Source organism: Poeciliopsis prolifica, unplaced genomic scaffold, assembly GCF_027474105.1.
Source record: "Poeciliopsis prolifica strain line A6 unplaced genomic scaffold, Auburn_PproV2 SCAFFOLD018, whole genome shotgun sequence".
NCBI classification, from domain to species: domain Eukaryota; kingdom Metazoa; phylum Chordata; class Actinopteri; order Cyprinodontiformes; family Poeciliidae; genus Poeciliopsis; species Poeciliopsis prolifica.
In genome coordinates this window covers 7,598,069-7,657,236 of record NW_026562393.1, presented here as the reverse complement: position 1 = coordinate 7,657,236, position 59,168 = coordinate 7,598,069, and the positions used below count along the sequence as shown (strand labels likewise).

General features: G+C 37.6%; 2 protein-coding genes across 5 annotated transcripts; one reads left to right on the top strand and one right to left on the bottom strand.

The window, feature by feature from the left end:
- Positions 1–6,393: 6,393 nt before the first annotated feature.
- cyth1b (cytohesin 1b) lies at positions 6,394–29,191 on the top strand. 3 transcript variants are annotated; one of them, XM_055042629.1, is made up of 12 exons: positions 6,394–6,666; positions 17,117–17,199; positions 20,667–20,731; positions 20,964–21,030; positions 21,687–21,805; positions 21,959–22,152; positions 23,008–23,156; positions 24,991–25,102; positions 26,174–26,250; positions 26,329–26,400; positions 27,334–27,488; positions 28,594–29,191. In XM_055042629.1, the coding sequence occupies exons 1-12, from the start codon at positions 6,576–6,578 to the stop codon at positions 28,670–28,672; spliced, it is 1,263 nt and encodes a 420-aa protein (XP_054898604.1). In that variant the 5' UTR covers positions 6,394–6,575; the 3' UTR covers positions 28,673–29,191. The 3 variants fall into 3 exon arrangements, with proteins under 3 accessions (XP_054898604.1, XP_054898605.1, XP_054898606.1); XM_055042630.1 differs by lacking the exon at positions 6,394–6,666 and adding an exon at positions 11,657–11,785; XM_055042631.1 differs by lacking the exon at positions 6,394–6,666 and adding an exon at positions 13,645–14,077 and having other exon boundaries at positions 24,991–25,103; positions 26,172–26,250.
- Positions 29,192–30,801: 1,610 nt separating this feature from the next.
- Positions 30,802–57,523, bottom strand: LOC129367927 (CDP-diacylglycerol--glycerol-3-phosphate 3-phosphatidyltransferase, mitochondrial). 2 transcript variants are annotated; one of them, XM_055042626.1, is made up of 11 exons: positions 57,369–57,523; positions 50,498–50,708; positions 47,682–47,759; positions 46,526–46,625; positions 46,266–46,455; positions 42,899–43,077; positions 40,352–40,551; positions 39,937–40,228; positions 36,570–36,718; positions 36,355–36,484; positions 30,802–31,238 (listed from the first exon to the last, which is right to left on the bottom strand). In XM_055042626.1, the coding sequence occupies exons 1-10, from the start codon at positions 57,482–57,484 to the stop codon at positions 36,365–36,367; spliced, it is 1,635 nt and encodes a 544-aa protein (XP_054898601.1). In that variant the 5' UTR covers positions 57,485–57,523; the 3' UTR covers positions 30,802–31,238; positions 36,355–36,364. The 2 variants fall into 2 exon arrangements, with proteins under 2 accessions (XP_054898601.1, XP_054898602.1); XM_055042627.1 differs by lacking the exon at positions 57,369–57,523 and adding an exon at positions 57,013–57,144.
- Between the last annotated feature and the right edge of the window lie 1,645 nt (positions 57,524–59,168).

The following is a 59,168-nucleotide window of genomic DNA, read 5'->3' as shown; positions in this document are numbered from 1 at the left end:
GAAAACAACAAATAAAAGACACACATTATAATTAAAACAGGTCACGTAATTATAATGCAAAATTAAAACTGCCGAGAATTACAAAATTACAACCATACCGTAATAATAAACTAATATTCAATATAAGTATTACAACAATTATAATCCTGTATCATAAAGTTAAATAAGAGCAGTTTGATTTTTTGGTTAAAATAATCAAGATTTGTTTTCTTTAGTTTCACTGCCACCTAGTGGCCACCAGGCGACACCTCAGTTTTCTTATACCACTTAAAAAATCTAAAATATCTGTAATAATTGATTAAGAAAGGAAGTGGTGATCAATTATCATATAAGTAAATAAAATTTGAAGAAACAAAAGCTGTTTTAAGTTCTTTTTCCTAATCTAAATAGTGAACCAAAGTGTAAATAAATGTAAAACTTTATTTTACTATTTACAGATCAAATATTTCCAATAGCTTCAAGAAGTATTTACACTCACTTAAGCTTTTCACTTTGTTACATTACAATAAAAACCTTCAAATTATTTTTATGTACATTTCCAATTGCAGTGGACACAGAAAACATGTGGAAGAAACATCTCAGATGAGACCAATGTTGTACTTTTAGCTAAAATCCTATCATTCGCGAGATGTAAAACTACAATTCCCTTCAGCATATCACAGGCAGCATTATGCTGTTTATGGGAAGATGGAAGGAGCTGCAAAAGACATTGGACAGGAAGGGAAATTTATCTTCCACAACCCAAAACATCCAGCCAGAGCCACAACAAAATGGTTCTGATTGAACGATATTCATGTCATCGGTGGCCTAGTCAAAGTCTACAGCTAAATCAGTTTATAAACGTGTAAAGGCGGTAGAGACATACCCACGCCTGTCTACAAGTACAGCTGTTGTCTCGGGGGGATTAAACACAAATGCCCACCACATTTTTCAGTTTTTAAGCTGTGTTAAACCGAATTAAACCATTTTCCTTTAACTCCTCAGTTATACACTACATCATACTGATTTATCACATTAAAATTGTTATAAATCTATTTATTTTTTGCTTGTTTTGATAAAAATATGTGTTCTTTCCAATGAATTGCATAATGAGGTGTTTTATTTTATTTGTACTAAGTTCTGCATATTTAGACTGCCGTGAATCGCAGTAATGTTGTGCACTGTCCTCATTAAATTAAATTAAATTAAAATAAATGTTGTAGCCTAGCAAAAAGTACAACTGGTTTTAATGCTTCTGTAAGGACATGTGTATTTTGTACAGAAAGGCAGAAAGGAAAACAAAACCATCGTTTCCCAAACACATCATCCTTTTAAGGTCTGTGAGAATTTCACTGGTTTTGGTTGGATAAGATTATAAAACATATATATTATGTAATTGTTGGGTATTTAACTGACTTCTGTCAGTGAAAATTGTAAGATAACACTGGATTTATACCAAAGAGTGCTGGCCTAAAGCACATAAGTGCTTTAAAATTCTTCTTAATTCTCTACTTTTTAATTTTTGCTCTATTCTCTGGCGTTAAAGCAACAAAAAGAGTCAGAAATGTTATATTTCCAGATATTTTCTTCTCTTTTCTTCTGCTTTTGAGAACAGTTCACTCTTTAGCCATTTATTCTCCCCAGATTTCTCGATTCCTTTCTCATTCAAAGCTCAGATTTGATGGTTTTTGTATTCATGTCTGAATCCATGTAGGAGATTTATGACGCCGCTTGTTCTCCGACACTACCAGGTGAATTTCTTCTTAAAAGACTTCAAGCTAACTTCAATCTGTTGCCAGGGAACTGAGTTCTTTCTAAAAATATGTCTGTGTGACTCCGCATCGTGATAACAGTCATTCTGAAAGTGTGGGCACAATTTCAGAAGGCTCGGTCTGTCCTCTCACTGCGACAGCCATTATCATGGCTCCTGGATTAACTTCCAATCACTGTGACCATTTTGATGTTCTGCAAAACATTCTGTCTAATATAACACACATCTTTTGGCACCTTTTGTAGAGTTGTACATTTTCTTAAAATTTATATTTCATATTTGAAACCAAAGGGTTTATCATCAATATTATTTGTGGTTATGTCTGTTAACATAGGCAGCATTTATGTAGAGGACATAATTATTGATAATATAATGTATTGTGATGCGCTGATGACTGATTCAAAGTGATTAATCTCTGTGTTGAAAGTGGAATTAACTCGCTACACTTAAAAACAAAGCAGATATTTATTGCTCTGAAGATGTAAATGTTTGATAAAAAGGCTTTTTTTTTTATAGGCCACGGATTGTCTAGTGTAGGAATTAGGAAATATTGCTTTCTAGACATTTATTCTGTGTGTTTGGAGTAAATTAACATACATTTATCTTCACTTAGTGATTTTAAACAACTTTCATCTCTTTTAGCAGAACACTGTCACCATTTTGACTAAGTTTTTAGTTAAGGAGTAATTTTATTTCATGTTGTGTAAAGTGAGTCATGTGTTTGAGTTTCAATTTCATGTTTTCTCTTTTTAAGCTACAGTAACAATTTTAAGTTGAAAGAAATTACCTCCTTAATGCATCAAATTAGCCCTTTGGTTTAGGGTCAAATTGAACTCTTCAAACTTTAGTTTTCTTTTTCTGGTTCAGTTTGTGTTATTTATTTTGTGAGACAGAAGTGTATGGAGCTCTGATAGTGCCAAAAAAGTCTGCGTATAAATTTTGATAATCTTAAAAAAAAAAAAATCTGTAAGATGAACCTAAATTTGTTGTAATTTTCTAGATTTTTCTAAGTTTGCAACAAAAAAAAAATATCCCCAGAGAACAAACTAATGAAAGACAACATGTCACTAATTGTTTTATTATAATTAGATAAAAAAAAAGAACTTGGGTATTAAGACATGTAAAAATAGGTTCATTAGGTTTAGTAAATAAAAAAAAAGCTTGTCTTTGCCTACTTGTGTCAAAGACAAAACACTTGGATATATATACTTATTAAACTAAAACGTCTATAAATGTTCTTTAATTTATCTCAGCTGCATCAATCCTTGTAGATTTAATGTCCAGAGTTTGTTCTATTGTTTTCAGAAATTTGTAGCTATGATATTTCGAAAATATTCATACAGTGTATTAATATCACTATTATTTAAATAATTTGTAATTGCTGAAAAAAACCCCCCAAAAAACAAAATTACATTTGGGAATGTTATTTTAAAAACAGACTTCAGAAAAGCTTGAGGAGCTTAATGTTACATGATGCAACATTTTCTTGTGTCAACGCCCCAAGACTTTTGCTCTTGTTGGGTGTGTGTGGTGCTCTGTGATGCAACTCTGCAAGAATAAAGAGAACATATAGACATAGGCTGTTGGGTTGATTTTTATTATTCTTGCAGCTTCAATACTAGCGTTTAACAGCTAATATTCCTCCAGCAGTGACTCAAACTGAGCCAGGACGCGGTTCACAGGATGCATTTTAAACTAATGTTTTAAATAAAAAACATTTATTCAGAATTTGCCCACACCTCTCCCCTCAAAGCTGTAACCTACCTGCATTCTGGAGCAAATATGTTTGTGAATGCAGCGTTTACTGTCTGAGTGGGAAAGCTTTGCAGAAAAAGAGGTCCATTTACCACCCACTGATAAAATGCTGCTGATTTTCAGCTGTTCACTTCCATAAAACACAATTTAAATCCTCAGCAACAGGCGCTTCAACTCTAACCTGATGATATTTATCATCCATACAAAACATGGATTTATTCCAGCACAGACGAAAAAGAAAAAAAAACACCCTGACTGGCAATTTTTCCATCCATATGCTAATCTTGTAAAAAGTTCACTGAGGCTGGCTACATCACGACACCAACTCTTTCTCTTTCTTTCTTTTCTGTTCTTTCCAGATCTAGACACACAAAGCAAAGAGATGTTCCCGGTTGATCAGAGTGTTATCTGCTGAGGCACGAACACGGCACAGAAAGCTCACCAGAGGAAGAGGTCAGGTCTGGAGAGAGAGAGAAAGGAGGCTTAAATAGATTAAATGAGAGCAAAAATTAAGAAAAGTCATGTTCTGGTGAACAAACTCCTTCAAAGTGAAGGAGTTAAACTAAACATTTAACTTGTTTAATCAGATTAAGCAAGGAATAAATGTTTTTGTTCTTAGAAATAGGATTGGAGATGCCAAACTTCAAGTGGCTTCCACAATTTTTTTCTTTTTAAACGAAAGGCATGCAGTTTGCTTCTTATTTTGGACTCGATGGAAGAAAAATTTGAAAATATTTTTGTCTTTTCTCAGCAACAAAACAGAATCTAGGTCAGTTTTCATTTGAAAACATTTAACCAGGGTTTTATACAGCATTTAAAAGCAGATTTGGATGCAATAAAGTGAAAATAGAAGAAAAAAAGAAGGAAATATCTTTTCTTGGATTCTGGTTCAAGAAAAATCATTCCGAGGGCCATTTGTGGCCCCCGGTGCTCAACTTTGAACACCCTTCGTCTAGACAGCAGCACCAGTGCTTTACAGCAGATGCAGTTTATATTTAGATGCAGAAAAAGCTTTTAACACATGCAAGACCTGCTGTGACAACTGCTGACATTTTTAGCATGTATTTGGTTCAAGTTGTTATACGACCTGCTTTTCAGTGGTGATGAATAAATCGACAGTCGCTTCTGTCCACTTTGAATCACATTGGCAGTGGTTCTCCAGTTATTTTCTTATTTCAAAAACATTCAAGGTTTTAAAACTGGTTTTTAAACTATTTTGAAAATAAGAAAGAAAGAAAGAAAAAAGAAAGAAAGAAAGAGAGGAAGAAAGAAAGAAAGAAAGAAAGAAAGAAAGAAAGAAAGAAAGAAAGAAAGAAAGAAAGAAAGAAAGAAAGAATGGAAGGAAGGGAGGAATGAAAGAAAGAAAGAAAGAAAGAAAGGCAGAAAGAAAGAAAGAATGGAAGGAAGGGAGGAATGAAAGAAACAAAGAAAGAAGAGAGAGAAAAAAGGACATTTGGATAAGATGGAGCCTGAGAGCTAAACCAAACGCTATAATATCCTCAAATAAGAAGAACAAATCTTGGAAAATAAATAAATTTCACAAACAGTTATTGAGGAGCTGAAAATGACAGATAAGTTTTGCATTTGCTGAAATGGCTCTCCATATTGTTAGAGCCAAAATATGCTTAATAAAATGGGCAAAATGAGAGTTATTAAATCGAATCTTGAATTAGATTTTTAAATTTGCATCTGAATGAATCACTAGATTTCATTCATCAACATTAATTTGACAGATAAGGGAGAAGAAAATTAGATGTTTGGACATATTGTGTAGAATCATGTTTAGAGAAAATCCAACAGGTCATACTTACTGTCAAACATGGTGTGGAGGGATAATAATTTGTGTTTCTTTGTTAGTCTCAGGATCTGAGCAGCTTAAACTCCAAACTAGTCTAGAGATTCACCAGAGCAAGTCTGTTCAACATCTACAATTTGACCAGAAATGTGTCTTTAGTGGAAAAATAATCCAAAATAAATCTAAAGACTCAGACAATGAAAAAGCCAAACAGAAAACGACTTCAGTTCATGCTGCTGTTCTGGTTCTACAAGCTCCTGAGATGTCGGGGGTGTTTATTTTTTCTTTTGCATTGTTTTCAGACTTGCTAATTACAACAAATGTTTAATCATTTGGAAAATACAGTATATTTTAAAAAAACCTTTCTGTTTTTAAGCACTCTTTAAACAAAATGGAGCCCCCCTCCGGTTCATAAATATAAATGTCGGCGTGGAAAGGTGCAGAAATAAGGCTGGAACTTTTTTCTCTAAATGCATCCATTTTTATTGTGATTCTTGAATAATTTTCTGCTGAGATCATCATTTTTAGACCTGAAATGCAAATGATTAAACCAACAAATAGCCGTAAAGAAAAAACAAAATCTGCTTTGTAGACTAAAAAAAATATTTGAAGTGGTCCTGATCACCAAAAATCTTCAGTGACTTTGTACAGTCCCAGTACATGATGCTACCTCCACCGTGCTTAACAGTTTGTACTACGTTTTGAATTTTTCTTGATAAAATTTAATTTTCCCTTCAATGCACAATTCTCGGCATATGAATGCTCTTTTAAGGTTTTGTATTCCTTGCTCTTATGACTGCGTGTTTGCTCAGCTCTGACTAAACTAAACTGGGCTCTGATGCATTGTGTGTAGGTGTGAAACAGGACGCTGCGAGGTGCATGTGTGTGTTTGCATTTGTCATCGCCACCAAGAATACTTTTGAGCAACTGTTCAAAGTAACACAAGAAGGGGAGGAGGATTTGGACGCCCATTAGCGCTAGCTGGGCTCCTTTAAGTAAGAGAAACACTTGAGAAAGACGATGGCGTATTTTTGGTGTGGAGGAGAGCAGCTCAGGAGTGAGGTCAAGTGTGTGAGCAACAAGCGTGGAGGGAGGAGAGAGAGAGAGTGGAGTGGGAGTGTGGGAGAGTTCGTCAGACTCTGTTGATGGTCAGGAGGGAAAACCACAAACGCTTTATTCTCAGACAGCTTTTGACTGAGAGAGAGGGAGATGCTGGGAGTTTGCTGTTGATCTTAATTATTTTGTCAGCGATCTCTGAATGAATGCTGCGTTGTGATGGGGACTGTGAGTGAGCTGTGTGCATCCAGTTTCCAAGCTTTTCTCTGCCCTACTGTAAGAGGTGGAGCACCTGCTGCTGCAGCCTCAGGTGAGTACTTTACTTATCTTATCCCACGCTGTTGTGATCTGGTGTCATTAAAAAAAACAGTGAGATAAAGTGGCTCCAGTGTTTAGTTGCTGTGGTGATTGCAGAGCACTCTATAGCGCTGACATTTCTGTGTTCATACACACACGAGTCAGTGCGTGTGCCTGCGTGTGTGTGTGTGTGTGTGTGTTTCTGTGCGCGTGTGAGAGCTTGATTTGAGGACATGACGCACTCCCATCACATTCTGGTCCAGGGTGCTCCTCTCCGGTGGGTGCCGAAGTGACATAATCTCCATCTCTGCCCACTGCTCTCTGCTCCTCGCAGGTGGTTTCTCACAGCGTCGACGCGCTCATTCAACAGCAGTTGTTTACACACTGAAAAAAGCTCGGCAGGCACTCGCACAGGTTGATTTGATGTGGCTGACAGCTTTTTATAAATACACAGTGTAGCCCAGTCATTTTGTTCCTTATTTTAATGTCATGGGCCTTAAAATGGTGAGAACTAGGACAAATTTTCAGATAAGCCATTTAGAGCTGCGGGGAGTCTCCACCTCAGGTCATACTTTCCTGAAAACTTGACATATTAGCAGAAATATAGCTCCAAGTAGGAGTGCAGATCATCTCGATAGATGTCAAATTATAATTGTTTCTTTCAGTCATATTCCTGCCAGTGATGGCCACACTTCCACTCACCTGCTAATAGCTACAAATTGTTTTATTTAGCACTTTTGCTAACTTTGAAATCATTAAGCACACTTATTAAATTAAATACATTTTTACAGATGCGCAGTAAAGTGCTAAATTACTCATATTTCTTGACATCCACCAGTGGTGGGCACATTCTGCTCATCTGCTAAAAGCTGAGTTAATTTGTTTTTGTTTAGCACTTTCACACACTTAGCTTCCCTTTAATTAATTTTTACAAATACATTCTAAAGAGCTAAATTTTGTAAATGCTTTATCGACCGCTAACAGTTCTTCTATTATTACATTCATGCACTTACTTCTTCTTTATAACAGTTCAGTTTTCTCTCCTCACATTCTCTCATTTTTTCCCTCCTCAGTATTTAATTTTTTTTTTCAGACAACAAAAAGTAGTGAAGCATTAAAAACAAATAGAAAATGAAAAGGCATTATAGAACATTAACATAGGCTTTCAAAGGTGGATTTGATTTGAAGCATTAGCTTTAGCATTAGCTTTTGCTAAATACCGAGCTGGTGTAGCGCTTTAGCGTTAGCGGAAGTAATGGAAAAACTAAAATTTTTGTTTTTTTTGGAACAATCTAACAGAAAACTGCAAAACATCTGAAACACTTAGTCCCTTTAAATCAAGACTGAAAACTCACCTGAATTGCCATAATAAATGAAATATTGACCAACATATTTGTTGTTTATGATTTTGGTAATGGCACTCATCAAAATGTAATGTTTTTTTAATTGTTGACTGTATGGTGTTTTTGTTATGACTTTGTAATTTTATGTTTTTGCTTAAATGTGCAATACAAATGAACCTGATTGATTGATTGATAGCTAATAGCAACACCCAACTCTGACAACCGCATAGCTAATAAGGTTGGTAAAAGATCCAAAGCAACACTGTCCAGTTTACTTTTTTATATGTACATTTTTTAAGTACATATAAAAAAAAACATTGACAATACAGCACATTGTTCCAATGACATTTAAAAACAGTATCTTGATGCACTTATTTGAGTTTTATTAAGAGTGTGTACAATCTACATAAGGCCATAATTATACACATAATTATACACCCCCACTAACATTTGGTTAAATGTCCTTTAGCAAGTTGCAGATCAGCTACACACTTTTTGTAATCACTAACAACATTCTGGCATGATTCTGACTCAACATTAGATCACTCTTCTTTGTAGAGTTTCTTTTAAAATCGTCAGTTTCCTACCATATTCCAGTTTATTTAATACATTTTCAATAAGCTGTAAGTCCTTCCTGTTCCAGAAGCCAAATGTTTGCCAGATTTTTCCAAACCAATACCAGTGATAATCTGTGTTTGGGTTCACTGTGCCGTGCTCATTAAAACGTGCCCACAGCATGATGCTACCACCACCATACCACAACCATGGGTGCACTTTTCTCAGGTTTGAAACCTACTTTGTGTCCCGTTATTGTGGCCAAATGGTTTAATTTTTAATGTCTCTGAAAGGAATTTGGTTTGCCTACAAGGACACTGACAGTCGGTCCTCGTTCTTTGGTCAACATCCTCTGAGTTGGTATTAATGTTCAAAGTGGACAGGAAAACTGCTGTACCATCATTTCCAGTAGCAAAACCTAAACATCCTAAACTACTTCATCTGAAAGTGACACCCGGCTGGTGTAAAGCATCTAGAATGGACTCAATACAAATGCTATTCTCCATAAATTTAGGAAATTCAGAAAAATGCATGTAAGCTGAAATATTTGATGAGAACTAAAATTTCAGCCAAAAAGAGAAATCCTTGACTATCGCTAGCGTCTGTATGTGTAATTTTAATTCTGACTGGATTGAGGGGATTCAATTTTAATATTTTCTTTTTCTGAAATGATCAGTAGAAAGGAAGAAGATGTAAAATCATCAAAGGTTGTGAGGATCAGCATAAAACTGATCAAACACCCTTCAGCCTGACTTCTCAGATTGAACATATTTACATTATCTTCCTGTTTACTGAGATAATCAGACTAAGAGAAACTATCAGATAAAAAAAATTATCCAGGAAGAGAAAAACTTCCATGATTGTTGCTCATTATTAGTCAAATTATAAGATAAAGAGAGAGAAAAAATCTCCATAAAACACCACAAAAATCAGAAAGAAAGCAAAAACTAAAACTAAAGTGAAATTAATAAAATAATATGAAAAAATACTTACTAAGATTAATCAATTAAAAACAAAGGGAAGTTAATAATAATTTAAAATGAATAACATTAAAGACTGTCAGACAAAAAAGCAACAAAATTAAAACTTAAAAAAATGGCAAAATGGCAAAACAGTCAATTGAAACACTGATTAGTAAAAAAAAATTATATTAACACAAAATGACTCGCTGTGCCCTCAGTCAGCTCTTTGTTTTTAAATCTTTGGTTTGTGCAGATAAAAATTAATCTTGAGAAAGATTGAGCGGCTGTATGATAAATTAGTTGTAAAGAAAATATTTAGTCAAGCAGATGACACAAGGCCAACCTTTGGCTCTGGATGCAAAACTCTGTTTATGGAAGGGGAAAAAACACATCATTCCTGTGGTTAAACATGGTGGTGGCTGCATCATACTGTGGGAATGTGTTTGTTGAGCAATAACAGGAAGGCAGATAGACAGACCTAACAGAAGGTAATTCTGGAAGGAAGACTTTCAGATACAGCAGAAGACTTTTGACTCAGAGAAAATGACTCTAAACATTTATGCAGCCAGAGCTTGAATGGTTTAAATCTTTTCTTCAGACGGGAGTCGAACTCAGAGTTAGTGGAAAGTTCTGAAAATCAATTTTCACAGATGCTCTCCACCCAGTCTGACTTAGCTTGAGCTGTTTGTGCAAATCTGGTAGAAACCTCCCCCAAGGACTGCCCCACTTTTCAGATTTCTGTTTGTAAAACAATTGAAAACCATTTTACTTCCAGTTCACGATTATTGTGCTAATCTAGCACTTCTAAATATTACCAAAACACAATAAAAAGTGGTAGTCACAAGACGTGAAAAAGTTGAAATGTCTGAATACTTATTCAATTAGCTGTTTATTGGGAGGCTGCCTGATTAAACAGTGAAATTCAGCAACTTTTTTTCCCACCGCCACGCCTGACCACATCCTGTTTTTTGGTGGGTCCAGCCTCTGAATAAAGCAGTGATTCAATCACACAGCTGCAATCCCTTGCCCTCTTTTTCCTCTGTCCTTCGCTACACCCTCTCCTCTCCCTTCCCTTTTTGCCCGCTCCCAAACGGTCCATCTCCGATAGCACACCAGCTTCCCTTAAGCTAATGTGTTTCTGTATGCCTCTGCTACTCAGCAGGTGGGGCTGTTATTTCAATTTCCTTTTTTTATGTCTATCTTGTGAGCCCTGCTTCCTCTTCCTGCATAAATGTGGAAACGGCGATTTCTTTGCCAGGTATGTTCTCATACGGCTTAATAAGTTGGACAAACCCACATCCCAAAAGGTGCTTGGAGTACTTTTTAGCACGTAGGCTTTGATTTTCTTTTTCATACCTAGTTTAAAAGATGCAAACAGTTAAAGTCCAAAGAAAACACTCCATAAGCTTGAAGAAATTGTAACTAAGGCCAATTTATATCATTTGCAAGATAGTTTGGCTCCCTTAAAGAGAAAATGTTATATCGTGAAGGGTTTCCCCAATATAAACAATTAGGCTTGAAATCATACACCTCTTTGGTTGCTTTAATTTCTTGCTTTTTACAAAGATACATCTAATGTGAAGGAATAACAGCAGTTCTCATTAAGCCCCCTTCTATAACATTTCAGGGATCCAAGCCTTTATCACATCTGATGAGATACATACAAGATACTCTTGTTGGGTACGTAGGATGATAGGATAGGCTGCCCCAGTCATTGTTGACTCATGGTTGCTAAAAACTTTACAAGATCAACTGATTTTAGTGACATAGTAGATATAAAATATTGAATAAAATGTTGTGCTAAATGACTGGCTTTATTTTCACTCATACATTTAACTTTATGATCCATGTTGTCTCCAAGTGTATTCTGGGTAAAGCTTATCACCAGCCGTCCACCAAGGTCATCAACGAGATCAGAGCAAAAGAGAATTAAAAGGTTTAACGTGTCAAAATGTAAAGGACTTCCAAGAGGTGTGAATACTTTTACAGGTAATTGTTAATACATTAAATATAAAGGCGGATGCTACAAAACGCAGATGTTTGCAAGGCGATCTCTGATTGGTTGCTGAGAGTTGAGGCTCCGCCCCCCCAGCCTCTCATCCACCGGCAGTTTCTCCGCAGCCAGTTGTCACTAACTGGCAGTTTAACGGTGACGGTGCTGTGACCGAGGGTTCCCCCTTTGACCCGAAAACTTCATTAAAAAGTGACCAAATAAGATTTCCTCACGGAAACAACGGGACCAACATGGTGTTGAAGTCAGAAGATGGAGTCGGTGAGTTTCCAGACACGGTTTTATTGGTTTTAATGCTTCGCTAATGCAGAGGCTAAACAGGTTAGCTGGTTTAAACTAGTTTAACTTTACGTCCTGGGATAACTGACGTCTCGTTTGTGTCCTAATATCACATCGTTTTAGCTTTCGGTTTCCTGCCAGGGCAACAAGTCCTCATCTGGCTCATGTGTTAATGCTCCTTGGCAGCCCTTTATAGACTGACACAAGGGATCTATTATTATTATTATCTGGATTGAGGCCAGCCCTCATGGGGGGGTCTGTACTTATTGTGCAGCAGCCCGTGTCTCTGAAACCAATCAATGCAGCCATTTATTAGCTGGATTGTCCTAAAAATACTCAGTTGACTTGACTTGATGTACTTTTGTGCTCTCTGTTTCCTAACTTGGAGCCAGGGAGTTGGAGTCTGTCAGCAGTAGGAAGCTGTGGAGAAACCGGACCAAACAATGATGAACCCTAAGGTTGTAAATCAACCACCCTGCACAGCTGTGCACTGGTGTTTCCTGTGAACAACCGAGCTGCACTTTCACCATTTCTTCAGTAACAGCACTCAGTTATACTATCAGGAAGGCAGTTCAATCTGAGTTTGAGTGAAAGGGAGAACTTAGGAAGAAACACCAGAATCTGAGCTGGTGAATCTTTTCCTTTCACAAACGATGATTAAATTTGAAGAAAATTGTAGATTTTCCACATCAGTTAAGAGCATTTGACTACTGTAGTTCCTATTAGTACATATGTTAACAAATTTCTCAAAGGAACAGCATACCAAAACAAAGTTTTACATAAAAAACAGAAAATAACTGTAATTTTAATAGGATCAGGTATGAACACTCAAAATGGAACTTAAAATGTAGAAAATTGGCATTTAATTGATGCAATTTTGCAAAAAGTTACTTGAATACAGTAGTTGATAGTTTGTTTTCAAGGACATTGGACATTATTGTTTTTTTTCTATTTTAATGTACCTTTTGTAGATCTCAGTGACATTACTGTAAAGCTTAAGGAGGTAAGTGGGGCCATCATTATGATGAAAAGGAATAGTAAAAATTGAATATCAAAACATAATATAGCAGTATTAGTTTCAGTATATACATATACATATTTTTTCTTTTGATTTAAAGAAAAAATAAAAGTTGTGTTTCAGCTGTTTTGATTGAATAGTTTCAAATCCTAAGTGCTCCAGATTCCTGTTAACATGACTGTTAAGTTTAAGGGTCTCTCTAAATTACCCTTAGGTGTGAGTGTGTTCATGGTTGTTTGTCCTGTGAGTCTCTGTGTGGCCTTGGGATGAACTAGTGACCTGTTCAGGATGGACCACTCCAACCCCATGCAACTATACACCGACCAGCGGGTCTAGACCATGGATGCTTCAATTCATAATTTGCCCGTTATTATTCAACTGATTGGTTCAACTTTAGCTTTTCACTTGATCACACTCTCAAAACTTCCCCAGGTTCTCTCTCGGTCACGTTAGGATGTTTTCATTTCCTGTACGTTTAGGCTTACATTTGTTCCCCACTGTTCTTTGCTTCCTTTCTTCCAGTTCTTACTTACTGGACTTCTAAGCCTCGAGGCTGAATGAATGCAATCAGTAATCAGGGCAGGATTACATCAATCTTTTGAGCCAGTTTTCCTCAGGCCAAGGAACTCTAAAATGTACAATTATTCCCTTTTTTTCCCCCAAATCCAGAATAGACAATTGATGCCTTGTGAACAGTGCCTGACAGAGCATTTTTCTCTCTCTTATCACAAACAAACTGCTTTGCCTTGGGTCTTGGGTCATGTTCTTTTATGTGAACAAACACATGAGCTAAAACAAAACAATCTAGTGTCTGTGCCTTGCTTGTTTCTTTATCGCCGGTTGTTTTAAAGACATGCCTTTCCTCTTCAACGAGCCAAGGGAGGGAGCCTGCAGTTGATCTTCCACTCCTTGATGGATGGATGAAGGGATGGAACAGGGAGGAGATGAGATGGCCAGAAGGAGGAGGGAGAGAGATGAGACTTTAAGGGTTCTCCTCCTTCTTCATAGACACACTTAAAAAAAAGCAAAGTTTGCCCTCATTTAGCTTCTGGCAGGCTATGTTTCCTCTCCCGTCTGCAGTAATGAAGAGATTAGAGCGGCAGAGGGACTGAAGAACCGCAGGACTGACCTGACTAAGAGAAACTGGTGACTAAGTCCCATCCTGAGGTTTTTTTAAATTGTTTTGGGCTGAAGTTGTTGTTCTGGAACCTTCAAAAGCTGTGGGGAAGAAGCCGAGCAGACGCCAGCATTTTCTGGTATGATCATCAAGATTGTGACACAAATGTGTAGGTGTTCAGTGCGTCATCTTAACTTCTGCATGAGGGTTTTTTCTTTTTTAATGCCAAAACTTGAGACAGGATGAGCGTGTGCATGCATGAGTTGTCACGTCTTCTTTAGAAAACTTGCGAAAGCAGGAAACCTCAGCTTAACGTACAGTAGCTGCAGATTGATTATGGTGCGTATTTTAAAGGATGTGATACATAACCTGCTAACCACCAAGGCAGGGAAGGAGGATGGAGAGCAAACGGATCCAGAGCAGCTGATCATCAATAGCTTTGCAACAATGAAGGGTTGCAAGTTGCAAAACAATTGCAAACTCTGATTTGTGGAGCTGAGTTTTAAAAAGTGTACTTATGTAGGATGTGTCTAGATTGTGTTTTATAAACTGTTATAAATAATCTAACCTATTTCCTCTTGAAATGAACCGTTGGAGGAAGTGAGTAAATGCCAGTTTCACTACCTTTTTTTTTTTTTTTTTACAGCGTGTTTTTCTGGTCTTCAGGTTAATAATGAAAGCTGCTCTGGCCTACTTAAAGCCTCCTCTGGGTGACAAGGAGATGTGTGTGATTAGTTAGTGCGTCACTGGGTGTGTTGCACAAGATCATATCTAAACTGAAGTCAGACATTTGTGGGTATTTTTGGCAGGGTTAATTTGGCACATCCATGCCTTATGGTTATAGAATATATTTCTATAACCATACAAACATTCTCTATGGTTATAGGTTTTCTATAACCTTTTCTACTGCTATAGAAAAGGTAATTTACTAAATTAATACAGAACTGTATTAATACAGCTCAGTGTGGTTCAGTGTGAAATCGGCATGACTGGTAATCAGAGTTCTATGTGGCTTTATTCTGAATCCTCCTGTTAGACATGAACATTTTTTAAAAATCTGGTCAAGAAGAAAAACTGTTATAAGTTTCATCCAGCCAAAAACTTGTTTGTAAATATAAGTATGATGGCATAACCTGAAATATTTTGAAGCAGATAAGTGCAAGTTCTTAGAAGAAAGTGAAAGGTGTAATCTTACTGCTGCCAGTTTTTATTTAAACAACTAGGAGCATCTAATTAGAATCTCTAAACACTCAAATGAACTCTGACCCAAAATCCCAGAGGAGTAGAAAAGGAGGCGGATTCGCAGTGCTTTCCCAAAACTGATGGTATCATCCAGGACTTGTGGTGTGGAATATCATGTCTGCTGCTCCAGATATTAAACTGTCAGAATGTCAGTCAGAGGCTTCTTCAGATTGGACGTAAGACTGACTGCTACTGGAGCTCATTCCAGCCCACAGCATCACAACTCACATTGACTGAAGATACTTGAATAACATGAGTCATTGCAACATTTAATTTCCCTTTAGGATACATAAAGTATTTTTGAATCGAATGTTACAAGATTTTGAATGCAGAAATATTGATGGCTATACTTTGCTAGTTGTGTCTGTAGTTTTTAATTAATGTACAAATATTTGGACGAATATCCCAATTTTGACTGTAGCAGCCATTCCACTTTTTTCTGAAAGTTTTAAAGACTGCCAAGTTGGAACAGAGAGTTTTTAAGCGATTCAGTCTACTGTTTGACCAAGAAAATGTACTGATAATTTATTTAGTCCATGTGAAACGGAGCTGATGTACTGAGTGACCCTGATTTATGCATTCATGGTGATAATGCCTGTTCTCACTGTGTGCCCTGTTTCTGCAGAGTAACGTTGTCATGAAAGCAGAGAGAACTGAACAATATGAACTGATTGAAATCCCTCAGCAGGATTCCTCTAATGAGACTTATTTGTCATCTGACTGGTTGCTACTTCACTTTAATTGCTCGTTCTCTGCTTTTATTTTCTTGGCTTATATATGTTTTGGTTTTTTTTAAACATTGATAAAACCACCTTATGAAATAATAGATGAACTTGCTTGCTGTGTCTGGGAATAAAAAAAGGGAATGTGCCACTAACACCACAATCTTATTTTCCCACCTGTTACCGGCCTTCTTCCTCTTCCTTTTCTTCTTGCGTAAATTTTCTTGAGAAAAACCACCAGACTGTCTCTGACAGATCAGCTTTGATCTATTTATCATGGCTCTGCAGATATTTTGTGTGTCTGTGGTACATGAACTTCTGTTCTATCGGAGCACACACTCGGTCCTGTGCAGTTATGGGTGTTTTCCAAGCAGGGAGGAAGCCAACACTGTAATTTGTGCTTGTAACTGTAAAGTATGACATGAAATTCGCTTCCTGTACTTATTTTGCTGACATTCCTTTTGTTGGAGCTTTTTGGTTTTGGTATTTTACTTTGCTGAAAGTGTAAATATTTTGTAATTCTTTAATCACAGAAATAACTACTTAGAAGTTTTGTTTATTATTTTAGTTAACAATTACTTTATGGTGACAAAAACTGTAATCATAAGATTGAAACATCTTTCAAGTAATTGTTTAAGTTTTATATTTATTAAATCTTATAGTCCACTATCAGCTGGCTCCTCCTGGTTTTGTTTTATTCAACACTAAATTTGTGCGGGGGGGAAACTTCAAGTCTGATGGCTCCATGAGCGCTGATAAAACCATCTAATCACTTTTATTGTTCTAAACTAATATTTGTCTTTTATCGGATTAGTGCACTTAGTCTTTCTATTGCTCATATTAAACAGCTCAGAGCAAAAATGATACATCAGTGCTTTTATAATCTTTTGTTGTTCTTAACATGCATATTTTTCCCCTCCTTTTATTAGAGCATCATTATTGTAGTCAAAAGACATTATTTCAGCTGTATGTCTGAGATGCTGTTTGTTTTGGGCAGTGAGCTTGAGTCCGTCTTCCTGTTGGTGTCTGTGGTGACCGGTGGTGTAATCTGATGGAGCCCAGATTGTGTTGCCATAGTGAGCCAGAGCAGTGGGACTCTCGGGTCTCCGTTCTTCTGTCGTTTTGAAGTGTGTGTATGCTGTAATTGCATTGTGTGTCGGATGAGGGAATATTTGATCTCTGTGCCTGAGTGCTGGATTTGTTTCTGCCCTCAGTGCCCAATGACCTGAGTCCAGAGGAGCAGCAGGAGCTGGAGAGCATCCGCCGCAGAAAACAGGAGCTGCTGCAGGACATACAAGTGAGTACGATTCTCAAAGACTTTCCGTGAGCTGCTCCTTCTCTCTTCATTTCTCAAACTGTAAACAGATTTCATCTAAAGCCTTTGTTAGAAGTAGAATCACTTGTTTGTGTTGAGAGATTTGTGCCCACTCTTGTCACATTAAAAAAAAAATCTTATTCATACATGAGTGTATGAATAATAATGAAAGCAGTTTGGTGACATTTCTTATTTCCTAAAGTTAAAATAAATATAAATTTTTAGGATAAACACATTTGAACCTTCATCTTAAATATTTTGTTTGGATGAATATCATATGGTAGAGCGGGGATTGAATAAATATGGAACATAATGCCGTATTTGCTGAACCCCTTGTCCTCTGATAGCCCTAAATAAAAGGGGTATCAGATTGCGTATCAACTGCATTTTATATCTAATGTGGGAATGAGATAAATTACATTAGACTGCTTCATATAAGTCAAAAAACATCTTGATATTCACTGTTACCAAAGAAAGAAGTGAGCAGAGGAGTGAAAGTCAACAGTACAACAGAGATTTGGAGAGTTAACTACCGAAAATGTGTAACATAGAAAGTATTGGCGCTCACTGCTGCTTTGTAGGTCAAAAAGTAAACTGTGTGTACAGCAGCAAAACCAAGAGACGGTTTTATAAATAATAAAAAGCTCCATTTACAAGATTAAGTTCTGAGGTTAATATTAAAGTCAGAGAGCCGGTCCGCCTTTAGAAAGCACTTGGTTTAACATGAGAGTTGGACGATGGCTCATCTACCGATTATCTACTTTAAAAACCCAATGCATGAGAAGAAAGTCAGTTTCCCCCAGTGTTTTATAAGCCACCAGGCTTTCCTTGTGCCCCTACCAGGTTAAATATTGCTTATATACTTCAGTATTTTTAAAATGTTTGCATTTTTTAACACTTTATAGTTGGTGTTCAATATTAATCTTCCAATAGCACATAATTATCAAATGATGTTTCCAAATTTCCTGACAACTTTAAACATTTTTAACTCAAAAACGTGAAAGGCTGCTGTATGAATGACTGGCCCAGCACCCAGCTACCAGACTTGGCAAGTTTTCTGGGGGAAACCTTGAAAGTACATTATTTACATTACATTGTTCCACCATGAATGTTTAAAGCCTGGTTATTTCAAGAGGAGTTGTTTACAAAATACGGGAGAAACCCAGATTATATTTCACATGTGAAACCTTGAGGTTCCAGCTGTTGTTTGCATTTTCTCCTCGTTGTTTGAATACCAGTCTGTGTCTCCTCCCCATATGCTTGAGTGAAATGAGACTTTCATGTCTAGACCAGCGAGTCTAGTTGGGCTGATGAGGGTCAAAGGATATGATCACCGTACACAGACGAGACAGATGATCCTCTTTGTTTGTGGGTTGAGGAGCCCCACATATGGACGACCTGCAGGAACAGTTTCCCTCCTGCTTATGCCCCCATTACAGATAAATCAGCAGATAACCTATTAACCTTGTTTTTAAAGGGACAGGACAGCAATGCCTATAGTCAGAATGCAATACTGTAAAAAAACTAGATGTCCTTTTTTTAACATTAAACATGGTTTGCTTATTTTAATCAACAAAATGAATAAAGCACCAATATTTTAAACTTTTTAGTCTGTTTGGCTAACTTTAGAATGTATAACTGATTATAAAACTGGTTAAATAATTACATGTGTGGGTCTATTAGATGAGCAGTGACAATTAAATTATTTGAAGTAAATAACGATATATATTTTGCATATATATTTAATAGAATTTCTGCATTTATTTACATAACATGCATTATACATTTATTTTACATTTTATTTTATTAAAATAAGAACACATACAAAAAGTATTAGCTTTTTTATTTACTACATTGTGAACCTGTAGCTTATGATAACAAAAGAAAATACTGAATTTGTTATAAAGCTTTTTTTTTTTAATTAGGTGCACAAACGTGAGATTATGGAAAATTAAACTTGGACAATATTAGCTGTGGAAAAGTGGAAAATTGTATTGCCTTTAAGAATGAAGGGTTTAAGAGTGCAGTAATTAAAACTACAAAAGAGGCAGGTTTCTTCATGTATTAATATTCATTATAGAGAGGTTTTGATTGCAGACTTTATTAACTTACCCCAAGATCTTCTAAAATGATCTTTGGTATCAAGATCACATTCTGCTAAAATGTGATTAAAAAGCCAGACAGGTCTAAAAAATGATTTGATAAGTGGATCCAGATCAAAGTTTTATGAGAGTTGGTGATTTGAAGTGGCTGTTTTCTATCTGCTCTGCAGCCTGCAGGCGGTGATGATGTGCAAACTGATGAATGTCATGTTGTTCTCCGAAGCTCCGCCCACTTTCACCCTCAGGGACACACGGGTTATGAACCATGACATACTGCAGTAATACAGAGGGAGTGCATTGTTTCTATGTTTCTGGGAAACAGAATCAGAAATAAATGTAAAAAATAGTATTTACTGTAGTTTCCAGATTCCCTCAATGGGAGACGTTTTTTTAAAATATTTGACTCTAGATTTGTCTTGTTTCTGGTCTTCTGCTCACATGAATCATTACACCGTCTGCAAAACAGATTTCAAATTTAGTTTAATGAAATTTTCCCAAAAAAAGTGATAAAAAACAGAAGTTCCCTGTGTTCCATATTGTTATGCAAATTGGATTTAAGTGCCATAAAGATAGCATTTTTTGTTCTGCTATTAAGTTTATAGATGGCATTGTGTGTCAGGGCTCTTTGAATCACTATAATTAATTTCAGAAAGCTGGGTTGGTTAGTTTGTCTGATGAGCTCAATTAAAGGAAATCCACTTAAGAAGGATGTTCCACATTATTAAGCAGGCCACAGGTTTCCAGCAATATGGGAAAGAGAAAATCATCAGATAGTGTAGTAGCGTATGAAAACATTACATATTTAACGAAAACTGGAGCGCTTATTGAACTCTGGGAATTTGAGTCTTAAAAGTGCGTAGGAACCCTGCGGTCTTTGTTGTCCTTCTTCCTCTCATAACCTCGGACTTGCCTGAGCAGCTCCACTAAGCCGGTCGGTCTTTGATCCGTCATATTCCCATCTTCTCCCCAGCGCCCAGGCAGGGAGGGGCAGCCCGATGAATCTGGGTCAGCAAAGGGAAGAGGGGGTGAGCAATGACCCCAGAACAGGTGCTGCAGCGGGACTCTGCAAAGCGAGAGCACAAAACTCCTGCTGAGAGGAGGAATCGCTCTGTCGGGTCAGGACTGAATCATGGCGGCACTTTTTTAGGAGGTTTAGTGGGTTGTCACTAGAGTGGGAGGTGCTGGTCGTGATGAGCTGGTCAGTGGGTTCTTCTGAAGAAAGAATTTAAAAAAATGCAATCTGTTTTAATAATGAACTTAAATCGTGACTGTTTGTTATTTACGTTTTTGTTTTGTGGTCTGAAGCTGACCAAATTTCCCCTGTTCCTCTTCTCTGTCGCCTCTCAGAGGCTGAAGGATGAGATAGCAGAGGTGAGCAATGAGATCGAAAACCTGGGCCTGACTGAAGAGAGGTAAAGTGTCCCTCAAATACCATTTCTGTGCGTAGGCAGCGCCGCTCTGCTCAGCCTTTGTTTTACAGACACAAAAAACTTGTTTACGTCATCCTTTTACACGATGTTCTAAGTATGCATCATCTTGCTTAAATCCATTTCATTCAATTGCTAAAATGAGATTATAATTGTGGAACTAAACTGGTCATTTATTGTTAAGTGCTGAGAGTATTTTTGTTTTATTTGATTGCAGGAAAAGCATGCAGAGGAACAAACAGATGGCCATCGGCCGGAAGAAGTTCAACATGGACCCCACAAAGGTGAACGCATCAGTCAATCTCTTCATTTAACAAACAGCTACAGACATTTAAATCTGTTTTTCAAGCAGCTGTTTCTATCTTTTACTTTACACCACATAGAAAATCATTCATATGCATGGCATGATGGATCATGCCATCAGCTTTGAGAACAGAATACATACAAGTATGTTTCAGCGACTCAAAGGCTAAAAATTTCCAAGAAATGCAAATTCAGCATAGAGTGTAGAGCTGAAACGATTAATTGTGATGAATCAATTACTGAAATAATCGTCAATTAGCTTGGTAATAGAGCTTAATCCTTAGCTGGTGTACACAGGCTAATTGCTGAAAGAACAACACACTCAGTAGTTAAACTAATGTATCATTATCGCAATTAAACAAATTCTCAAAGTCTGGACAGAAGGGATGATTCAAATAAAACTTTTTGTAAATATTTTCTGCCTGGTTTTAGAAAAGAAAGCGAGAAATCAAATCTGAAAAATTGGATATTTTATTTTAAAGCCGTACAGCTGACCCCTATTTTGCTTGTTGTCGACTAGGTAAAAACAATCACTCAATCTTTGGTGATTTTAGTTATTAAAAATAATATGTTTTTGGCCCATGCGTGCTGAAACAGACTAATTTTGTTCTTATTTAGTCGATATTTTCCTCCTCAGGGGATTCGCTTCTTGATCGACAGCTCTCTGCTGAAACACACCAGCGAAGACGTCGCTCAGTTTCTCTACAAAGGAGAGGGCCTCAACAAGACGGCGATCGGCGACTATCTGGGGGAGAGGTGAGCTGATTTAATTCACATTATTGGAATCATGATTCATAATGTTACACAAGCAGCTCCAGGCGAGCTGTAATGCCGCGTCGTTTCATTGTTTCTGATGTCTAATGTGGACTTGTGGGTGTGTGTTTGCGTGGGATCCTGTGTGTCGTGCAGAGATGAATTTAACATCAAGGTTCTGCACGCCTTCCTGGACCTGCACGAGTTCACGGACCTGAACCTGGTCCAGGCGCTGCGGCAGTTTCTGTGGAGCTTCAGGCTGCCGGGCGAAGCCCAGAAGATCGACCGCATGATGGAGGCGTTCGCCCAGAGATACTGCCACTGCAACCCGGGCGTGTTTCAGAGCACCGGTGTGTGAGCGCCGGGTCAAACACAGAACGCTTCTGATGTGCACACAAAAACGTTAAGGGTTCAGAGTGGGGAAAGTCTGCAGAAGACTAACTAGGATTTTATTTTAGTGTTTTCAAGGATAAATGTTTTAAAAAGGAAATAAATGGGTTAAAAAGATTCCAGATATCGCCTTCCTTCCTTCTTCCCATCATTCCTTCTTTATCAATCACCTTTCTTATTTCTTTACTTCCTTCTTTATGGCCTTCCTTCTCTCCTTCCTTCCATCCTTCTGTCCTTCTTTCCTTTCTTAATTTTTATTGTTTCTTTCCATCCTCTCTTTCTCCCTTCCTTTATTCCTTTATGGAATAAAGGAATAAAATTCTTTTCTAGAAAATTCTTTTCTTCTTTCTTTCTTTACTTCCCTCCATTCTTCCTTATTACCTTCGTCCTTCCCTTCAGCCTTCTTTTTGTCTTTCATTGAGTCTTTCCTTCCCTCTATTCTTTCCTTTCTTTGTGCCCTACCTTCCCCTTTTCTCTCCTTCCTCTCCTTACCCTTCTTTATTCCAGTCTCCTTATGTCCTTCCTTTATTCCTTCTTATTTCTTTGTCCTTCATTCTACCCTAAATTGTATCTTTCCTCCCCTCTTTTCTTTACCTTCTTGTTTTCTTCCTTTTTGTCCTCCTTCCTCCAGTCCTTTCTAGTATGAAATGTAAACAACTCTCAGTCTGGGAATTTGAATTAAATTGTATTGGAACCTGTAGAGAGTAGTCATCAGGTATCATTTCCCAATAAAATCACCTGGAAACAGAATATATTTTTAAACTCAGAAAAGCCTGACCTCGATGTTTGACATTCAAGTTCTGCCTGTTTTCCAGATACATGTTACGTCTTGTCGTTCGCCGTGATCATGTTGAACACGAGTCTGCACAACCCAAACGTACGAGACAAACCGTCAGTTCAGAGATTCACTGCCATGAACAGAGGAATCAACGACGGAGGAGACCTGCCTGAGGATCTGCTCAGAGTGAGTCCAGTTCCGTTTGTTCTGAGGAACTCCTTCCTCTGCTGAGGCTCATTTTTAGGTGAACAGGCTCGGGCTGTATATTGATTCTGCAATATTCATGTTTGGATATCGGAGCGATCGGTGGCGTCCACTTTGTGATTTGTTTTTAGCTTAGAAGTTTCTGTTCTGCATAAAAAGGATTACCTGAAGAATGAACACGCAGCATGCAGTGGCGCTCTGTTTTGAGCTGGAAAACGAAGAGGGGAAACCCGCAGTCTGGGCGCAGTGAGGATTTCCATTATGGTGGATTGATCATTCTTATTAGCAACTGATAAAGAGTATCAGAGACGGAGTACAATGAGATCCTGGCAGTCTGAGAGGCATTTAATATTTGTGAAGCGATAACGGCACAAACAAAATTCTTTGCTGCACAAATATTTGGTTCTAATTTTATTTAATTTGAAAAAGATGGGGAGGCCGACTTCACTCAGGTAAAATGGATTCATTTAAAGAGATTTTTGCTATTTTATCATTATCATTATTATTATAGACCTGCTTTATGAGAGGAACTAAAAAGCTAAATCAAAGCAAAGCCTGTAACGATGCAAACATTGTCTTCACAGAGACTTGTGGGTTGTGTTGAAGCTATTGTTCTCCTGCTAATGTCAAACAGAACCATGGTGACCACAGCACCATGGATGCAGCCAGACAGGAGGTCAAAGTTCAAGCTGTGACCACAGTTTTTCCATCAGCAGCTGCAGCTTCATTCACAATCAATCCCCGCTGCGCTTTTCCTGTAAACGGCCTCCATGTTTACTCTGTAATCCATATTCTGATCACGTGTGTGTGTGTGTGTGTGTGTGTGTGTGTGTGTGTGTGTGTGTGTGTGTGTGTGTGTGTGTGTGTGTGTGTGTGTGTGTGTGTGTGTGTGTGTGTGTGTGTGTGTGTGGGTGTCATCATGACATACTTTCAGCAGTGAAACTATACACTCTTTCAACAAACCTTTACTTGTTTTGTAGAGATCTGGGGAAACAACTATAGAATCTCCAATAGATTTAATTTCTGCCAAATAAAAGTCATAAAAGATATTAAATCTTTAATTAGAACCAATTAAAAACCAATTCAAATTAAACAAAGCTTTGTTTATCTAGTTTCCCAACTCAGCATATTATTTCCTTAAAATAAAATATAATGTATAATAATATATAAATATATGAGTATTTTATTTTCTTAAAATACTCAGAAATTGTTTAAGAATTGTATTTGAAACATAATATGTAACAATGTATTGTCTATTATATGTTGCATGACTTTGTGTTTTTGTGCTTATGATGTAAAGGACTTTGAAATGCCTTGCTGCTGAAAAATAAATATTTGATTTGATTTTGATTTAAGGAAAAAGATGACAATTGAAGCTAATAGGGAAATGTAACTTTAAACAATCAAGTATAAATATTAAATTAAATGGTATGTGAATAGTTTGTCAGAATATCTTTAAGTAATAACATAACGCAGTTTAAAAGGGATTGAAAGCTGAAAAGGGATTGAATATTTGAAATCTGATTGAAATCTTTGTGATGATGATTTTCTTACTTTTTAAAAAACTTTTGTGTTTCGTTCTTGTTTTTTCTTTTGGATTTAAATGTGTGTTAATATCCTAAATTTAGTTAAAACGTATTGCTAATTAACACTTCTAAGCTTCAGCCTAAACTCTTTCCATCTTTTGACTTTGTTTCTAATCTAATCCAGTGGAATAGGAGGGTTTATTGACTGTAGCAACCATTACTACTATTTTAGTGTTTGTTCATGTGTCTTAGATTTAATAAGACTATATGTCTGTTATCATAATCTGCAGAATCTGTACGACAGCATCAAGAATGAACCGTTTAAGATCCCAGAGGATGATGGGAACGACCTCACACACACTTTCTTCAACCCCGACAGAGAAGGCTGGCTGCTAAAACTCGGTATGTTTTCTCCTGTTGTTTCAAATGTATTAAATTAGACAAACAGGGAGCTGTTGTTGCTTTGTGTTAAAGTTCTTCTCTTGACATTCTTCCTGTTTGTGTTTCATGGTTTGGACTCCAGGAGGTACGTATTGTTTCGTTTTACCGTCAGTGCACCGCTTCGCCTCCGGCTGTGTGTGTGTGTTCGCTTTCCTTCACGAAGCTCTTTAACGTCCCACTTCCAGGGTTCGTACGGCTTGAAATCCTTGAAAATGCTTGAATTCTGTTTGGCGTTTTCAAGGTTGGGAAAGTATTGATACTTGATATTCAAACTGCACATTTTGGTAAAGAAGTGAAATTTAACATTTGATGAAACCAGATATTTTCATTCGCCTAATAGCAAGACACAAATCATGTGAAGTTAATTCAGACCAAACGTTTCTTGTTTTATGTTAGAATTATTAAAATTTTTTCTATTTGCTAAAAGAACATTTTTAGAGATTTTCTTTCTCTTATTTGTAACTTTCTTTCAATATTGTGTTTAAGCATTTAGCTTGAACAGGAAGGTAATTTAACATGATTTGTTTGGATTGTTTCAATGTAATGAATATTTATTATTTATAATAGTTCAATAATTTATTGATTTGTGTCATTGAAATAAAGTTTGTCTTGTATTTATACCTTAATGACAGTTTTGGGGGATTTGTCGTTAAATTTGTCGTTTTTATTTTCTCTCACCATCAAGAGAGATTTCAAAACCTAAAATTTTCATTATACAATATTTTAGTTTTATTCCTGAATCTGTAGATTTTAACAGCAGTAAGAAATTATATGATACAATAATGATCTGAATCTGCCTTTTTTAGTTGATTTGTATTGTTTTTATATCCAAAGTGGTGATTGGAAAATGGTTAAAACTTCCCTTCGAAATGCTAAAAGTTCTTGAATTTTACTGTACGAACCCTGAAGTTCACATTTTGCTGCTTCGTCCACTTGGTGGCATTTTAACTCCTGCAGTCTTTGCTGTGCTTTGATTAACCAGCTGATTTGTGTCGCAGCGCGTCTGTTTTCTGAAGTTTAATCTGTCCTCAGGTGGACGAGTGAAGACCTGGAAGAGACGCTGGTTCATTCTCACTGATAATTGTCTCTACTACTTTGAATACACCACAGTGAGTGTTGGTCTGCAGATGAAGGCTCTGCTGCGTTCTTGTAAAGTCTGTTCTTCTAGTGTTATTTGTTTTCCTAAGGATAAGGAACCCAGAGGGATTATTCCACTAGAAAATCTCAGCATCAGAGAAGTTGAAGACTCAAAGAAACCGGTAAACTTTTTATTTTATAGGTTTTCACATCCGGTTCAGAATCAGATTTAAAAGAAACGACAACAAAAAAAAAACATGGAAAGTTGACAAAGAACCTAAGATTCCTGCAATACTTCCAGTTTAGAAGAATAATGTTTTTGTGATTTTTGTTGTTAAATGATTGTGCAACCGAAAATTTAAGCTTCTAAAATGATTTCCACCAGCTTTTACACCTTTAGCTCAGCTAATATTATATACATACTTACAGTTTATCTGTCGTCACATCATTCATCTTCATCCAGAGCTGCTCATTGCTCCTTAAACATCTTTTATCCTGAAACAAAAAGCTCTTAAAAGTTACGACTGAAAGGTTTTCTTTACTCTGTGGTTCTCAGTTCAGACAGAAAATTTTGTTTTCACATCCCTAAAACTAGATCACACTTTGTCTCATTGCAGCCACAAACTTTAACGTATTTTACTGGGATTTTTGTGTGAAAGAACAGAAACTGAATGAAAATGATGCATGTCATGATAAGCAATTATGGTAGGTGATAAATTGTCTCAGACGTTACCGAGATAAACAATGATATTGTTTTGAGACCAGATTCAAGTAACAATGCAAATACTCTCTCTCAAAGACCAATAAACTTTAATTTCTAAAGAACATTAAACATTAGAAGATGTTTTAAACATCCTAAATGACTAAACAAAACAATTGAAATGACATAAAAAGTACAGAATTGTATTTTTGTCATTCAGTCTTTGACAGACAGAAATATAAGCTCACTTTAATTTATTTATTCTGCAATTAACTGATTTATTGCAACTGGCGATTTTCAAATTCTAATTTGGGATGAAATAAAGAAAACATATGTTTGTTGTCTCTTTTTTTTATTCTTCTGTCTGTGTTTTTACGTTAAGTTTCCGACCCGTTCTGTCTTCCCTCGCTCCCAGAACTGCTTCGAGCTTTTCATCCCCAACAACAAATACCAGGTGATCAAAGCCTGCAAGACGGAGGCGGACGGCCGCGTCGTTGAGGGCAACCACACGTTTTACAGGATCTCCGCTCCGACTGCAGAGGAGAAGGACGAATGGATCAAAAGCATCAAGTGAGACCTTTAGCTTCCTCAGAGCCAGACCAGGGGGACGAATCGTGTTCAAAGGTCCAAATCTCATTTCTAGATGAGATCAAAGCTCCAGAGCATCAAACCTTGATCAAATCTCTTTAATTTAATTTGCTTTAAGCTTAAAACGAAAAGAAATGACACTTTGTTTACAAATGGTTGCCTGACACTTCAACTCTGATTTAGAAACATAGAATATAGAGAATTCTTTAAATTTATATTTAAAAAAATATCTTAAAATGGAACAATATTTGTAATTTTCAGTCTTTTCATTTCATAAATTAACAGTTTGATTAGAGAAACTTGAACTAAGATGTGTTTCCTTTGAAAATTAAACTTAAAAGCACAAGAATAAAAAAATCGTTAAATGTTTTGTAGAGTTGGACAACTGATGGTGGGATTTTTGTAGCTAGCTAGAATCTGTTTTAACGTTTTTGTTGAATAAAATTTCTTTACATTATTACTTTTTCTGTATTTTAATTGTAAAAATATTCCAACTCATGATAAACTTGGGTTCAGAAATCTTGTTTAACCTTCAGGTGTTTCTAACTTATTTTTATTCGACTTGTTGATAATTTTTGACTCATGTTTTGTTTGAGAAAAATGGATTAAACCGGCATCTGCGACTTTTAGGACTGTAAGAATCATATTTTCCCCTATAATAAGATTTATTTAGAACCAAAAATGTTTAAAAACCTTATACATAAAATTTTAAAAAGGCAAATATGTTTGGATAAATATCAACTTCAGGTTTAAGGTTTCAAAATAAAAATAAAAAAAACGTTTGCAGAGAAAACAATATTGTTAGTATCATTCTGTCGTGGAAAATCAATTCATCACGTGAAAATAATTTTTTTAAATTGTTTAATTTCCCTCTGGGATCAACAAAGTACTTTTTGAATTTGAACAAAACCCAACAAGTAAAACCATAATTAGTAATTAAATGCATATTTAAAACAGTAGTTTATCATTTTAATTATTCTGTTGGGTGTATGGACCCAACTCAACAACACAAACCAAACTTTGCGCTCAGCCTGTGATTCATGGATGAAAACTGTCTTCTTCTTCTCCTCCTCCTCTCACCCTGCAGGGCCGCCATCAGCAAAGACCCGTTCTATGAGATGCTGGCGGCTCGGAAGAAGAAAGTTTCTTCCCTGAAGGGGCTGTAGGAGGATCCGTCACTGTGACGATGACTCTGTAACCTTCAGCGCCGACGGTCCCCCGATTCGTCCGATTCCTCCCTTGTTTGACCCAAACTTCAAGCAGGTTGAGTCAGTCAGAAGCCTCGCCCGTGTTTGGACTGTTCCCTTTATGACGGCTAACTTGAGTCATATTGACCCGATGAGTATTTGGTTTCAGCGCATTAAGACCTCAGACTGTTTCTCCAGGAGAGAAATGCAGTGAAACCCTTTAAAAAAAATTACTGCAACTGGAATCAAACAAGGAGGGAAGAAATGAGTATTTCTTATCAAATCATGTTGCATAAATCCCAGCAGCGCTGAACGTTAGTGACTGGTGAGTAAATGTGTAAACGGAGTCAAAGATCATCATGAACACAGCCTGGTCCTTCATTCTGACCCATTTTCTAACTGCTTGTTTAAATGAAGGTAATGCTCAAACAGCTTAATATTTATTTATGCATATTTCCTGTAATTTATTGTTTCTTTTCCTCATATTAAAAATTTGCACATAAAAACCCACGTCTTCTGTTCTGGTTTCTAAGTTGATCAAATCTAATTTAAACAGGATTTGACCGTAATGATCTGACTGATTAGGGGAAATTAGAAATTTTCTCTCGTCAGGTTGAACATTATGACTGAAAAATCTCACAACCACTCTCTCATGCTGATGCTACCCGCTGATAAAATCATTTAAAAGATCCTATCTGCAGGACGTCTGTCAGCAGCAGCAGCGTTTTCTGCCTCTTCCTGCCGATCTGATCGCACCGGGTTTTTCAGCACAAACATGGAGGCCACAGTTGAGAGGGAAGTGGGGAGATTCCCCGTCTAGACTCATGACCTGGAGAGCAAAACGGCGAAGAAACGCTCCTGAAGCGAGCAGGCAGTGGTTTGCTTGGTTACCACCGACGCCCACACAGTCTGCAGCTCCCTGCTGCTCTGCAGGGTTTGGTTAAACTGGGCGTTTTAATGGTTGGCCTGTGACTTTCTCTGAGAAACTGCCTTCACTCGTTTTCACACAGGCTGGGTTTTACACCTCATGTGAGTCAGGGAGTCTGAACCGCCCAGAGCGGCTAAGGTTCTGCAGCTCCTCCGCAACCGACCTTCAAAACATTTAAAACTTAAATCTTTAGAGTTGGATGGTTACTTGTTGCATGTACTGCAGGAACAATTTGGGGACAAAAATGCTTTTCGGAGTATCTTGCTATACAGCCTGTTTTATTATAAATTTACTGCTGTTGAGTAAAAAGTGAGTAACTTCACCAGACAGACCTGCACTTTTATTAGTTCGATAAGTTTTAAATGGAAAGAAAGCAATTTGGAAAAATTGACAAATATATAAATTTTCCAAATTGATATTTCAATATATATAAATTACATAATTTTTAGATAATCCACATTAACATACCTAATTTCTAAATCTGCAATATATTTATTTTTATATATTTTGTAAAATACCAACATTTGCACATAACTTTATATTTGGTCCATCTGATTATGGATTCTTTAAATATTAAATAATGTTTTCACTGACGCTTTTTTAATCTTAGTCCCTCTTAATTTCTTCAGCAGCTGCAGCTGGGATGAAGTTTTTGGCTCTCTACTCACCTCTGCTGTCAGTTCAGGCTGGGAGACAAACTTTTGTTTACAGAGCAGGAAGGATGAGGGAGGTTTTTCCAGAAAGCATCAAGATGTTGGGAACCAGCAGCAACTATTAGATACCATCAATTTAAAATTACCCAAGGAAAAATCTTTTCCTGTCCTATTTTTGGAGTTTATTAAACTATTGTGTCTTTAGCTGAAACTGTTTTGGTAAAATGAGCAAAACAAAGGTTATGAAAATCACCTTAAAATGCTAAATTCAGTATCAGATTATTTCACTTATAAAATGGAAAAATGTTGCTCTATCAGTGAGATTATCTGCCACTGAAACTTGTATTTTTTTTAATTAATGTTGAGAAATTGACTTAAAAGAAGCTCTTATATTTTGCTGGAACGTTACTTGTGAGTTTTATTTGTGATCAAATATGTGACACAAACAACTTGGTGAGATTTTCTCTTTTTGCAGCTTCATCTTCAAATCCATTCCCCACAAAAGCACACAAACATTTTTGAGTCGCTTTAAAAACTGAGCAGATCCTTTAATTTACAAACATAACACAGAACTGTACACGTATCGGTGGGCAGAGCCGTAAACAAACCGTGAGAGCTGTTATTAAAGCTCCCCGGGGGCTGCAGCGCTTCACCACACCCGTCTGCTTACCGTCACAGCCTTCATTACGCCGCAGACGTTCACGTCTCTGTCCAGCCCAAAAGCACGCAACGCGACTACATGGACAGACGATCAGTAACTTTCTCCGTTTGAAACGTTTCTAGTCAGTGCAAATGGAGGAATCCAGATTTTTATGACGGCGGAGGTAAATGTAAAAATGGAAGAGGGTTTCCCCTCTGAGTCCATCGTACGTCCGCTCCTGTGCGTGAGTCACTTCCTGTGACAGCGGGGGAAACGCCTTCTGCAGGACCGCGGCTCGAGTCCAAACCGAAATAAAACAACCACCTGCAGACGACAGAGAAACATTCAGAGGATCATGAGCATCGAGGGGAAACTCTGGAATCATGAGCAAAGATGGATGAGAAAGCCTCAAATTCTCTCATTACGTCATCACAAACTTTATGATTTATCAAAAAAGAATGCATGTTTAATGCATTTCAAAATATTTTTTATGCATGCTTCTAATGAAAGTTATAAACTTATTTCAAGTCTGTAACTTTTGAAATAGTCATTTCTGTCTTGGAAAATCCCAAATTTAAAGAAATAATAATAATAATTAAAAAAAACTAGATAAAATCATCTTCAGATGACTTTTCAGGAACACCACGTTTTTATTTAATGGCATTTAAAAAAAAATCACATTAAAGCCTCAAGGTGCTCTGAATAAATTAAAATCTCATTGAAAAGTTCACTTGCTTCTGTAATTCAACGCAAAATAGGAAACAAACGGAATAATTTCACACAGAATTATATATTCCAAACATTTTTTTATGCTATTTACAAAACACAACAAATATAACGTCAATGGCAGAATCACTGGCTTGTTCTTTACTTTAATTGTGTAAGGAGCATTTAATACTGGAACTGGAAGATATTTTAAATAACCTTCAGCCTCCCAAAAAGAAAAAACAAACAACTGAGCATAAACAAACAAAACAGACATAAAAACCACACTCAACTGAAAACATAAATTATAGCCTGTAAACAAACTTGCCTTTCAAAAAATAATTATCAAAGTAGAAATTGACTGAATTTTAATTTATCATCCTATCAATTCATTTAATACATTTTTTGTGTGCTACTTTATCCGAGAATATTAACAGAAAATTGAGTGGAAGAAAAAAAATGTGGCAAAAAGCTGTGAATCAGCAACATTGATTACTAGGGAGTTTAGGAAAATTTACGTCAGCAAAATTAGACATTGCATTGCAAAAGAGCACTGGCCATTTTTATAATATACTATATTTGTTTTGAGAAAATAGAATAAGCTTTTTGTCACTGAAACAAATGAACTCACGGATTTTATTACAACGTACTGAGATGAACCCTTGACCTCATGTTAAGTTCCCTCCTGAAGTGCCAACATTTCGCCACTAGAGGGCGGCCGCAAACAAACAAACGCCGGCGGATCTGGATCCCTACTGGACCTCGGTGGCTGTATGTGAACGCGGCCGAACCGGAGAGGCTGCTGTCGCTCCTTCCCAACAATAGACGAAGCGAGCTGCAGATAAGATCTCTTCACACCCTCCGCAGGCGAGGCTATTGTTGGAGAGAGGACGGCTTTTGTTTTGCCCTCTTCTTTCGGGAAAATAAAAATAGAGGACGTACTGGAAGTGAAGTGGATCTCATGCCAGAAGGAAACAAAGAAAACAAAAGAAAATCAAAATAAAGGAACCTCCAACTGAACTCAGAGCAAAACAAAAAAGAACAAAAACAAGTTCTTCAGGAGATGAGAGAGAGAAACATCACAATAAAAATCAGCAACTGGATCAGATTTACTGTTCTTAACTCTTAAACTGTTTGAATTCAAAGTCAGAAATTAGATTTTATTAGATTTTTTTCTCGTGTGAAGGAGTTGGAGACATGGCTGTGGTTTCCGGTTAGAGCCGCACGTCTCTAAATTACCTGCAGATATTAAATGAAGCTGCAGACAGGAGCTCCTAATGCAATTCAGAAACACTCCGATTCGCACACAAATCACGTTAACTCACAAAAACTATTTATCAGCGGCTGGACGAATCCCACAACCCCCCAAACTTCTGGGTCTTTACATGAAACAGCTGATCGCTCAGGAGAGACTTAATGCCTCTCGATTGGCCTGCTTTAATTATATCAGCCAAATTTATGACTTGATTCGGTTTTATGACGTTTATATAAAAGCGTGAACTATTTTGGGTTTTATGTGTCCTCCACAGAAACACGTTTAAGACCGGGCTACACCCAGCCTGATCGGCTGCTTCGGAAAGTTTTAAAGATTAGTGAGGTCATTTAATTTTCTCCATCTTTTCCCACATTTGTAATGGATATAAAATTATTTACACTCCTGTTGAGAAGCAAAGGTTGTTTTGTTTTTCCATGTGAAAGCAGACACGACTAAAGGATTTCAGAACTTTTTTTTTTAAGGGGGAAAAACTTAAAGTAAAATACTTCTGTTGGGTTTAAACTAAAACTGACAGAAAGTTTTCATAATTCACCTCTATAGAAAGCAGACCTCAAAGCATGATGCTGCCATCACCATGCTTCACTATGAGTATCTTTGTTTCCTCAGATTACATTTACCAGCATGGATTAGGGAGATTTTTAATGTTTTCTTTGAACAATGTAGCAAGATTAAGAAAGATGTTCTTTGTGAAAGTTATTGATTCATGTTGAGTTGCAAGAAGCAGTTAATCACATGATCAATGAAAACGAGCTCGATAGTTTCCATTCTGATGATCAATGTTTTTTGAGAAGAAATTTGGACGACAGAGATTATATGATTCCTTTTATTTATGGTTTCGGTTTTAACTGGTTTTTATTTACATTTATCGTTTTTGTGTTTTATTTTGAATTCTTGGAATCTGGTTCAGACGACAAACTGTCATTATTATGTCAATATCAATGTATCACTGGAAAAAGGCCTCAAAACAACAATATTATTGTTGATCGCGATAATTTCTGAGACTTAGTTACGGTGAGGGGCCTCCTGTTGCAGTAGGTCTAACTCTGTAAAATGTTTCATAACTCCTGATACGGTTCGACACACTGAATGGTTTTGAATCTTTCTGCAGACCATGAATCTGCTGAGAAACTGTCAGAAAAACCCTCCCAGTTATCAGAGTACGATCTTACGCAGCCTTACTTAACTCAGAGTTTAGCTTGTTTTCATTGAACTGCACAGGTTAAAGGTCAGAAACCTTCCATTTTACAGCCACTTTATGACACAGATATTGTTCAGCAAAAGCTGAAACTGAAAGATTTATTTCCTCTGATATTTTCTCATCTGTCAGGATTCTTATAACAAAGTTTTACACTGATCCTGTGACACGACTCAAAGCTTCTGCAGTTTTGCAGAACTAAATCCACTCCTTGCAGGGATTCAATGCGTGCGTATTTGTTACGCTTCAGGGCAGAAAGATGATCTATTTTAAACTGTTTCTTTCTGGCAGCTGATGACTCAGATTTTTCTCTCTCTCTCTCTGTCCAGGTAGTGATAAGACACCACCCATTTACCGTCAGTTTCCAGCCTGAGAGACACTTCCTGTTCTCAGAAACTAAGCGTCTTTCTCTCGCCCTGCAGCTGACGGCTCGTCCTTCAGCTGGAGCGGCGGGAGAAATGCGGCTCGACCTCTCCGTTTACTCCTAATGACCCCAGCGAGGTCGCCTCGCCAAAGTCGGACCAGAGTGTCGAATCATCGCCGTAACGCCGCTCTGACTCACTTGGCTTCACGGCGGCAGTGAATGAGCCGACCCGCTGTCCCCGCTCTCCCTGTGGTGGTTCTGGGAAGAGGAGGACGGGAATCGCCACAATGACTGCAGGAATTTCAAAGAACCCGCAGCTTGTTTTACTGTATGTGCACAAAATGTTGATGGGTGCATCCTGTTTACACTGCAAGAATGGGCAATTTGAGGGGAAAGAAGTGGAGGAAAAAAATGCTAGAATGAAAAAAGGAAAGCAAAATATTGATGCAAAGTTCATTTAGTTCAGTAACTCAGTTTAAAAAGTGAATGCAGAATAAAATATTCCAAGCAATTAGCTATGGAAATTTCATTACCCAGTTGGAATATTGCATATTGTGGTTCTCTAACTTTATGTGTTAATGTCCAAATCTGAATTTTAGAAGAGTTCAAAGGTCAAAACAATAGGCAAAGAGTACATCCACTTTAATAGACCTGTTTACAGCTCTCACCCTGAAGTAAAAACACTTTAGATTGTTTGTTTGTGACCCGAAGCTGCGACTTTCTGACAGTAGAGTGTTGTAAACGCTCTTATTTTGAAAGAAACAACAACTTGATTAGAAGCAGACGTTTTACTGCAGTTTCACCTTTTACAACACCAGAAGTAGTTTCTAATTTGAGATCCCTGCTCGTCTTTATGTGGCACTTTGATTTCAGGAAAAACCTGAATTTGTTGTTTCTACTGAACTAATTGCATAATTTTAAAATTTTCCATGTTTCTATAACTCCACAGTCCCTCCTCCCCTCCCCGTGTTTCCTGCACGGGGAAAGAAGTGGAGGGCCTGACTAATGTGCCGAGTCCAGAATGACTAGAATCCAGGAAGACGGCTGACTCGGCAGTTATCCAGCAGACCGCCAGCTGACGGCTCACAGGGAGAAGAACAAACCCGAAATCATCACTGGTTTGGAAACTGGCTGATGCCGTTTGTTTGAAAGTCAATATAGAGAAAGTTTAGTGGAAGGAAAAGCTGTTATACTGTAAGGACAATTACAGTCAGGAGAACTCCAGTTTTTGAAGACCGTTGTCCTGCAGCTTTAAGATGTTCATGTGTCTTAGCACGCCTAATCGAATTGCGTGGCTTTGATGCCAATCTAATAAAATCATGCCGTTTATGTGTTTTCCAGGCACACAGTGTCGTTTTATAGCACAATCAAGTAACTGTTACCCTCAGTTGTTCTAAAAATACTATATATATTCATATATGTACAAATAAATATCATGACTTTGTAATTTAATTGGGCCTCTGTTTAAAAACTCTTGCTCTTTCTGAAACTCCTCCTTCAAGAAGTCATCACAACATGACTTTTAACCTTTTAACAACATTTTTCCAGAGTTTCGCAGGGAAGTATCTCATTTAATGAGCTCAGCAGATGCGCAGCTCCACCAGCTGTTTGCTACTTGCTGCTGGCTAGTCTGAAGGAGCTGAGTGGGGGTCGGCTGCTCTGAGGAGGAGCTGCGCCTCAAAGGCGGAGCTAGGTCCACCTCAGCGTTTTGCACAGCTGACTGGTTGCCAGCAGTGCAAAGGGGAAAGAATAAAAGCAACACTCCAGGTATGTTTATGGTGCAGGAATAACATGAAGCAACACTCAAAAGAGTCGATGCTACATCACACTTTCCCTTTTACATATTAATGCTTTCAGGTTTCATGGTATGTAAAAAGTGTTTGTGTGTTTTGGTTTGAACCTTTTGGATCTCAGAAGAAGTTCTTGATGAGGGGAGTGACCAGCTTGACCCACAGCTTGACGTAGCGATTGGGCTGCTGGAACGTGGAGTCGGAAACCTCGGTAGAGCGGCGGTACAGCGTCTCCTGCTCCTGCCGGGTCAGAACACAGGTGAGGTAGGTGAGCGCCGTGCCACGCAGCCATTCATCATCATCATCATCATCGTGACGAGCAGACCTCCTGCAGCTGGCTCTGAAGGGCTTCGTTCTCCGTCACTATGGCGATCTGGGCCTCCAGGTCGCGGTGAACCGAGCGGTATCCGAAATTGGGGGAGCCAATTAGAGTGAGGCAAGGCCTGCCCTGCCCCTGGAGGTAATACCACAGACCTGTGAAGAAGATGGCGGGGCGAGGGGGGTCAGTAAAGTTTCAGAGAGCCGGATTCAGCAGACTGAAACCACAACTAAGAGGAAGCACGAGAAGAAATCCCCAGCGTTGATCCAAAACCTCAAAATATGAGAGACAGAGTGAGTGAGTGTGCATCTTTGTCCTGAGGCTACAACAGAGTGAGTGTACAAGATTCCTGCCTCAACCTACATACCATCACAACCACAAGAAAAACAGCAGAGCCCATCATTCTTAATGGGCCGCTTCATATAGAGAACGGCTCATTTACGGCCCTTGCACAACACCAGAAATGAAGAAATCCCATTGTTTCTGCACTTTTCTGGCACCAAGCAAACCTGGAATCATGCAACGCTGTTCGAGGAAAAACGCCATTTTGCACAATTACCCCGAAGCTGTGACAACGTATCATTTAACAGGCCCACACGCCCGCATTAATCATAAACGGTTACCTACTTCATTTTAAAAGGCTGTGCTGCCAAGGAAAAATAAAAGCAAAGAGAAAGGATAAGGGTCTGACTAATGGATTCATACCAAAAAGAGCCTCAGCTGCTCTGCCAGTTCTCCAGGGAATCATTACAATACAGGAGAAACGGCAGAAAGGAGGTCGACTGCTAACAGGAGCAGCTAACGGAAAACAAATGATAAAATATCACAAACAGAAAGGAAAAAAACCCTAAAAGAGAAGAAAATGTACAAAAACCCTCCACACTACATGGAAATTAGCTATTCAAAAAGTAAAACTTGTACTCAACTAAGAGTATCACTAATTTAATATCTTCTTACTCCAGTAAAAAAAAATCTACTCAAGCACTCAGCAACTGATCAACACTGTTGGTGTGTCTGGTGAAGGTTTGGTTAAAACAAGTTTATTAATCACTCAGTGAAGTTACTCAGAGAGTAGAAAGTCCAGATATTTTACTCAAGAAAGAGTTTGAGATACTATGTAACAAAGTAAAAATACTTCATACATACCAAAATACTCCTCTGACTAAAATAATGTAGTACTGCAGCAAAATAATCTCCCGCCTTTACTTTGAGTATATTATTTAAGAAATAAAATCCAAAATGAACAGCACTTATTTCAAGGTTTATTTTCACATCTCTAACAATAAATGTAGAGTATTGCAAAAATTTATGTAATGGTAACGTTGAGACTTTGATAATTTATGAAAAATAAGCTAAACTGACTTAATAATTTCTACTTACTTGAGAAAGTTTAATACATCCTTCTCAAAACGTCTTGATTCTCCAGCTCTGTGTGAACAAATTGTTGGTGTCATGCTGACGTTAAAGTTGCAAACAGCCTGTTAATAAGCTACTTATTGAAGCCAAAACTCTATTAGAACAGATGTTAGTTATCCTCCCTTTGGGATTAATGATCTTTTTTTAATATTAAAAACATTCTCCCGGTAGTGCAGACAGAAATGAAAATGTTTGAAAACAAAACAATAGTCTGCTTCTTGAGCAGATCTCTGTCGGTAGTTCAGAGATTTCAGGCAAACTGCCACCATGCATGAAGAGCCAAACGTTGCAATAAAAAATAATTCCTCAGTCAGGACTCCAACACAGAACCACGAGAACCAACAGTTCTTTAAAAAAATAAAATAGAACACAAAAAAAATATAAGTAAATAAATTTTACTTCATACATGTAGAGAAAGCAAAGAGTAAATGAAAAAGCAAAGGACTTCAATAAAATGTACGAGCGAACACGGAAAATCTGGACATATTTAATGCATTTTAAGGACTAAAATTGAGATGATGAAATGTTTAATTTTATCCCATTACAATTAAAGACTCAATGTGTAAAGAAAACCAGTGGAACCACTACAAAAAGCAAAAGACTTCATGTTTTTATATTTCCCCCCTAATGTAACCCTTTACTGACTTAATATCTATTTATCTTTTTTTGTTATCCTTGTTTTATGACATTATATCAGTCAACTTGACCTCTAATTATCTTTGAGTTGTTAAGTTTACTTGGAATATCTGCTTTAGTGAAATTAAAAGAACTAACTAATGATACCGAGAGTAATATCAGCAGTTCAGATTGTAATATTTACTGTCTGTGGGGAGGTGCTGATAATAAAAATTTCCTGGAGTTCTCCGACATTTACGAGCTTCTCCAATACACAGAGTCACCCTGATGTTTGCACACAGTTCACTCACAGCCATAGACCGCTTCAACCATGGAACGGTCTATGGTTCCATGACCATAGAACCACATTCATTTTCTGGATGTCTGCAGACATCCAGAAAACGGTACAAACTGAACTTAATGCTTGAAGGAAAACCGACTTGCTGAAACACGGCGGTGGCATTATCATGATGTGGGGATGCTGTTTTTTTAGCAGGAACAGGGAAGACAGTGAGATTTGCTGCAAAGATGGATGAAGGTAAATGCAGAATAAAACAGGAAGAAAAGATGTTAAAAGGCTAAGAAACAGTCGAAACATGCAATTAGTTACGAGAATAAAGTCGTAATATTGGAAGAATAAAGACACTATTTTACCAGAAGAATGTCTCTAAATTACGAGAAAAAAGTTGTAAAAAAGCTTCAAAAGTTATCGAGATGTGACGTTTGTACCTCTGTGTTGTTCTTTCTTCAAAATAGACTCAGTTTTTTGGTCAATTGTTTCAAAATCCTGCTGCTGAAAATAATTTGGTGTTTTTACGTGTTTAAAGATGAATTATTCTCTTATCTGGAAAACCGATACCAAAGTATAACTTCACAAAATGCTTAACATTCCTCATTTAAGTTTTTGTTATTTTTTGTGTTGGAGTTCAGATAAAATTATTACTTCATCCTCCTATATTTTGACTTTATTCTGGTAATAACACTTTTGTTCTCGCATTAGTTTGACGTTATTGTAGTATGACTATTATAGTAATACTATAACTGTAGTATAGTAACAGTATGATTTTTCTTACATTTAAAATATTTAAAATCTTAGCTAAAAAGGAAAAAATAATACTTCACACGCTTGTCAAACAAGATGGCTGACTGGATCGTCCTATGGAAGCCCAAAAGAAAAAAATCCAGATTTTCCTAAAACTAAATCTTCAAAAACTAAAAAGCTCAATTAAACAATAAATATTGTTCAGACCAAAGACTCTGTGAACCTCCCTTCATCATGGATGCTCTCTGATGGAGCTAAATACATTTTGAGGCCTTAGATTGACCTTTGAACCTCACCAACCTTTAGCGTGGAACGTCCACTGCGACCGGTGGTACTCGTGCAGATGGACCCTCTCCTGCTGGCCCAGCTGGCACACTCGGTTGTAAAACTGCCTGGCGATGTGGATGTACGCTGCAGGAATCGCTCCGGCGATGCCTTTGGCCCCGAAGAACCCGTTGACCTCCGGGGAGGCGGTAAGGATGCGGTAGCTGGCTCCGGTCTCCAGCACCAGCCGCATGTAAGCCCGGGTCAGGTTGAAGTAACCCGATGTTAGAAACACAGTAGAGTCCGGCCCGGCGTCTGTCAGCAGCCGCTGGAACGCCGGGGAGACGCAGAAGATGGACGACTTACAAACACGGCCGCTTTCATCTTCTCCCCCCGACATGCGAGGAGACCCAGCTGTGTAAACACATGAACCAGAACAGAAGAGGCTCACCTGTGTGACCTGCTCGTCCATCTGGATGCCCAGAGGTTTCATCTGGACCAGGGGGAACACCCAGGTGTCCTCCTCTTCCCCGCTCCTGGCCTCTTCCTCTCTGGAGCGGCGCCGCGGCTGCTGCTGCTGTCTCACGCGGGCCGAGCTCATGACCTCCATGATGCGCTTCCTCGCCGCCGCCGAGAAGTCCTCCCGGTTTCCTGGTCACAATGGAGACACAGATTGATGTGAAGAGGGAGAAGGGGTCAGAACGACCTCGGGGTCGCGGCGTTCTGGTCAAGGATTTGTTACTTTTATGGCAGTGGTGAGTCGTGGGTAAAATATGGAGAGGAAAATGGAAATACAACGCCTCGCAAAAATATTATCACCTCCTGAACTTTTTCACAAACATATTTCATTGGGGTTTTGTGTGACAGAACAACAAAAAGTCCACTTGTGTTCAGCCGTTTTATATCCGTATGTAAAACACACTCCATCCAACTGTCTTTGAAGCGCACTTAATTGGTGAGCAGACCTCACTTGTTTGCATTTAAATGCTGAATAAAAAAAGCAGCTGGGCTGTTGAAGACCAAGGAATGCAGGTCTGTGAAGAGGTTTATAGTAGGGTTAGCTTATAAAAGAAACTTTCCTAGCTTTGAACGTCTCTCAGAGGACTCTTCAACCCATCGTCTGAAAATAGAAAGACTGCAGCTCAACTGAAAATGTTCCAAAACGATGCAGTCTACCTAAAATGAAAGGGGCAAGTGGACTTAAAATCTCATCATGATATTCTGAGGTAATATTGGAACAAAAAGAAAAATGTATTACTTCTTTTTAAGGCAACTGTATGGCCCTGACTGGGTGTCACAGCAAGTAGACAAACACAAATGCTGCTCTTGAGAAACATAACCATTTGTAATCCACTTCTTTACGACACCAATCACATAAAGAAGTGTGATTTGTGTCACAAACACACACAGTTAGTGAAACTAAAAATATTTTCAAAATTCATTGATATTTATTTATTCACTTTTAATGAACAAACACTCCACAAAGCAGCATAAATAAAAAGGACAGTTTTTGGACTTAACTGGAATTAAGTGGACTTTATAGTGACACTATCATGATAAGATATGCATCACGATAAACGATACGATACTGGCCTCACAATAAACACAACAAATATGATGCAAAATTTAGACATATTTTGCAAAACTAGTACAAATTTTTTGCTTCCAGATATGCAAAGTTGACTGAGACATTTAGTTGTAGCTCCTATTACTATGAAGTTCCATCGTGTTTTGACTCATGGGGGGGGGCATGCCACACTTTTCAGATTTTGTAAAAATTTTTGCAAACTATGTTTATAACTATGAATAATTTTCTTTCCATTTCATAATTATGTGCTGCTCCATCACTCTGAATCAGAATGAACCACATTACGGTTTGTGGTGACAAAATGTAATAAAGTCCAAGTGACTGTGAGGTGAAGCAGACAGTTGTGCTAATATGCTAAAATAAAAAAAATAAAATAAAATAAAGGTTTATTTACCTACATGTGGCCATAGTGTGAAGTCTTTTAAGACTTCATATATACATTTGCAGCTTTTTTTTTTGCAAGAACTCATAAACTCATCTTTTTTTCCCCCAGAAGTGTGTGTGTGTGTTTTTTTAACCACAGCAACAATCACTTTTCACCAAAAAATACATATTTTCTGCTTTATTTTTACTGTACTGGAGCTACATAATCATACATGAGGTGTAAAATAATCTCTAGGGTTAAATAAAAGTTAGGAAAACCTTAGAATCAAATTCTTTAATCATTTAAAAATGACCATATTGCACAATTCTTTAATTTCCGCCGGATTTAAAACGCATTTTTTCATTGTGCTGTAGTCTTTGGGAAAAAAACAAAAAAAAATCCTCAATAAAAACTCTGTTTATGGGAAAGCATAGAAATGAAGCAGTTTGATGTGAGTCAGCTTATCGTGTGAGACGCCTCCAAAAGGTGAGTGTGAAGGCGTGTTTTGTAATTTGGTTTGAATGAGTAATCTTCTGTCTCCAAGCTGTCTGCTGCCGCTCTGCATCAGGATCCGTCATTGTTTCTAATTCATTGCAAATCTTCCAAGTCATCCAGTACAAATGGCTGTGGTGTGTGCGTGTTTATATCAGTTCCCACTACTGTCCATATCTTCTTCCAGCAACACTGTGACATCACATCTCTATTCCTGGTGTCCGTTTCTGCAGCCTAATCCTGCAGACATGATGTCATTCATCCTTTAAACGAACATCCTGGCAGGCTGTGCTCCAGTTACAGACACAAGCTATATGAATGTGTGCGCGTGTGTGTGAATAGAAATCTGACATTTTCACATCCGGCTGCGTGGCTAACAAACCGCAAGAGCTCTCTCTGTCCTCCTCGCTGACCAGCATCTCCTCGCCTGTCTAAGCTTTCAAGCTCCATTAGCCAAACCCGTCAGCCGCCGGTGCCGAGCGCCGCGCCGCAGCCGAGCGCCGAGTGTCACACGTTGTCAAAACAGCGTGCGTCTGTGCGTGTCCGGTTTCTACCTTTGTAGGGGTGCACCATGCCTTCCTGCACGGTGACCGAGTTGTCCGGCTGCAGCTGCAAGGAGACGTCGCCCACGGCCTCCACCAGGTCGGAGAAGAAGTCCGCCACCTCCCCGCAGTTCTCCAGGAGCACGTAGCGGTCCTGCCTGTTGGTGAAGTACGAGTCGCTCAGGTTGGCCCTGAAAAACAGCCGAGAGACGAGCACAAAGTTCTGTATTACGGGATGCTTTGACGTATTTTTCTCATTTCATGCACAATCACAGCAAATAAACAAGATATGGGTCAGTTACCCGTAACAAAACTACAAAACTTTTGCACTGTTTGTGGCTTAATCAATGTTTATTTACTTTTTAGACAGCAAAATTCCAGCACAAAGTTGTTAGACTTTTCCAGCAACACAATTTGAAGACAAAAACAGTTTGAATTCACGATTCTACAAATTAATTTATCAGAATATTAATATAACCAGCAAGTCACCTCATTGTTTGACTCGGGTGTGTTTAAATAGAGTCGTATCTAGAAGCTGCAGGACACGGGACTTCGAGGTCTGGATTTGAACAACAGGTTCTGTGGCTGCAAACCGAGACCCAAAACAAGAGTCTTCCTCCACCGTACTTCAGCTTGTAAAAGGCGTTTCTCAATGCTGAGCATCGTGGTGAAATTTCAAATAGTATTGTGTTGTTACAAAAGACAAAAGTAAGTTTGTACTTAAGGTATGCATGAATGTTTTTTTTTCCTTTTTACATAGAGCTTTCCCGACAGTCCTTCCAAACAAGCCTGACGAGTTCATTCCTTTGCCTAACTGTCTTTTCATGATCTTCAACATTAAGGCATCGTGTAGCTTTGCCTTTCTGCTGCTGGCGTGAGCAACAACCTGAAAGTCATTATCCACATTCCTGCACTTTATTTACCCCTGGAGGACGCCTACGGCTCATCCTACCCAGAACAACTACATTGTTGTTCTGAGACACGGTTACTGCAGTTAAGACTTTTAGGGATAGAAATAGTCATGTCATGTGACATTTTATTTATTGCTAAATAAAATAACAATGGACGTTAAAAAAATATACATTTATTTGCCTTTATGTGAAACTGTGTGATTCTTTCCATTTTAATTTCAACTTGAAGTAAATGAATCAACTACTAAATGTATATTTAATATGTAGGTCAGAGCGGCTTAAATTTCATCATAGAGGAAACAAACTCAATAAGATATGGAGTGTAAACTGTGACAGATAACTTCTCAACAACAAATAATAAATATCAGTTACAGTCACGAGTTTCAGTTAACATTTTCTCTGATTTACTTTAAGTCACGCCGTTATGACTTTTTCCCCTTCATTGTTTCGCAAAAAGAAGGAACTTACTATGAAAATAAGTAAAAAGACGGTGTTCTCTTTTTAATTTCAATAATATAATATTGTGGTAATATTAGCACAGGGGAAAAAATAAGTAGAAACCTGCATTTCTTATTATATCTATGTTTAAAAACATTAGTTAGCTCCAGAGACGCAGATTGGAAATCCCTAGTGTAGCCACAATGTACGGAAGCAAATTAGGTGAAAATGCAAAACAATCGATAAAAGCTGCTAAGCACGGTGGTAGAAGGGTCATGATATGGGAGGATTTGTTGCTGCAGGATCTTAGTGTGTGTTAGGATGAGTGCTGAACTGAATTGAAAAGTAAGTGATCCTTACTTTTGCTTTGTTAACATTACCTATGTATCAACTTTCAGATACTTTATTTAAAGTTCAAACCAAAGTTTTTACTCTACATATTATAGATATTTCTGTCAGGCAAATGTTATGCTATGAAAATGCTCCAAACTTCTTCTAAAAGCCAAAGACCGTACAAAAAAGAGGCAAAAAACAAAAAAAAGTTTATGTTTTCTAGAGAAAAAACTAAACAAGTTAATGAAAAACCTTTGATAAGTGTTGCTTCAGGAGCATGAAGTGTCATTTACCAGCAGATGTCTTGAAAGAAATCTTTAAATATCAGTAACTGAAAATGGTTTGTTGACTCAGTTTAACCTGCAGTTTCGTGTAACCTATTGTAATTGCAGGAAGGAAATGAACCAAAGCCAAGACAGATTGCGCCCGTTGTCTTAAGTGCTTAAATGTGCTTTGGAGTCCACTCAGCGTTCTCAGTTTTCAAGCGAAACCAAAATGTAGCAATAATATTTTCAAACAATGAGATTAATAGATCCCAGTGGGAAGCCTCGATGTGAATTTAAAACTGACAAGACCATGTTTCAGAGCAGAGCGGAGTTTATGGGTGTGAAGGATGTCTAGCGCAGCCAAGACAAACCGATTAGAGATAAGTTGCTGCTGTACGACGCTAATGACAAACGTTCAAGGCGTTCACAAGGTACTGCAGGAAAAACTTCCTTCTCTAGCATGATATATGGGTTTGTCTGTTTTGATCTGAAATGGAGTGAAAACCACAACACCACCGCAGTCCCCAGCTTTAGAGCACACCCATGATTTACATTTTCTCTGCAGATGACAGAACGTGCCCTGAAAACATTTCCAAGCAGTGGAAACACCTGCTGTGTGCTTTGAGTAAATATACACAATAATCATTCTTCACTTTGATTTAAAAAGTCATATGTAAAAACTTAGCGGCAGGAAATTTGAAACAAATACATTACAATCTGCTTTCCGTTTGTTTTCAAAGCAGATATTTAATTAAGGCTCTACCATCTGTGGACAATGACATACCATTTGTAATCTCTACTCTAATTATTGCTTTAAACAAAAATAAGATTTTTTTTATATATATACATTTTTAATGTTCAATGAATGTCTGGCTGCTCTGTGGCAACCAGACACTGTGAGGGCACTTTTACCAAAGATCCTTTGCACAGGAAAAGTGGGTAAATGTTTGATTATTGAGGCAATGTTTCAGGAACAAAAAGTCTCTAAGGTTAGAAAATATGTGGTTTACATAAAAGAGCCAAACTCCAAAAGTTTCTTCAGCATAAAAATCAGCTGTGACTTGATGTTTTTTTCCCTGTGTCTGAGCCAATGAAAATTGAAGTACCAGTCTTTTTGTTTTTTACAGCCAAAACATGTCGCTGTCAGAAAAATAACCGTAGATAGATATAGACAGCGTCAAACCTTCACAAACTGATTATATGTAAAAATGGGAGACTTTTAGCTTCTTCCATTCACTGCTTTTGAAGTATCCTGGTGTTTAGTCAATCAGAGAAATGAGAGTCCAACAATTAGGTCTACCAAAAACCTGCCCAAAGTTTCATTTAAGAGATTTAATCCTCACTTCCTGATCTCAAACTGCAGCTGGAGACGTTTACATTTTCGAGGCCCTTGTCCATCTTTCCACACCTCTTGAATCAAACTCTACGTACCCGCTGATGATGACGCTGTCGTCAAACAGGTAAACTTTGATGTGCTGGACTCCAATGGTCTCGTTGAAGCGCTGCGGGACCAGGAGACGCAGCAGGCCTCTCAGGTCTGGAGTGTGGTATAAAGATACTCGCATCTGAGAGGCGAAGCGCTGCAGCAGAGGCAGCAGCATTGTCCTGGAGTTAATCTGACCTGCACATGAAACATGGTGAGCACAGCAATCTGGGCCAAATGACAGCACAGGGATCTAATGGAGACCAACCTCTTGATCCCCGAGTGTAGTCTAGTAGCACGGAGACTTTGAGGTCAGGAGAGCGACGGTTTTCTTTTGCATATTGGAGCGCTTCCTCCATGCAGTCCACCTTAATGGGAGATAGATATGGAACATGTTTTTTAATAACGAAGCTAAAATTATGTAATTATTGTTAGTAGAAGTAATAAATTCTTCACTTCTTATACATCATCCAAACAGAGCAAAGACTAGAAAAATAAACTCTCTTATAATTATTATTTTGAAAACTTAAACTAGCCGTTTTTTTCTTCTTCTCTGATTACTGGCTGGGCTAAAAGAACATCTTCCTGGTCACGAGAATTTCTCTTCACGTCTTGTGTAAAGTGTCTTAAAGAAACATTAAATTTTGCTTCTGCAAGATAAGCACGCCTTGCTTTCAATTATCGGATTACTGTCATTTCGGGCCGCACCACTAAAGTAAATACACATTTCAGGTGTGACTGTCAGGATCTCTTGTGTTCCTATGTCCAGGTTTTACACTAAAACAACACCTGCACTTTGCATTCTTCAGCCCTAACCACAGACTGGGCCTGAACCTTCACACTGGATTGGATTAAGTTTGTTTCATCCATTTTTAAAACAAAACCCCAGAGCTTAAAAAGAGGAAAAAAATGATACAGCCTCACTGCACCTTTCTGACTCACATTTCTAGTAATCCAACATCCTGTGGAGCTACAGAGTTTAGCAGCTGATCTCAGTGCTTTTAGCTGTGATTGAGCATTTTGGCCTCTGCCTACGTCTCCATTACTGGTCATTTAAAAAAAAAAACCTAAACACACAAAAAAAACAGCTGAATATGAGCACCGGTCCAGACTGTGGTTTGCTTTGGTTTCATGTTGTTATGCTAGGCTTTCCAAGCATGAAAAACAGCAAGCCCTCACACGCCAGCGCTGCTCTCCCATACCCATAAACCCTTGCATTTTGGGGTCATTCCTTGTAGTTCTGGCCTGAACTTCGCTTTTCAACCTGAAGAAAACACACTGCGGTATTCTTGGAGGAGAAGTCTGACTCATATTTTCTGGCATCTCTGACCAGTCATTTGGCTCACTCTCCTGCTGTTACAGCTTTGTTCTCACCTGCCCCGAACGAAGGAAGCATATTTAAGAAACAAAACGCTCTTCCTCACCAGTTCCTGCTCCAGCTGTCCCGTTCCCAGATACAAGGACGCCATCACCACCCGCCTTTGTGCGCTTCTGATGCGGGCCTTAACGGAAAGAAGACGGAAACTATTAAGTGAACGAGGATGTGTCATAAGTGGATTTTAAGATTCTGGAAAATCTTAAAATCGATTCCAACAGAAGTTGATGAATAGAATCATTTATTTAATAAACCTCTCATTCAACATAAATAAAGATTTTGGCAGTTATACAACTGCTTATATCAGCACTTGTGCTGTTTTCACTACATATGCTTCTTACTCTGGAATAGTATTTGTTTACATAACCACTGCTAAGATAGTAGAAACCTTTAAGTCTTGTTAATGACCCAATGAGTTTTTATTATTGCATTTTATTATTGTGTCTTTATGGAATGACTTTACTGCATTGTTGGTTCTGTTTACCCCACATGATTGTATGCATTGTGTTTGTATTGCTTAATGATGTATTATTTTATTGCTCTTTTTATTGCTTGGTTTTGATGAATCATTGTACATCATCAGTGAACAAATACCATAGCAGAAACACAATAAACTTGCAATACATAAAACAAGATGAAGCTTACTGTTTTTATTTATATATCATTTTGCTGTTAATGTGCAAACTTAGTAACATTTTGACTTCATAGTTTGCCATACAGAAAGTAGCAAAAGCAGTGTGAAGGTTGATTGTGCAGAGCAATGTTTTAAACAAACTGCACACTCACATGCATCCATTTAATTATTCCAAGTTTTTAGTTTGCAGAAAATATTGAAAATTTTTGGCAGCAGAAACAAGGTGAGTAAACAGGAATTATCAAGACCAAGACGGTCTGGCTGTCATAAAATAGCACCGGAAGGTCGAGATGATTTGAGTATTTTAATTAAACACCATGTCCTGGTCCAAAATATAAATTGTTTTCGTAAATAAAAGTCTAAAAATTCAAATATGCATAAGCTCTGTTCAGAACTGAAAATCAGGAGACCTTTGCAGCTGCAAGGAAATGACCAAATTTAGCAGAAAAAAACAAAGCTAAAAATAAAAACTAAATGTTGTTCTGACATTTTAAGAACGTCACTGAAAAAGAAAGAAAAAAAAAGAAGCTCCAAATGAATCATCATGATACTTTGGCAGGTTCTCAATACTGAACAAAAGCCTGTGTCAAACTCAGCTTCATGTCTGTTATGTAGCGCAGAGAGTTGTGCAAATCCTAGAATTAAAGGATCTGGAGTATAATCTTTAAGATGAATAATCTTTAAGATAAATAATTCAAATATCGAAATGACTTCATTCTATAAACTACATTGTTTTTAATTGCATGTATGTCACTGGTACTGATAAATGTTGTTGCTTTTGTTTGTTTTAAAACCTGCTTTGACCACAGGAATTTTTCTGACTTGAAAAAAAGCTGGTGACGCTTTACAAAAGCGCAATTTGGAAATCGTGCCAAAAGATGCCATAAATATGACCAACTACAAGTCACATGAAACCCACCTATTATTAAATTATTTGTGGGAGTGGCTGTACTGTAAACTACACTCACCCACATTACTGGTAGGAGGGTAATTTTGGTAAAAGGAAAGGCATTTCACAACCCTTGCCATTTGAATTTTTGCACAGCTCATTTGTCAGTTGAAACATGTCAAGGTTCTGTAATCATAATACTCACCGAATACAAACAATGCATCATACCCTTAGATAAAGATTATCCAGATAAATAATGTCAGTGTTTCTCATAAACTGGATGAGATAAAGATCAACTATAAAAACTCAGAGTTATTAGATCTGTGAAATTTTTTGAATGATTGCACATTGCACCGTTTTTTGTTTTTTTTTCTTGCTAGACTCTCCAAGCAAATTGTGATAAAGTCCAGCAATTGCAAGACGTTTGCAACCATTTTCGTGTCAGGTGCTCAGTTTTACTCCAGATTAGTGGTTCTCAGACTTTTCAAACAAAAACCTAATTTAGATTAAGAAAACAAGAAATTCCACGCGCAGCCCACATAATGACTGGAAAAAATGTGCTTAATTTTAGTTTTCTCTTTATATAATCGGAAACAGAAGTAGAAAAAATGATATCTACAAAATTAAGCTTTGCCTTCCAAAAAAAATCTAATTTCTAAAAGCTCAAGATTTTATATTTCTACTTATTACGTAAAAATAAAGTTTATGGTCTTCCCGTCCTCAGGCATCTCTATTTATAAGAACTTTAACAGGTTGACTTACAGCATTTAATTTCCCACTGGGACTAATAAAGTATTTAATTCTTTTTTTAATTGCCTGGGTTCTTTCTGCATCGATATAAAAATTTTAATAAAAGCTGAATGCATGAGTGGGTTCTCCCAGCTCAAATACATGACTATTAGGTCATTGCTGTCTCTAAACTGGTATGAGCGATTAGAGATCATGCCAGACAAGCAACCACGCAACCTGCATGGTTGCTTGTCTTATTTTGTCCTGTGATGAACTGGTTATCTCTCCAGTTGTACCTATGCTTCTCACCCAGTGACCCCAGTAGATCTATCTTTGCATTTTTATTGAACTATTGTGGATTTCAGAAACCATTTAGCACATTTTAAACATCCTTGTATCAGGGTATCAGCCTTGAATGGAGCTGCCAAAGCATCAGAATGTGTAAATGTTCTCGTTTCATTTTTATTTGGGACAGATAAGGATTGCAAAGTGTTGACAGTAAAAAGATAACTAACAGCACTGACCTCTAATCAGAGATTTCTTAAATAGTTTTGACTTCCAAAGCCGTCTTAAAATGTGTTATTAATCAAAGGGAACAGCAAATAACACAAACCTTCATTGCCTGGTAAAATTGGTCTGGTGACGTCAGGATCTGGATGTGGGCTCCCGGCACCCGGAAGGCGGGTACTTGCTCCGCCATCCAGCGGAAGTGGCTGCAGAGGCCGTCTGAGCCCTGAGCTCCGGCTGACCCGGTGGGCCTGGAAACGTGGCGTGGCGCTGGCTCGGCTTGAGCAAGCAGTGGAGCCAGCAGCAACATGGCTGATCTACGGAAAATAACCACACAGAAGTACAAGGATTTTGACTTGTTTTAATAATGTATGGCATATCCTCTATACACCACCTCATCGGGTCATTTTTTGAAGCAAGAATTAAATCCCAGTGGGCCAACAGAAATGGTACCGTCTCGCATACTTCAAAAACAATCTAAAGCAAGTCAAAAACAGACAGCCGGTAGTCTAATATTAGTTGATTTCACTTTATAAATGGTCATAGGTTGCTGTGCGCTGCACAAACAGACAAACTTATCATTTTATTGTACAATTTTTAATGAGGAAAGATACGGCCGAGATGTTTAACAGCCGTCAATCAGCCCTCAGTGTAATTTGCAACTTTTTACAAGGTAAGATTGGCGTTCATATACTTTATAGTTAAGTATAATTAAAAAGACATCAAACATTGCTTTATGGAGAAGCTACACGTCTAACCATGAGTAACCGTGGAGACAACACTGCTTCATCATGTAGCCTAGCATGTATGGAAAAAAGTGGCTGGCATCTCGTCACCGTCTATGAGCTCCACCCAGATGTGTTACGTTCACAAACAAAATATATTGACTCAAACAAGAAGAAGCCATAAAGAAACTGGCAAAAACAGAAAGAGAAAACAAGTTAAGAAGCTCTGTTCAATACTTCCACGCCTCACTTCTGACGTCCATCATGGCGACCAGAACGATTTAGTGACGAATTTATCTTATTTACTGTGCAACACTAACTCAAAGCTTAAAATACACTCATAATCTTCTTCGTTCAATCACAGTTGTGGGAGCCCAGTTCCAGAAGGGCTAAGAGAAAATATACTGATGTGCAAAAAAGACATGCAACACCTGCATACATCCAGCTTTTCACCAGCGAGTGTTAAACTGGAAGAGGAGGGTATATCTCTCTCACTAGTTCCCTCATAGCATTCCTGCTTGGCATTTGCAACTAAAACCTACTCAGGACAAACACTTAAGTTGTTAAACTGCAGAGAGGCAGAGAGACTTTCCCAATTTTAAACACCAAGTCATAAAACGAAACCAAAAAAAATAATTACTTCCTCATGTCAGTGTAAAATGCACTGAATTATCTTGTTTTTACAGCAGTGGAAAAGTTATAAAATGAGAGTACACCGGGTTATGTCACTGAGGCAGGAGATGTCGAGCCTTCTTTCAGTAAGTTGTAAAGATAAGGCGGTGTGATGAGGGAGATAATTAGATCACTTTGTACTCCGCCATCACTGACAGAAAATATAGTCATTCACGTAAAGTTGCCTTTGGCATCTTTTTCTGAATAAGCGCCACGTTTCTCAGAATGACAATAACTTCCATTTACGCTGAATGCCTCCAATAACAATTTTAAGATGGTTTCATCCAGTAAATACAATGAGCCATTTATTCTGGTATGTCACTGTGCCACATTTCTGCTGATAAAAAGCATGCGAGTTAAAAACTCCTGCATGCTCATTATCAGCATGCAGGGCTAACTTATTCATCTCAGGTGATCTGACATCGTTAAAGGATCTACATCCGAGTTCTGTCCAACAGATTTCATTGAATCCATTCAGCTGGTTTTATTTTTAGTTAGTTATATCTATGGATCAGCTAAACTGATTACTCGAATGACTCGCAACAAAACGAATAAACAAAGACCCTGTAGATAAGATTTCTTACTTTAATTCTTTGTTTATTACATCTAACTTCCTATTGTTAACACGTCATTTAATCTGATCTTTCACAGGGGATGGCTATTGTGGTTGACCAAAAGAACAATAATGAGAAAGAAATAGGAGGAAATGAGTGGAAAACACCTAGTACGTAGCTGGTTTTGTTTTCTATCAAAAAAGAAATACGAGATCATTCTTTAAAAACACGTGTCGAGCTCAATACCCGAAGGCCAAATACGGCCCAACGCAGCTTTTTATGTAGGTGGAGACATAAAGAAAACCTTCAACACAACATATATGTGCTTATTCATTCATTTTTCATCAATATGTTGCCAAATTACAACTGTCATTTGGCAACGATTGCGAAAATATTTGCATCAACAGATATTCACTTTTCTTTTCTTTTTTTGCACTTCAGCATAATTGTGAGTTTATTCTAATCTTATTGTAAAAATTCTCAAAACCATTTGGTTTAAGTGGCCACCTGTAGGTGGCAGTTCTTTTTACTTGTACTACACGGCTTCTTAAGCTATAGTCACGCTATAGTTTGTGATCGACATGGCGAGGCAACAAAAATGTCACATTTGCCATCATATCTAAGACTTGATATATTTGTAAATCAGTACCACATAATTGGTGATTTTGACTGCAAAGAAAAAATATAAAAACAAATGCAATATTCCAAAGAAATGCATCAATGTGAAAACATTTAAAATACTATTTAATTTCGAGTACGTTTTGAATGCAGAGACAACTGTTTATTCATTTTTTTAACAGTTCGTTCGTGGATTTTATTAATCTGCTTTTGCACAACCAGAAGGGAGTTCTTCACTTTGCTAAATTTAAAGTTCTTTTTAGCATTTGACCTGCTCATCACTAATCAGGGCTGATCAGAGGGCAAATATAAATCACTAACCAACTGACTGGTGCATCTTCAATTTGCCATCAGAAAATACTTACTTCAAATTGTTGTAACTTCACCCTACAGTCCCACATTTTTATGCTTGTTGAAAATTAAAGAAACTTTGATCTTGTACTGCTTGTATTGCTGTGCAAAAGCATCACAGATATGAGGAAATATGAGTTGCCTTTTCTTTGTTTCAACAATGAAACAAAGAAAAGGCAACTGGTGATGGCAAACCCAACTGCTTCCTTTTGAGAAACTTGAACAAGATCAAGGAAGCGAATGGCACAAAAATGTTGAACAGTTGGAACAAGTTGGCTGAATCACCAGCAGTCGTCAATGCTTGTCAGTCATTCCAAGCATTTTTAGGTGAGAACAAGTACAACTTGCACCGAGGTCCTTCTCGGTGAGAACCGAGACGTCCTGCTTGAGACTAACATTTTTTTTCCCCCAATCTCTTTCTTACTGTTGAATCTTAAACCTTAAATGAGGGAAGTGAGGTTTTTATGTGACCTCCTGGATGAGTTGTTTTGGACTGATTTTGTCAGGTTAGCCACTCCTGAGGAAGCTCACTACCATTCCCAGTTTTCTCCACTTGTTGATACTGGCTCTCAATGCAGCTCACTGGAATCCCAACTCTTGTAACCCTGTCCAAATTAATTTATGTCAATGACTTTATTTCTTCTAATTTGCTGTTTTTCTTTGAGTATGATAGTCTATTTCATTCAGACAGATTTCAAAGTCAATAAAATTAATTTATTAAGGGTGTCGTGAGGCATAAGTGTGGCTTGTGACACTGAACTCAGCTTTCCAAAGAATGAACAAAAATCACCATAAATCCATTAATGAACAGTGGAAGGAAATGTATTTTCACAATGGTCCAAATCCATTTGGTCAGTTTTTTTCCATCTTAATAAAATTACTATTAATTTGAAAACTACATTTGGTTTTAACTGATATTAACATTTATTGAATGATCAGAAGCATTTAGGTGTGAATAAATCTGAAACGAGGCACACATTTTTGCTGCACCAAGTTTTATATATTTGTTCTTTGGCACAGCCTCAACATGCTAAGACAGATAAGAGAGGCACAATGAAAATTCCTGTCCTTAACCTCTAAAGATATAAGACATGCTCTAATCATGGCTGCGGCCTATATATTTCCTAATCTTATCCCTCAGTTTTATTTTAGTGATTTAGTGAAGAAATAAGAAAAAGTAAAGCTAAGATTCAAGATGTCCTTGGTACAGAGAGAAACAACTAAACCAAGAGAGCTACTGGGCATCCCAAATCAGTTCTCACCATCTCCTGATCGGTTACAATGCCAGAGAAAATATAGACATCGTATAAGATTTGTGTGGCAGTCAGTGTCTTTGCAATGTTTCTATTCCCCAGAGTTTGCATTTGACTGCTGTCTGGATCATAAAATAAAACATATTTTGTCTACATACAGAGCCTTTTTGTTTCTTGAACTGTTTGTCATTCACAGTTTCAAATGCACAAGAAAAACATTTCTTTAAGATCCCAGAATGAAACCAATTCTAGCCTCACTGCAGTTATGTATGACATTTTTTAAACTTCTGTTTTTGCCGAGGTTCTCTCGTTTATGGAGGTGAGCATAAAGCAAACGGTTTTCTAGGCAGCACTTCTGACTGATTGACAAGCATAATCAGGGTTAAGGTTGTAAGAGCTGGACCAATTATCCAAATACTGCAAGTCGTTCAGGCTGTCCTTTACGATTTACTTTTAACACCGGACAAAACGGACAGTTCTTCATAAAAAACGATGTTTCAAGATCACAAAATGTTCACTCCTACTGACCCTGAGGTGTAAAGTCTTTCAAATAAGATGCAACAGAAAGTGCTAGACCAGATATTTCTCCAACTGGTTGGATCATACAATTTCCTACAATTTAAAGTTCTTTGAATGACATTTTTATGTTTTCTTCCACTGCTGTGAACTCCTGGTCAGTTGGCTGAAAGAATGCTTCTACTTTTTCCCTCATTAATAAGAATGATAAATTCTTATTTTAACAAATTTCTCAAGTTTTGAAGAATGAGAATCAAAGATCTTTCATCACCATTGTGAGGACTTTAACCCTGCTCTTTCTGTCCCAGTGAAGTACACCTAGGGACAGGAAGAATTCCAGTGACCTTCTGTAGGCGGCACGTGGGCTGCCATTTTGGCCGCTTGTTCAGATTTCCACTTTTGTAACTTTCCACCTCCAGTACAAGATTCACACACCAAACAAGACAACCCTGAAAGAGCTCAAAGGAAGGGTAAAGCTGAATATAATTAGAGGGAATCTGCATTGCAAAATGCTAAAAACCTGAAAAATAACACGTTTAAGGTCAAAATGTAGTTCAAGCTGTAAAACAGAAACGCATTTGTTCTTGATTCTTCTTTTGCTTCCAATTGTTGAATACAGGCAGGTTTTTCTCCGCTGCAGCATCTGCTGTGTAGAATGAGGACTGCAGTGGGTGCTCTTTGCCAGAAATGTATATTTATATATAATATAAACACAGTTTGTTATGATTATTAGAACCTTTCTTCTTATTTTGAAACTAGTTGTTAAGGTATATGGGGCACATCTGTAAAGGAGCTGACTATAGGTTAGCAGATCTGTATAGTAATTACTCAAGTAATTATCAAACTAACCTCAGTTTGTTACACTGCAAGTTATCTTATCAACTTGAACAGAAAGAATGTAAAACCTTGAGCATCCACTTTGTGATACTACAATAACAAACACAGATATCAAATTCTTATTTTAACCTTCAAACCAAGGATTGAAGAACCTTGGTTGATATGATTTACGACATTAAATTTCTTTGACTTAAGTTAAATTGAATCATTAGGTTAGTTCATTACATTTCCATTAATAGATCTCAAAGGTTTTCATAGATTAAATTATAATTAGACAAAAATACACACTCCACTTTACAGATATCTACAAAATTTTGTTCACCAGCTCACTGGAATCCCAACTCTTGTAACCCAACAACTAGTTGTTAAGGTATATGGGGCACTCATAGTTCCCAACTCATAGAGTTGGGATTTTATGTTCCTTGTCACTTCTCAACAGTGGGCTAGCTGTGTGTTGGTTCATCCCAGTAAAATGCATTTACATTTTAAGTGGAAGTCTGCTTCAGCAGTTTTTTTTTCTCCAGGTAAAATCAAATCAAATTTTATTTGTACAGCAGCAAGGCATTTCAAAGTGCTTCACATTATAACAAACACGAAGTCATGCAACATAGAATCAACAATAAAAACATGACATTATGTCAAGTTCCAGCATTAAATTTATGGTTGCTTACATTTTAAATTCAACTCTAAACAGGTGGGTTTTTAGTCGAGATTTAAAGGAAGTCAGTGTTTCAAACTGTTTTACAGTTTTCTGGAAGTTTGTTCCAAATTTGTGGTGCATAGATGCTGAAAGCTGCTTCTCCTCGTTTGGTTCTGGTTCTGGGGATGCAGAGCGGACCAGAACCAGAAGGCCGTAAAGAAAATGATTAACAATGGGTGAATTGCAGCACCTCCAACCCCCGAATTTGATTTTTCCAGTAAAAACAGACAATAAAACGTTCAAGATTAGGTTGTTCACATTCTGTAAATAAATGATTAACTTCGAGGAAAACCTGGATGCGTCATTTTGAGAAGTCACTAGACCTGCTGAACGTTTATTAATAGACCTGAACTGTCAATGGGAGGAACTGGAAAGAGAGATCAGGTGCCTCATACCTGTGGTGTAGATGAAGGTGTGCGCTTTCTGTAACCTGACGGACGGTTGAGTAACGGCTACTTCAGTTAACAGCAACTTTCTGTCAAGGTTAGCTGCGGTTTTAAGAGTCCAGAAAGAGGCTTTCCCGACGGCTTTTCTGGAGATTTTCCCGATGAACACACGTAAGTCTAAAAAGCAACTATTCTCCTGCTGAATTTTTAAAGAGCTTCTTCAAAACAGCGGCACTGAACTACATGCGTCCGATAATGAACCCATCACAGTTAGCAAGCATTGCTAAACGGAAAGACTGTTCAGTCTGATAAAACGCAGTTTTATCCAAGCGTTTGGGTCTGAGGCTGTCAGCTGCGACTCTTACCCTCTCCTTCTGTCCTGGGCGCGGAAGAACCGGTCAGATATCCGGCTAAAAACCCCGGCGATGGCCGGGGAGTATACCGAGTGCACCAGCCTCCTCCAAGTCATGGGAGCCGCCATTGCTGCTGCACAGAGTTATTTCCAAAACTTTATCGGTACCGCAGTCAGTGAACAGAGACAGTGTTATCTAAAGGGTTTCCTTAACCTCATTCTGTGGAGGGCCAACACTGTCAAAACTCAGAATAGATTCTTAGTAAATCTATTTGGTGTAGTAAATTCTCTGAATATAAGCATGTAATTAATTGGCTTATTTATTTAATCGTCTTGTTTGTTCGTTCATTCATTTACTCATGCATGAAAAAAAACTGAGAAATAAGATGCAGGAGTGAATAAATAAATGAATAGTTTAATTATTGCAATATTAATTAGATAAAGAACTCAGTTAGTCATATGTCTGTTTTGGTCCTCCGTACACGCACTTAAATCCAAAAATGATTTAATAAACCACATATATCAAAAATTATTTGATTAAACGGTCTGTTCTAAAAGTTAGAATTAACTATTTTAAGCCTCCATAAACAAGAAAGAATCATTATTCAGATTCAGAAATTTCAAGTATTCATCGTCAACTTTGGTCTCTATCAGAAGCTACTGTTTGCATAAAACATAACTAAAAAGCTAGAAATAACATTTTTATCTGTGCTTCCTGATAGTTATATTTGTCAACCTGTTTTTGATCATATCTACAGTTTATGGAAGCATAAAATTCAGAGAAACATGTTGTTAGCTTCAGTTTCTACTAGTAGTTACTAAGAACCACAATGACCAATATGACCTTTAAAAGACTGGGATTATTTTAAATTTGGCAGAAATCTACTTTGGTTTCTGCCCTGCTTTAGCTTGCTATTAGCTGGGAAGCTTATATCTGACTCATAAAAATTTGAAGAAGCTAAGACTAAGATATTGACTGTGTGTAGCTTCTGAACAGATACACGCTCCAAAAAATTCAGAAAAGTGAAAGTATGAATAGAAGTAAACTATGCACATAGAAAAAACACATTCACACATACATTCCTGTGCCATTTGTTTAATCTCTGCCCTCCATATGACTGGTTAAAGTGTGTAGTTGGCCTCAAGTGGTGTGGCTCATTGAGCTGTCCTTATTGCAATCAGCTTGTTGACAGATGAAGGTATGCGTCATTTTATTAACTGGGGAGGTTTTACAGACATTTTTTATTCTTGGGTCCATTTGATACACTTGACTGTGTCCAACTGACTCACTGACAAAAATAATCCCACAGCATGATGCAACCACCACCATGCTTTCAGAATTGGTGCAATTATTATAACACAACACCTTTTTGTTTTCTTTTCTGACCATAAAACCTTTCTACACAATGCATTAGCTTGTCCATATTTAGTGGACTATGAAGCTGTTGATTTTGGGAAAGGTGTTGCTGTCTTGGTTGGATTTGATATCACTTCCTCTTGATGTAAAACTGGCTGCAGGGTTGAGCTCTGGTTGGTTCCTGAACTCCCTAGCTAATTTCCTTCAATCTGAAGGTGATTTTCTTCTTCATCTTGTTTGAATCAAAATAACAAGTAGAGTTGTTGCATTTGGATCTGCAGTTGGTGTTTCCTGTTATTTTGTGTATTGATTAATACAAGGAATAGCTCCATTCACCCAAAAATGTCACTCCTTCTTAATTTAGGAATTTGAAGATGTGTGAAAATATAAATTGCTCATTTTATCCTCCTATCAACTCTGACTAGTTCTCCTGTAACTGATGATTGATAGTACCCG

Excerpts from the sequence above, each read along its gene's own strand:
- LOC129367927 (XM_055042626.1), bottom strand. The coding sequence starts at position 57,484 with ATGGCGGCTCCCATGACTTGGAGGAGGCTGGTGCACTCGGTATACTCC. Across the intron at positions 46,456-46,525 it reads CTACACTCGGGGATCAAGAG|GTCAGATTAACTCCAGGACA; the intron begins GTTGGTCTCCAT and ends TTTCATGTGCAG. Across the intron at positions 36,485-36,569 it reads TTCAGAGCCAGCTGCAGGAG|GAGCAGGAGACGCTGTACCG; the intron begins GTCTGCTCGTCA and ends CTGACCCGGCAG.
- cyth1b (XM_055042629.1), top strand. The coding sequence starts at position 6,576 with ATGGGGACTGTGAGTGAGCTGTGTGCATCCAGTTTCCAAGCTTTTCTC. Across the intron at positions 6,667-17,116 it reads ACCTGCTGCTGCAGCCTCAG|TGCCCAATGACCTGAGTCCA; the intron begins GTGAGTACTTTA and ends TTCTGCCCTCAG. Across the intron at positions 23,157-24,990 it reads TGCCTGAGGATCTGCTCAGA|AATCTGTACGACAGCATCAA; the intron begins GTGAGTCCAGTT and ends CATAATCTGCAG.